Here is a 67,124-nt window from a genome sequence, read left to right on the forward strand (position 1 = left end):
ACCCCGTTTTATTGTTTACAAGAGGAGTAAAAACTGCATTCCTTTCACCCCTAGGTTAATTTTGAGAATTCACACTGCTGTTGATGTAGAAGTGAGCATAGAACAGCAGAATTATATATCCCATAAAAGTTTAAAAGAATAGACCACAGCCTTCCAACTGCAAAGCATCATTTAATCATAATCTTTAAAACCTGTCTAAAACAGAGGGTCCATCCCTACCTATAGAGAGCAACCTATGCTGAAGGTGATGTGATGTTTTATCTCTTTTGGACATCCAGAGCCTCTTTCCCAGTCAGGAAAGCATGGCATTAACCACATGCACGTGCTTATACCCTAACTACGCCAATACACGTCTTTACAGGTAGATACGCGATTAAATGCTTTTAAATATGATCAACTTTTATTGAATCACTGCATTCTCCTTGGGTGGACTGTATTGGTAATGGTATCTTCTCACTTCTCAAGTCCCACTTTTGAACTTTGTTTTACCTGGGAGGCGCCTCCGATGTTTTTGTTTCAATAAAGAAAACGGACATATTCTATTTCACTAGAAAAAGATGTTGTTTTCTTGTACTTTCATTTCAGTAATAATGTTTGTAAATGGTTGAATCCTTTGGATTCCAGAAAACCATTTCCCATAGCTTCATGTTCCACACAGTTAACTTGAGGTAGAACCAATTAATCTGTCAACAGGGCTTAAAAATCATGAAATTACCGTACCAGTCAATGACAAACAGATAAAAAAAAATGCTATTAAGACAGCTTCTCATTTTAGCTCAGTGTGCCCGAGCCGTCAGTTTTCTTAAGCAGATATGAAACTGAATTTCCGAAATAATCTTCTGCCTTCCCCTACATGGTGCCACTAGCAAATGCTGAAAAGATCTTTTCCTTGCCCCTCATCCTCAAAAATACTAAAAAAAAATAGGAAGTTCATAGAAATTTTCAGCATGAAAGTTCAATGAGACTTCACCATCCAAATTATTCTCTGGCTCACATACTAAATATGCATTTTTTTAACCATGCATTCTGTACATATTGGGGATAATTTGTTTACAAAGAAATGGGAAGAAGCTTCATGATTATTTTTATAATAGAAAAACACATATTTTAGAAGATGTAGCATACAGACTTTTCCCCCCATCAATATTACCAATAGGCATTTTAATAAATTGCTTACAATAAATAAGAATAATGTAAGAAATTTTTCTTCAGAATTCCTGACATACATGCATTTGGGGGGGCAAATCCTAAGCAGGCAGTGGCTGAGCAGGCGGCTTCATTTCATACATAATCATCACCATTAACAACAGCAGTAGTGGGCACTTTCAACACGATGTTATGTATTATGGTGCCACCTTCAGGAAATATTTTGCATGGCTCTGTTTTTCTTTGCAGGACTCAGTTTCTTATGTGCTATAATTACTTTCCAAGATGTTTCTCTCAGTGCCTTCCATTTTCAAAATCTTCCTCTATTATTGTTGCAGTACTAGATCACTAAAGTGTCATTTTCTGGAGCAACTAAACAAGGAGCTCCCGTAACCATGCTGAGGAAGCCAAACCAAACCAGAGCACACGGCTCTGCTGTTCACAATGTGTCTCTATCAGCAAAGCCCTGCCGTACCTCGCAACAAGCTTAAATTGCTCCACTGGGGCTGTACAAGTAAAACTGGGCACAGAGGTTTAGCAACTGGTAGGCTCAGTTTAACAAGGTGACTGGCGGATCTGAACCCGCTGGAAATGCGTATTTCAGCTCGATTTGCAGCTCAGGAAATATCTAATTTAATTCAATTGGGTGTCCTTCATGGAATATCAACCACTGTGGCCTGATGGTAGAGGTTTTGTTTCTCTTCATCCTGGCCCCTTCTTCCAAGAAATTATGCCTAACCTGTTAGATTTACTTAACATTTAAGGTCATATGTGGAAAATAGGTTTTGTTTTGTTTTGTTTTTCCCATGAGCATTTCTGCATTTTGGGCTCTATTTGTATATGCAAAATATACAGGGTGGCTAAGCTGTCCAACCATGCAGTTGTAAACACTTCTCTCAGTCTTGGGAAGCTCCTGTCACCTGTGAGAAGCCTGCAGATCCGTCTTAGTTCTATTAATACTTTTTATAATTAACAATTGTATAATTAATGACTTTGGTGTCCATCGTAATTAGAGGAAACAGGGTTTTTCTCTTTTTCTGACCTCCCTCCAGAGATGACTCAGGTGCTTAAGCCAGACCCTACCCCAATCATCTTCTAAGGAAGCTTTAATTCATAATAAAAATGAATAAAAGTGACTGAACTGCTGTAAAGACATTTATTATATACAAAAAGCAGGGGCGGGAGGGGGCAGAGCCCCTTAGTTGCCACACTGTGTTTTGACTGATAGCGCAAATGATTTGCTTAGAGACCTACAATCTGTGCTGTTGTATCAGTTCTTAAGTTACATATAGGGCAGGTCACAGGAAGCAACTAAGCACATCATTGCATTCAGGTGAAATATTACCTAATTTTCACTCTTTTTTTTTTTTTCCAAAATAAGAAGCTATTGGCATTACTTAATTCCCTGTTCATTTTTTAAAAATTGCAAATATATTTCCTCATATATCCTCAGGACCCCTCCCATTCTTTCTACTTCCACAACTTTCCACGAAAACAGCCCTAAAAAGGATGGATTTCCCGCCCTGCCACGCGAGAAGCAACCCCGCCCACTGCCTACGTCACCTGGTCCCTCCCCACGTGGGGCGTGGCCAGAGTCAGCCCCCACCCCGCGCCGTCGCCTAGGCGACGAGTGGCGGCGGGCTGGCTCGCGCGGCGGCCGTTGGCGGTGGCCGTTGGCGGTGGCCGTTGGCGGTGGCCGTTGGCAGGGGGATGCGCCGGGGCGGCCGGGGAGCCGGCGGCGGGGGCGGCCGCCTGGCTGGCACCGCCTGGAGCGCCGCAGTGAGTAGGCGGCCGCGGGGCGGAGCGGGGCCGGGTTTGGAGGGAGGAGGGGAGAGGGCCCCGGTCTAACCCCGAAACGGGGCTGAGCAGCCGGTGAGAAAGGGGAGGGTGGTCAGAGGGACCTCGGCTCTGTCCGGCCTTCTACCCTTACTCTTAGATGAACCGAGTCGGGGTGATTTTTCTTTGCATCTGCTCGAAGGTGGCCTGTGGTCCTAGCGATGGGTGTAAGAGCAGCAGCTGCGTTTAGCTTAAAGGTGTGGTGTGTGGGGGACACTAATCCTGCCCTCTTTGGCTGCAGTGACAAGGCCTTGATGTTCTGAAGTGCTCGATATTGATGAGACAAAGCTAATTTCTATTCATGAGAACCAAGGTGAAACTTCCCGGCCAAGAAATCTCAAGTTTCACATCTTGAACAAGTGAGAGGACAGTTGTGTTCCCTTTTCCCAGGGTAGCACATGCAAAGGGAGGTAACTGCACTTAACAGATAACAAAAAGTCACTGGGTGAAACTGGAATTGTCATGGAAATGAGCCAAAATGGACATAGATTCAAATTTATAGTGATCTCAAGTGGACCTGGGGATTTTGAAAATAGGTGGTGTGTCCAAGCACCCTTGGGAGTAGGAGAGTTGGAAAATCCCTAAGTGTTGCTCACTGAAACCAGCATTGCTATTATTTTGTTGTTGTTGTTTCGGGGTATTACTGGAGAAAGTATTCTAGTTTGTATTTTAATAGACGGATAGATTATTTTTCTTCAACATTCTACTCTAAAACATGCTCCTTGGTAATGCATTATAAATGTGCAGCAGAGAGGCAGATGATTTGCTGTTATTAATTACAACATTTGAAACTGTAATCCTGACATTTCTAAATCAGTTAGGATTATTACTATTGCTTATAAAAACAACACCAGTAATGCTGTAAATGTGAACATTTTCTTAAAATATTTAGTAGTTGCTCAGATTCTCTAAGTTTACACAAACTGTTAGATTATTTTGAGTTGCTGCATTTTGCCCTCTATTTGTCCCCTGCTTTAATCCTTCCTTAATCCTGTGTGAAGGGATTATTGGCAATATGTCACTAAGAGTATAAAACAAGCTGCTGCAATAGGATTTCTCTTTTGAGTTTGGTAGCCAAGACTATGATGGCATATTTACATGCTAGAGTTGCACATATCTTGGGATATACTATCATATTGGGATATACTATCATATAAGATGTAGGATGGCAAAGGCCGCTTCAGAGGGCTGCGTTACCAAGAAAAGCTAGATTGCATCCTTGTTCTCTCAGTGTTGGTACAAAAGAGAAAGCTGAATGCCAATTTTTGAACAGAGAACTGGTATGTATGGTGAATGCAGCTCTTGGGCTTTTGTTCATATTCTAAATCACTATATTCTGTAATTTCAACAGAGCAAAAGAGCCTCTGATCCTGATATCATAGCAGCCTAATAAAAACGGGTGTTTAGCAGTTTCGTTTATTCAAATATCAGTGGATGATGGTGGTCAGAGTCTGCCAGCATCCAGTTCTGTACTTTTTGGTCAGCAAAGCTCTGTCAACTTTCAGTGTTTCTTATGGGCTACCACCTGCTGTATCATTGCTATAAAATTGTCTGGTCATTTCCAGAACAGTATTGATTTTTCAGATATTTCTGGTGTGAAGCAGAAATTTGGCTTGTTGAAGAAGTGCAGATACTCAAATCCTGTTACGTTTAATTTTACTGTGCATTACATGAAAATTTGGTTTTCTATTCATAAAACGTGCATGTATATTATTACTCATGCTATAGGTGCTGTATTTTAAAATGTATTCTAAAATACCTTCAGTTAGTGGGATTTTTTACTGTCACTTGCAGTTGGTAAGCAACAAGATAGGACTACTTAGCATGTATCTTAGCTTGAAAAGAACATCTTTTTAATACAATTACAAGAAGTCTTGTTGGAGAAATGGCATCATTCAAGATTGTAAAGACCAGTGTGCATACTGGCACTTTTGCGAGTAAGATATAAAGCTGAATTCTGAGAAAGCTGATGACAGGAAATGTCAATATCAGAAATTCCAAAATAAGATTTGGCTTGTTTTAGTTGCATATGATTTCTATTTCTTGTTGAATCTTCTTTGTAAGATGTTACAGAATACACTATTAAAAAGTGATCTTATTTTGAGGTGGCTTTTTCATGGACAGATGAAAAGTTCTGTATGTCTTTCATTGCCAAAATAGTTTTTGTCCAGTGCAAAGAATATAAACTGAGATTGTCCACTGAGTAATTTGTGGCAGGATTCTTGACAGGTAAAAGATTCCTCATAGATAACAGGAGCAACAATGAGTGAAGAGGTGCTACTTCTCCAAAGCGACAACATTTCCACAGAACCACAGAACCACAGAATGCTTAGGGTTGGAAGGGACCTCTAGAGATCATCTAGTCCAACCCCCCTGCACACGCAGGGTCACCTAGAGCACGTGGCACAGGGTGGCATCTAGGCAGGTTGTGAAGATCTCCAGAGAAGGAGACTCCACAGCCTCTCTGGGCAGCCTGATTTCAAGCAAAAACAGCCTGGAAATGTCAGTGTATTACCTAGGCAGATGTTTTGGATTTTTTTTTTTTTTTACATAGCAGATTAGCCTACTCAGTGATCTTGTGTTCACAGTAGAAAAGGGACAACTTCATTGTTGAGTTTTACCAGGTCTATGCAAGTGAACTGAGATTTGTTACCATCTGAATTTGAGAGTCTCAGTCTGTTTGGACATCCTTACCAGCCTGTAGCTTACTCGGGCATGATGATAAGAACTACAGAACCATGTTTATAGCTGAGTTTTGCGTCTTTAGTAGTGTTAGGTGAGGGTGGATGTCATCTGATTTAAGCATTAGTCTAAATCTACAGACAGCAGAGGCAATGCTGGGATTAGGTTAGTGGTAGATGACTCATCTGTCTTTAAGTACTTGCATTATGATGAATAAATAATGCTGTCACTGATTATTAACTTTTCCTTGGCCTACATGGTTAAGTGAATGAATATTGTGAGCTTGATAATAGGCAATTATGCAATACTTTAAATTTTGCTGACAGATAATGCATAGTCAGAGTGAGGGTTTGAGTTTTGATTAGGATTCAAACTGAAGTTTAGATAAACAGAAGATGAAAGGTCAGCATTTTTTAACGTGCACTCTCTTCTAGTTGAAAATTCAGATAAAGGCTTCCAGATCAATGCACATGAGCTTTATCTCTATTGGCCTTTTAAAATTTAACAGTAAACTTTACTCATCAGACATGATTCTGCCTAATCCTAACTGTGCCTATGGATTGAGAACTTCAGAGTAAGATCTCCAAATAAGTTTATACATTGGAGAAGAACACAGGGATTTACCCTGGGGAAGAGGCACTCATTCTGCTGCTTCACTCACTAGCTTTTAAGGCTAACTAACCTGCTTGTGCTGCCGATTTGAAACATAAGCCCATTCCTAGATATCCTCAGTGTGTCCTCGGGCACTTCCCTTCTTCTGTCTGTGATACCAAACCTCAGCCCTGCATTTATTGCAAATTAGGAACTTGTTGCTGTCTGCAAACTCAGAATAAGGGGTTCTACGAAAGCCTCACCTCAGCCTTAAAGGCACCTCTCCAGCTCTAGGGAATTATGACAATAATTGTGACTCTTCAGTCCCTGCTTGCTCTAATTCTAGACCAGGCACGTTCCATGGTCTGAAGGATTTAAAGAAAATAGTTTCAATAGTTTTATTGAAGCATTCTAGTCAGAGAATACTTGGATATCTGGGAGGTATTATTGTTAGATACAAATAGTACAGTACAGTATGATATTTTTACCTAAAAATATTGTAAAATTACAGTTTTACCTATTTTTTTTTCTTTTTAAGGAACTATATGAGAATGACCGTGTCTTCTTCTTTCTTGAACATAATATCTGGATTTCAGAATAGCTATAATTTGGAGCAGACCAGTGAATATCCTGCTTAATTATGAGAAGACATTCATCAATGTAAAGCAGTGTGGAAGAAGAAAATTTCCTTAAGAAAATAAGAGTGCAGAATACTATAATAGAACAGAAAGCATTTAGTATTTCCGAAGCTTTTGACTATTCTGGGCTTACAAAATGAACCGTTACACGACAATGAAACAACTGGGCGATGGCACCTATGGCAGTGTGTTGATGGGAAAGAGCAATGAGTCAGGAGAACTGGTGGCTATCAAAAGGTATGTGTTACTCTGTAAACATATTTGGAAAAGTTTTGTGATATTATTGTCTACCATCTGTGTACAAGAACAAAGGACAGCTTGCTTCCCAATCAACTTCATGCGGCAAAAATGTATTTTTTTTCTATTAAGATACTTAACTAAGTGATCTTGTGTCAGGCTTCTAACTAGGGGGATCGATAGTGAGACACGTCAGCTTGCATAAATTATTGGTGCTTCTTGGCTTATCAAATTACACACTGCTTTAGTTCTGTTAGAACGTGCTTCCTTCTAAAATGTTGGAACAATGGCAAAAGCAAAATTGAACGTAGAGTTAATAGATTAGGCAGACTTTGTTTTCTCATAATATTTATATGAATTGTAAAAAGCAGATGACATCCTATTTCTATGCAAATAATCCTATGCAAAATGAGCTGCATTTTGTGGAGAGTTGCAATTTTTTTTTTCCAAGTTTTTCAATCTCGTGATTTCAGGGTTTGCAATGTTTTTGTGTGATTTTAAATTTGGAGTTTTGTGGAGGGCAATTTAGGTGGTATATTTATTTTAAAAGAAAATCTCAGTTTTAAATACAGTCACTCTAGGAAGCAGAATTTTTCAGAAACTCATTAAACAAATCCAAACTCTTCAACAAATCCAAAGGTCTGAGCAACACTTAATGTCTGTGTTTGTATCTGTGCAAGATTGGCAAATAAATGTACTATACTGGTACACATAGTGATTAATTTAGAGATTCTGTTTATGTGTATGTTTGAGTATTCCTTGGAAGAATGAATACATTTTTATTCTCTATTAAATACCTTAATGAAAAAAGGTTTGTAAAAATGACCGATCTAGTCAGACAACTAACTAAAGAGTTCAGCCCTTAAAGTATTCTTCAAATTTCAAAACGTAATTATTCTTGTTTTCATAAAATGTGCAACTAAGGCACAAATAAGTGATTTTTCTTGTTTCAGATATCCACATTTTACGCACTATGTCAGTGTTGTTTCTCTTGCAATCAAGGGCACAATTCAAATGATACAACAAGATCTTGTGTCCCTAATACGTGTCCAATAGAAATGTCTTTTAGTTGGATTTAGTTGGGCTTAGTTGGGCATGGGTCGTCTGGCTAATTATGTCTATAAAAATATATCTGCAGTGTTGGCTAGTGCTGCACTTGAAAAATAACATGTTTGGGTTTTATTTTATTCTAGCATCATTCTGTACTCTTTACTTAAAATACTTTGTTATGGACTTCTTTTTCAGAATGAAAAGAAAGTTCTATTCATGGGATGAATGTATGAATTTGAGAGAAGTCAAGGTAAAACCATGAACATATTGCATTTAAGAAAATATCTAATTAGGTTTGCATGAAGGGAAAAGACATCTACTGTATGTAAGCATAAGCTCAAACTTGAGCAGAAATCTTTGAAGCGGAGTGATAGGTTCCATGACCATCATGGGCTGCTGGCATTTCTAGAGTAGCTCATGAATTGTGGAATATCCCTCATCCTCACGCAGTCATCCTCAAGCAGTGGCCATTCATGTCCTGTAGCAAACCCCCCCATCATTGATAGAGGATAATAAAAATGATAACCGGTCTTCTGATGTGTTTTAACAGCCTATTCTTTCATTACTGGTAGCTTATTTGAGGTACATCCAGTTCTCATATCTTATATTTGGGGCATTTTTAGAAAGCACTGGGTGTTTTGACTAGCCAAGGACCAGGCCTGACACTTGAAAATCTGGACTTGAAGTCATCTTATGTTTCAGGTATCTTATATTCTGTATACACAAAACTGCCGTCAGATGAACTGGGTGTCCATAGTTTAGGTTTAAATTATTGGACAGAGTACGTAATCAGCATCCCCCAAAAGAAAGATATTCTCTGTTCATGAGAATTTTGTAACAAGAAAAATACATCTTAAAATACTGTTTTCATATTCTATTCTGTAAGCAAGGGCTGATACAGCTTCAGATTTTTTTTTTCATTGTAGACACCTATGCTTTTTTGTGTGTTACTCATCAACTCAGCTAGAAACTTTTATAGATTAAAATTTAGCTGTGGTAAGGGGCCAAACTCACTGTAAAATTTTCCGAAACCATTTTTTTGCTGCATTGCAGTCTCTGAAGAAACTGAATCATGCCAATGTAATAAAGCTGAAAGAAGTCATCCGAGAAAATGACCAGCTGTATTTTGTGTTTGAATACATGAAAGAAAATCTCTATCAATTAATGAAGGACAGGTATGCTTTTTTTTCATAGAACAGATAGTGTGCTATGGTGTTTTGTTTTATGTCTTTCATGCTTGCTTGAGGAACATGTGAGAATTTTTGTTTTAGGCTCTTATTGCAGCCCCTCTCTCTGTTGTGAGCAGGAGCTCCAGTTCCTGCATACAGAGGATAGTATTCTTCATTGCTCAATTTAAAATACTCCTGGGAATAATACTTTGTTCAGTTATTAGGCAATAGATTGCATGCTTTCACTGTATATTCAGCCACGAGAGAGATTCTAAATACCATTATTTTTGGCCTTCATTTTAATTTATGAAGGACTAGCTAAAATCTTGTTCATACCATTTTTGCCTGTGGATTTGGTGTAAGCGAAGTGGCCACCTGCATGTACGTACAGGCATTCTGGTGAGAAAGACCTGGGCTGCCTCAAGGACTGCCTGATCTTGCAGTCTTGGATGAACTGTAAATAGCAAGCTTTTCAAGGTGGACTTTGAAATAAGACCTGCCTTATTGTTAATAATTTTTCCCTTCCTAAATTCTTTTGCTGCTAACATTTGTCTTCAGCCTGTGCCTAATCCTCCCGTGGCAGCTGCTAGCAGTGCCAGCACAGTGCTGTGCTGCAGCTGAGAGTCATTGCTCTCAAACCGGGCTCCCCTGAGGATACAGCCTACACGGGTGTGCTAAACTGTGCAGTCCCTTGTTTGCTGTAGATTCATGTGTGCTAGCCAAGGTCAGGCTGCATCTACGTGTTGGGTCATGGACCTTTCTGCAGAGAAGTCTCTATGCAACACTGAAAAAGAGCAAGCTTAAGGTCTGGCAGCAAGGGAGTTGGGAGAGAAGAACTAGCTGGGCCTGTCTTGTTCTCTGTGCAAAGTCTGTTTTCATCTGTTTATGCGGTAGTGTGCAAAATGAAGAAACACAAATATTTGCCTTATAGAAGAAAACATAGCTTTTTATTTTTTTTAATTACATGAAGTTGTTAATTTGTTTCTTCACAGAAACAAGTTGTTCCCTGAGTCAGTCATCAGAAACATTATGTATCAGATATTACAAGGGCTAGCATTTATCCATAAACACGGTAGGTTTAAGAGGAGTTAACTGTGTTGTATTTTTCTAAATACAGAAGAAGGTAATGCACAGTAATAACAACCTATGAATTAAAAAAATCTGATCCAGTCTATTAATAATCTCCAATAAAAATTATTCCCATCTACTTCAAGTACAGTGCATTTTTAAACAGTACCTGAAATTATTATCTTGCTTTTTATATCATTAGATGTTCCCATCTAATTGTTCCCATCTAAACTAAACTGTTTTGAAAGCATTGCAGCTCAACATTTCAAAAAAAGTGTCTAGCACTTTTTCTCCCTTAGATGCCAGATGAATAAACAAACTAAAGAATGCCTGTGTGCTTGCTATACTGTGCATTTCTCTCTATTTTCTAGAATAGGATCTGTTTAAGGAGCATTGATACTTTACAGATGGCAGTTTCTTCTGTCTTAAGTTATTACAACTAATATGGTGCCGTAAGTCTACAAAAACATTAGAACAATTTGCTGACTAAGAAAATTCAGTCTCCTTATCAAATACAGTATGGATACAAACATTTTAAGATGTTAGTCTTTTTAGTAATTACAAGCACCAACAGCTCATTATAAAGAAGGGGTGCTGCGGTCTTGCAACAACAACAAAATTTCATAGCATTTATAAAACTTTTAATTCACATATTCAATAAGTCTGTAAACTGCATTCTGAAATACTAGTATTAAGCTCCTTTACTTTAAAAAAAAAACATTATTTTGCTCCCTCTTAACTCATTTGTTTTGTGCTTGTCTTTCTCTTCGCATTTTTATCTCTAAAAATTTCCATAAAGAAAAAAACATTCGCCAAGAATGAATAAGAAGCAACGATCGCACTGATTTCTGATCAGTTTTCATGTACTGTGCAAGGCCTGTTGATGGGTTCACATGAATGACTGGTTGCTTTCTAGTGTTATCCAATACCCATAAATTGATTGCTTATAGTTGTGAGTCTTTGCGTGCAGAAATCAAATGTTTTGTTGTAGTGAGTGAGCTTTAAATTGATTTATAACAAAGAGTATTTTTTAATTAAACAGCAGAATTGATTTCCTTAGTGATCTAACCTCTAAAGATGGTTTTAAAATTAAAAGCTCAGGTATATAGGTGCTAAATCAAACAGTAAGCATTAAAGAAACTTTGTTTCCACATTACTAGTGTGTTAGCACTCCAGAGTAGAATTTTGAACTCCTTTAAGTGCTCCTATGTGCAAATTGCTCTCATAATGATAAGCAAATTTGTTTAAATTCTTTAAGGAATTTTATAAACTAGATAATTGTGTCAGATACTTCAATTTCCATTATACAAAACTGCTGAAACAGTTGTAGGGTTTTTTTGAAGGTTTCATTCTGAAGTTAGTTACTTGATAACCGCTACAATAGCTAATTTATTTTCCTTAGCCTGTTAAGGACAGTTTCCATTTTTCTACTAAAATGTATTAATAATTATTGGAGAGGAGAATGTGTTTTGTTGTTTTGCAATTCTCTTATTTTGAATAAGAATGGATAAAATACAAAGCTGTAATCTTCCAAACCATCCCAAGGTAAGATTTGAATGGTGGTATTAAGAGCTAGCTGTTTAAGAAGTGATAACAATTATTTGTCATTCTTTTCTGTCTGGTCTTCTATAGGATTTTTTCATAGAGATATGAAGCCTGAAAACCTTCTGTGTATGGGTCCAGAACTTGTGAAAATAGCTGATTTTGGTTTGGCTAGAGAGCTAAGATCTCAGCCACCATATACAGATTATGTTTCTACCAGGTGGTAAGTGTACTATGGTGTTCTACATGATCTTTAGTAGTTACCTTTCACTGCTTCCCATTTTGATTTTACCTATAATTTCTTTCCATTCCCATAGGTACCGTGCTCCTGAAGTGTTACTCAGATCATCAGTTTATAGCTCTCCTATTGATATATGGGCTGTTGGCAGCATAATGGCAGAACTATACACACTAAGGCCTCTTTTCCCAGGGACAAGTGAAGTAGATGAAATCTTCAAAATTTGCCAAGTATTGGGGACTCCAAAGAAGGTATGACTTTTGAAACACTTCACATACTAATTAAAAAATATCAAGCAAAAAAGATAAATTCAACCTTATGCAATTGATCTTGCTTTCAGAACATAAATATAAATTATTCTTTTAGTAAGTTTTCTGCAAACTTAAGATATTCTCTTCCTCCAGTATAGTATGTACCACAACCACAGGTCAAGCGCAGTACAGGCCAACCAGCTGCCTCTGCAAATGAGGTTGTAGACCCCTCTGTAGAGAAGTCTGTATTGAGGTTTTCTCAACTATATTTCTTTTTTGAAACTTCTAATGAGGCGTGTAATACCTCATGCCATACCAAATGTCTTTTGTTGTATCTTAGCGTCTGATCTATGTTGTGCTATTATGTGTAACCTTGTTCTCCGCTGTACTGAAAGCCAGATAAAATTCTGGCTAAGACATATCTTAGGGAAAAGCCCCCAAACTTCCTAGGATTTCATTTGCTACAGCTGATTTGTTTTCCTTACATGAAGGAATTCTGGCACCCAGAATTTGGAGTATGTCTAAGTTACACTACTTAAGACAAGCCACACTTCACTTCCGTGAAAATGCACGGAAAGAGCATGTAACAATGCACAGGATTATATTTACCTTAGTTAAAATTTGTTTAAACAAATAGATGTATGAACAATCAAGAAAATAATTTATTTTACATTTAAAAATATCATACCTAGGGTAAGAGCTGGCAGATGTACAGTTGCATTTCATTTGTGGGAACAAATAGAAATTTGTGAAATAGTTGTCTGTCACTGAGACTCTTGGAAAAAGCAAAGGGAAGGGGGCACCAGTTTCATTGGTGTTGTACAAGTATAAAATAAAATATAATCCTTGTCCTGTAAAGGAGCTGTTAGTAGAGAAACATGAGGAACAGAAATCTTAAAACATAAATAGAATAAGGTTATCTGGGAACACATAGAGCCTAAAGTGGTGAGAGGACATCCAAGAGGAGATACAGAGAAACAGGTGCAAGTTTATGACAGAGCAGAGAGTGAAAGGTCAGGGGTTGAGAATTATACATTATATGTTGTGGAAGTGGGAATTGAATCTGATGGATTGAATGAAAGTTGTTTTGTGTAAAATTGTGCTTTCTGTGACAACTAGGAATCAAAAATATAGCATTATTTTAAGACTTGAATTTTCAAAGCCTACTGTTGAAGATTCTTTCCTTAAGCAGCTCTCAAGCCTAGGAAAAGGAGAAGAATGTTTTAATATATACATATATGTGTGTGTGTGTGTGTTATATATGTATATATGCTGTATACTTGTGAAAGAAAACGGTATTTTTGTTTCTGGGACATTTTCAGTTTATAGTAGAAATGATCTCTAGAAATGAAAGGAGATCAGAGGGAGAATTTCAAAATGTGTAGCAGAGGGGTATTGTGCATCAGCTGGAGTGGTTCTTCCTCTGTAGCCTTAGTGGCTGAGCAGAAGCAAATCAAGACTGTTGACACTCCATCATTCCCTGACTAGCAAGCTCATTGCTTGGTTAAAGAGGGATGGAAGGGTGTTATCAGCTGAATATTTCAGAGAAAATTGTAGTCTTTTCTAATGACCTCAGGGATGAGAGTCCCTGTAGGTGAGCCCTAGGATCCGGATGCAGTAATTAGTTCCTGTGTGCCTCTGTCGTTTGCTGGGCAGACTCGGGAATTTTATCTCCTTACGACAATGCAAAGACAATCTTCAGGGAGATCATTGCATAAGAAGGCTACCTGGGTTTTGTGACAGGGTTTACCACAACAAACACTGCATTTGTTACCAGTGAAGTATTTTTCAGCTTTCTGAAAAAGCACAAGCAATTATGTTGTAAGACCATTTCTGCAGATAAAGTTTCACAAAAAGCATATTTTTCAAACGTACATTTTTATTCAGTCCATTGTACTGTAATAAGTAATTATAGGAATCATGCCCAGAAGGGACCTTCATTACAGTCTTCCTATTAGTTGTCTAAGTCTCTAATACCATATCATATCAATGACTTTGAGTGTTGACTTTTTTTAATGATTCAGTGTGGCAAGCAACTATTTTAAGTAGTGCCTTATAAACATGTTACAGATACATTTTTGTCACACTGTTCAACAATTGGCAATGGTGGTGCACTGAGAGTATGATAATTTAATGAAAAAGCTAATGACAGTCTGAAAAGGAGAGCTTAGTGAAAGGCATTTTCCTCAATTCAAGGTTGATGTTGGTGAAATAATTCCAAATATATCTTTTGGGGAAATTGAAATACATTCTTCATTTTTTCAATTGCACTGCCTTCACTGTATCCCTATATTTCACCAGTTCAAGCATTAGCTATTGCTTCTCAGATCTAAAATGTCCTTTTGTTTTTACCTCTGGCAAACAAAATGTCACCAACTCCAATAACAGAGGAAGAGGCAGTGAAGGAGGTCAGGGTCTCCCCTGTTCATTTACATGAACAAAATCTTCTGTGTGATGGAATAGCAGGTCAACTGAAGTCTTCAGGCCTATTTAAAGTCTACTTGACGTCATCTTGAGACTTGCTTTGTAGTTACAGTTGGGCTCTGTGACTACCATAGATTGTATGAATGGAGCTAGTTTGTAAGATGAGTAAAGGCAATACGATGGGTTAAGACCAAATTTTACTCAGTCAGTCTAACTTACCCCTTTAATAGTAGCGTGGAGACTGATGCTGCCTTTATGGGTGTCATAGTAATTGCAGTGAACAACAGGAGTGACTGTTGTCCAGTAGGAAGGACCTACACAGACCAAGCATGACTGAAGTTCCAGAAAGCTACATAGTCTTAGTGGTTAGTTGTTTTTAACTAATTTTTCTTTCCTTCTAAACAGAGTGACTGGCCAGAAGGATACCACCTTGCTTCTGCCATGAATTTCCGCTTCCCACAATGTGTCCCTATAAACCTGAAAACTCTCATCCCAAATGCAAGCAGTGAAGCAATACAGCTCATGAATGATATGCTGAACTGGAACCCAAAGAAAAGACCTACAGCAAGTCAGGTCTGAGCCTCTGAGTGATTCAGTATAAGACAGCACTGACTTACATTGTTAAAATATTTTAGATAAGGAAATAAATTAATTGTCACAAAACTGCAGGTCAGAAAAAAAAGTCCCTCTTCTTGAAGGCCTGTGTGGGAATGAGATCAGATAGTGAGGAGAAAATATTCTAAACCTTAAGTTATTTCTGTTCTGAAACTCTCTTTGTACGGGACAGATTAAAATGTGAAAATCTTATCAGTTTCCTGAGTTGTTACTGTATGTCGCTTCTTCATAATTCATTTTTCTCCCCTCTCTGTGGGGGGTATTGACAATTAAACTTTTTTTTTTTTTTGCTAATGCTGCAGATGAAAAGCAGTATGCAAGAGCAGTAGATCTCTGCTTTCATAAGAGGTTATGTTGCATACTGCATAAATAGCCCAAGTGGGTTGCCCAAGTGAGTTGTCAGGGAAGCAGTTGCAGGAGTTGTGTAATTCATGGCCAAAAGGGAGAGTTTAATGCACACTCATGGAAATGTGTACAAAGGCTGCAACTCTCAAGGCAAGAAATCTCTTTGAAAACTCTCACAAAGAGTAGGATTCTACCTGGCAAGAGTAGCATGGAGTATTTTTATGATACAGGAAGATTTGGTGCATTTGTGCAGTACATCCATACTAGCATCTTCCAGCAGATATGAAAAGGTCAGAGGAACAAAATGAAATACTCATTGGGAAGAAAATGAACACTACAGTTTCCTAATAAACAAGATGAAGTCACAGTAAAGAGTGAATATGATACAAAGCACGTTAAACAAAAGGAAAAAAAAAAGTGGAAAGTTGGTAATTAGAAAATTCAGGAGCAATTTTAATTGTTAACAAATTATAATTGCAAAAGCCATACATTAATATTGAATGGCAAACATTGCAACTCTGTTTTTTTTTTTTTTTTTTTTTTTTTAAATGGGCTGTTTCATTGACTAACAAGGAAGAATCAGAAATCACCAGAATATAGTTAGGATTGGAAGTGTGCAATAAAGCACTAAGAATTTAATATTTTGGTGGAAATTATATATTTGGGTGGAACTATGTTACTGTATGAAAGTAGGAATCCTCTTTAGTAAATTATTTGTTTTTTTGTAAATATTTAAAGATTAGCTATTTCCATAATATATAAACATTAGTTCTTAAGAACGCGTCCCTAAAATTGGGCCCTACAAAACCTAGAAGTAAAGGAGGAAGAAAGGCTATGACTGCTGTGACTTGTACAAGTGGATTCATCTTTGTGTGATTATATGAGAAAACCTTTAAATATAGAACTGATAGCTTTCTGTATCTACTGTTTACATATGTTCTCGTTGTGTATACATCTTATATCTGTGCTCTAGAGCTTCCTTGAATACTTCAAAAACATGCTTAGATCCTTGTTGTGGTTACAGAAATTACTGATGTGAAATATAATTCCATCTCTCTTCCAGGCTTTGAAGTACCCTTACTTTCAAGTTGGCCAGGTCCTAGGACCTCCTTCACAATACTTGGAGAAGCAGACTCCTCTTAAAGCGGTTCAGCCAACAGAGCCAAAGCCCACTCTACCCAAACTGGAGGCTGTAGCCAAGCCAGAACCTCTGTCCTCGCCTGAGGTACCTGACAAAACACAGGCACAGCCCCTGTCAAAGGTTGACCACTCACCTCTCCAGCAAATCCAGTTGCCTCAGAATACAGTGAACCAGCAAATAGCAAAACACCAGCAGTCTCAGGCACAGCCGTTTTTTCCAGCCCTCATTAAAAACTCACCACCAGTAAGTTGCTTTTTGGTAATGGCTAATTTAGGTAGTTCTCTTACAAGCTACTACTATGAACAGTCAGTACATCCCCTGAAAATTGTCCCACTCCTTATGAGGGGAATTACGAATATATAATTAGGGAGTAGTTAAAGACATAACAAACAATTTTATAGCACATCAGAAGAACATATTGTTTGTAACAACAATGTATGCTTTTTATAATAGCCTTTACTGACATATGCAGTAACATTGTTATAACAGCTATCACTTATTAACCTTAACAAAACAATTCACAAAATGTTGTTAGTTTACATTAAATAAATAGAAAGCTAGAAATTCCTTTGCCTTATGCAAGAAGATTCCTGAGAAAGCTTAGAGGATTTTTTATGATTTCATTCATTCATTCCTACCTGCAAAGTGAGGTGCACCTGTAAATCGCATGGAACTTATCCCTTCCTTTAAATTCCTAAACTTGTCTCAATTTAAAAGAAGAGTTTTAGCAAGATGCATATTAAACCTTGGGTTGAAATTTTAAGAGTACCTAAATTGTTTCAAAATAAAGGTGCCCTTCATTTGACTTTCCACTTATGCTTACTGAATTACAATGTAGAGTATGCTAAACATAACATATATTCAAAAAATATGGAAAGAAAAATACAGTCAGGTGAAAGAACATCTTTACAATCTAATTGTTCATTTGGCAGGGAATGTTAAGGAAAGCCCTAACTGACTTCTGAAAGATACAGCTATTTTGGGGCCATGGCAACTGCTGCTCCAAGCCATGAGCATGATTGCCCTAAAGAGTCTGTTCTCCACAAACTGTCACGAGTGTGGCAGTCTCTTGCAGTGAAGAGCCCAGGGTCTGCAGGATACCAGCAGTAGAGCCTCGGGACTGAACTGGGCCAGCAAGTAGAACATTAGCTTCACTACATCTGGTAGAGCTGGGCAACTTTAGTTTGAGAAGTTGAGGTACAATCCAAATACCTCTCAATGTTGTTATTTGTTTTCTGAGAGTCAAACCAAATTAGGCACAAAATACAAGCGGAAAAAATCTCAATATTCTTGATGCATATTCAGGAAATGAGTTAGGTGTAAAGAAGTACAAAGTGTGAGAGTTGAATTGAAGCTTTTTTTTCCCTTATTTAAAATAGAAACAAGCAGCTAGTGGTCCTCAGAATGGTGCAGCAGGTCTTAAAAGCTGCAGGAGACGATGGGGTCAGACTTTGGTAAAGGCTGTGGACAGCTGGGATGACTTGGATGACGCTGAATTTGGAATGTCATATTCAAAGAAGCCTAGCATTGCACTATTGAAAGAAAAGAAAAACAAAGAATGCCTTTTTGGGTAAGTCTTGTAGTTATAAATTCACGGTTTTTGTGGTTCACAGTGTCCAATGGATTTATGCATTGATACAAATTGGCTAAAATTTAAGTTGCTGAAGCTCTGTAAGGATGTAAAGAGCTATACGAGCAAATCAGATTTGGTCATGGTCATCGCAAAACAACACTAAGACTCAAGCTGAATCAAATCTATTTTCAGGCACTTAAAGTGTCTTGTTTTGTTCTGTTCAAACCGAAATTAAGTTAGCTTCAATTTTTATGTCACCCAAATTACAGAAAGTTTTGCAATACTTCTCTACATTTGCCTTTATTTGGTAGACTGTTTCTTAAAATACCTGTTTTTTTTCCCAAGAGAATCTCACTTATTTTGAACTTGTTCATAGGATAAGGAAATGAGGAAGGGTGCCATATACTGCTCCTCATGTACCACTTGGATTACACAGTTTTATCTGCCTTAGTTTTTCTTTTCATTGGTTTTGAAAAGTCTTCTAAATGTAAGCATTCCTCCTGTAAGAGATTCATGAAAGGACAAGTGCTCAGAATGCCTCTCCCCCTTCTTTTTTGAGCAGTGATCTCATCTTGGCTTTTTTAATTCTTTTGCCTAATCTAATTTTCTCACTGAGCTCTTCTAACAATAAGACTTCTTACTATGGTGGTGTGGCTTGCTATTTTACATATATACTTGCATTATTACTTTTTAAAAGTCTTTAGTTGCTTTTTATCAAAATTTTGATTTAAAGTCAAATTCTTCATTAATATACAGAGTTCCACTTTCATTCCTTTCAGTAACTACCTCAGTGAGATACGGCCCTGCTTTTTCATTGACGTTTCATTAATTAAAATATATCTCAAGTTTCCTCTATTTCCTATTAACTGAGTAAGCATATAGGGTTCTGAAATGGGGTGAGGGGGAAATCTTTATACAAACTTTCAAAACTATTGTACGTTTTCACATGTAAAACAATTGATTATTTCTATACTTTCTAAAGTAGCAATGCAAACATTATTATTGGCTGTTATTTTGTGTTGTGTTTTACATTTTAATTTATTATAAGCAACAGTTTCTGTATCAATTTAGATGTTCAAAGAGCACCATGAATAGCCATTAAATAGTGTTGGATACAATCCTTTTTTTTAAGTCCCAGTCAAACTCATGATGTAGGAGGTCTGACTGTTATTCTCAGTGGGAATAAATTCGATTGCTAAAGGCAGGATGAGGGAAGAGCACTGTACTCTTCAGTCCCATGCCAGCTTCCATTATTCACAGCTGAAATTTTTGGTTACGTTGTCTGAACATTTTGATTTTTCAGTGGGCCAGATCCGAAGGTTTCAGGCTGTATCCAGTCAGGAGGTGAAAATAAGGTTCCAATGAGAAATGATTCTGGAATATCAAATACATCAGCAAAACAGTACTACCTGAGACAATCAAGATACCTGCCTGGTAAGGGGGAACACAAGCCCTAAACAATCTACACACAGTACAATTAAACTTTACGTTTCACACTGGATAATTTCACTTTTCATAACCTGGCTAATCTTCAAGTGTTGGGTTAAGTGTTTTGCAAGACCGTGTCTTGCCACAGCTGGTGTGGAAGCTCCTGGCTACGTAGAGATAAAAGAGAGCTCAGCGCTGCTTGTACAGCATAGTAGTTCTCAGGCACCCATATGATCACTAGCATATAAAACACTCTCAGCCACATGAATCTAAGATCCCTTGGAGGCCTCAGACTATATTCTGATGGAACATTAGAAGGCTATCTGAGTACTGAAGAAAATACCCGCAGTGCAGGGTTCTCAGTTTTGTAATGCCTGCAGGCTTGGGGGTTTGGGACTTAAAGTTCTGAAAAGGAAAGTTGCTCTGGTGGGAAGTGTTTAAAAACATTATCCACCCAGACTGGAAGGAATTCATAAACATGCTTCTCTTCACAAGAGAGTCATTTTCCAGGAATATATCGGTAACATAGTCTAAATCTGAGTGATTTTGAGAGTTGAATAACATGAATTGATGCTAGAAAAAAGAATGGGAAGAGGGAGAAAGAAATGGAGCATATCCTCACTTGGTTTTTTGAATGCTTTCATAAAATGATTTTCTTGATGTCCTTCTTACCATCTTTTCTTTATGTCGTGGTTTGTGCAGCTACAGTAAGTGCATTGTGACTTTTGCTATAGAGCACATATGAGAACACATATGGCTCACAAGGAGTTCCTGACTGCCAGAAAAGTGTTTTATTACACATTTCCCAGAATTTGTCACTAATTCCGCAGGAATTCATTAAGCCAGCCATAACTTTTGAATAAAGTTCTGGAATGTCAAATAGGACACCCAGAGGCTCAAGAGTCTTAAGTCTGCAAAAAACTGTTTCTCTATCTAAAAATAACACAAATGGGTAGCTAATCGCAATTTCTTATCTTAAAAAAAAAAGAAAAAAGAAAAAATATTCTAATGCTTCACTCTTTTAAGTAGTTTTTTCAATGAGAAAGGCTTAGTTATAATTAATATCAGCATTTAAGCCAATAATACCTTCAAGGAGCATATTTGTTATTTAGCAGTGTTAGTCTGTTCCCACTAGATCTGGGAGCTGCTTTCATGCCATGTAATCCCATTAGCTCTTTTAATGTTCCCAACATGATGAAGTGACAAGAACCTCCTTGTCCTTTTCTAAACTTAACCTTTGAAGCAAATTGATTTTCAGCACTGAGAAGCTCAGTTTTTGATAGGTGTTCTTAATCTGTGTTACCTATCTGAAAGTCTAAATGTCAATAATGAGGTTATGGTTTTATATAAAACAAGTGACTGTACTAAATAGACTTTAAAAGATGTTGTCTTGAAAGTCTGAAAAAAAGTTTTAAATAAATGTTGCTGTTATTATAGTTCTATTGTGAAATCTAACCTAATGAATGGACATTGTTCTTAGACTTACATTAATGATGTTTACATTACAAAGAATTCAGTGTTGGTTTACTTTCTTCGAAATGTCGATTCATTGTTTGAATTGTTATGTTTGTGGACTGATTGTTACAGCATTTGACATAATTTTTTTTAAGGTGTAAACCCTAAGAGTGTCTCTTTAGTAGCAGCCGGTAAAGAAGGATCACACGGAAGCTGGAGCAATCAGTTGTTTTCTAAACCACTAGGGCATGTTGGAGGAGGACTGTCTTTCAACAAAAATAATACAGGTAAAAGGGTAATTAAAAACAGTCACTTTGTTTCACATCATACTGTATGCAGTTCATTTAGTTAAGACCTTCTGGTTTTACTTCTGTCAGGCTTATCTTCTGTGCCTCCTTCTTATTCTCTCTATTTTCATTACTTACTCTTAAAATAACATTTTCAAATGTAAGCCACTTATTCTGCTTTCAGAGCATAAAGGAAGTACAAACTAGCTCTTATTATAAAGTTCAGTCTTTTTTTGTTCATAATCCTCTTAAATCTGTTATTATATCCAATTAATCTAAGCAACCAGTTTGACCTCTTTACTGCTTAATCGGTGGGATGTGGGACACGGTAGAATATTAGTCCAACATACGAACATAAGATATGGAGTGAAGAGACATACTAAAATTATTGCCTATCATCCTAAATTTTTCTTCTAACAATCTACACACCCTGTCTCAAGGTTTCAGAATTGCCTTATTCTGAAATGCCTCAGAATTAATTTGCTCATAGAATACCCTGGAAACTGAATGAGGCATAAAGAGGTGAAGGACTCAGTTTCCAAAAGTACGCGCCAAGAGAACAGGCTTTCCAAACTGGAGTGCAAAGAAAATCATTGTACTGAATTCTGCTGGTCAAAGATCCTTGTTTTGTCCATCATGGCTCACTCGGGCTATCTGCTAAAAAGTCTAAAGAGGAGGGGGGAAAAAAAAAAAAGGCCAAAAAAGGCCAAAAAAAAGAGAGCCAATTTTGGTTGTTTGAAAAGTACTTACCATTATTTCCATCAGTAGCTTAAGTTGGATGTGCTGATCTTTCAAACGATGGGGAGGCAATAACCTTTAAGACAGATGCATGTGAAAGCAGGATAGCTGGGACACAAATCAGGGAAATGCAGCCCATGTAAGTTCTGTGTATTCAGTTTTCATATTAATTGGATTGAAAGTTGACACTGCTGTTTACAGTTTACTTAACTAAATTTGGATAGAGCCAGAGAGCCTCCATTTCTTTCCCTACCCACAACATTGTCCCAAGAGGAAATAAGTTAACAACAAATACTTCCAGATGCTTTCTCATGAAGAATTACAAGGTTATGATCAGTCAACTTGGCAGATATGCCTGAATGCTTAAACTTGTGTGATTTGTGTGTTTGTGTGACTACAGTGTGACTGCCTTGTTGGAAAAATACATTCTTGCTTTGTTTTTCCTCATTCTTTTGTATCACCTAGCCATATTCTTCACCCCATTTTTCTAAAGCACTGTCTTTCTATCTTTTTCTTCCTTTCACCTTCCTTCTATGCAGAAGAGAACTTAATTATACCAATTGAAAAACTATCATGCAAAGAAAGGTTGAATGAAAAATTAGAGGATCCAAAAGGTAATTCATAGCAATTACAGCTTGGTTCTTTGTACCTTTCATGTTTGTGTTTTACAGTTTCCTTTTAAAATTGCACTTACAATGCAGATGCTAAATTGTTACATTCTTCATTTTCAGATGTTCCACTGTTTTGTCAAAACTCCCTCCTTATTGTGATTGATCTAGACCAAGACTCTTTGGGCTGAAGGAATTAAGACAGAGGGGTTACTTAACAAAGAGTTAAGCTTTAGCAACTATCTTTCACTGGCACATAGAAGCAGGGAAACAGATAAGTCAATCTTAGTTTTCTCAGGGTTAAGCACCATGGAAAACTGTTTCCACTTTAATTTTTACTCCTTGGAGTTGTCATCTGGATGAACACAAGTAAAACAAGTATGTGTATTTTAAGGATTCCTTTATTTTTCTTTTTACTCTGACAAAACTAGAATGCACTTCTCTATCTGTGTGGAAACTGAAAAGATCAGTTGTTGATTTGGGGCTTTGAAAGGAAATGGGATCTTCACCATTAACTTCACTGAACATGGAATTAAATGGTTAGTGAAGAGCTGCTCTCACAGCAAAGGAAAGGGAGTCACTTCCCCCCACATGCAGACCAACTTGAGGACTATATTTTTCCTAAATTACACCATAGCAATCCTTTGAAATGTGAGAGAAGAAACTGAGCACATGTCCTTATTAAATTCATTCAAAGAATATCTGAATGTACCAGTAAGTAACTGAACCCCTGGCACTTGTTCTAACGGCAGAGAATATTTGATCGTATTTTATCGTATGTAATTGTGCTATAGCTGGGTAAGGGTGAAGGACCGACTTAAAGGACAAGCATGTGCACCTCTGCTGGAGGACGAGTGGTTCCCAGTAGCATTTGTGACATGCACTATTGACTGAATTGATTCTGCATCTCTCACACCAATGTCACAGTTCTGTGGTTGCGTTGATTGCAGTGCGTTCAGAGTAACGGTGGAAAATCCAGTTTCCTGGCGGCCTTGTTTGTTTGTAAACACTGTCCACTGCAAGCACCATGAAGCTGCTGGAGTGTTTCACCTCTCCCAGAGTTTCTGGCACCTCAGGCACGTGCTGCCTTGGAAATCTACCTCAGTGCAGCCCGTCATCATTTTTTCTTAACTTGCTGCTTACCTGCAATGACTCAATGACTCCGTCCTTCAGGAAGAGTCAGGTAGGCGCCGTGCAAGGCAGGCGCTCCTGCCTCAGCTAAGTTGGTGCTTGCCGACACCACGGCCATCAGCACCTGCCTGCTCACCTGCGGCCAGACCACCCACCAGCCTGATGGGGCTTCTAGTGAGAACCCCTCCTTTTGCACAGCCCCGTCAGAGGTAAGGAATGAATTACGGCAGTAGATTTAAAATTTTTATTTGGAGTAATTCTTCTGTTTTGTATTGATAGGCTTTTTGTTTTCCTCCCGTGTGTCCATCCAGCTAAAGATCACTCCTTTGGTTTCTTCCGGACTGATCCTCCTGCCTGCCCTCTTCCATTTCCTGCAGAAGGGCTTATAAAGGAGCCTGTCAGGTGTTTTTTCTGAGATCTCAGGACTACAAGGAATACTGCTGAGCTGTCAAAGGACACCCACAGAGCACTCCCAGTGAAATAATTAGGTATCAGAACTGGAGGGGAGAGAAAAATATGTAAGTGTGTACATGCATGGGCAGATGAATGAACCACTAAAACTATGTTGTTTTTGTCCTTCAGGCACACTTCTGAAAAGGAAGAAAAGCAAAAGATTAAGAAGTTACATTTCTTTGGAATACTTCATTAAAGCTGTATTTTTTATTGGGACTTTTGTGTCATTCTTTATTGCACTGGGAACTGGTCTCAGCTCAGATACAGGGAAGCCACGTACAGACTCAGCTGTTCTCAGGACTGACACAAGTGGCAGTTTGGGCAAAACTGAGCTCAGCTGAGTACGTTTTATTAATGTTTCTGAAAAGAGAGGCACTATGACCCCACACAGTTGCAATTGCCTGAGAAGTCATTTGAAATTTGTAGATAGCCAGTTTTACAGCTTATAGTTCTGAAATAATCATGAGGGGGAAATGGGATGTTTGGGTGAAGAGGAGCATTTGCGGTTTGTTCTGAAGCCACAGATTTGTGAAACGGAAGAACTTGTCAAATCAGATTATTATATGTTTTATCAGAGCTACCATTGAAACCATCCTGAGTGTTACTGTGATAAAAATACTCATTTGCTGTATGTCAAATTAAAAGAGATGTATATGGACTTCTTCACAAATTTACTATAACTCAATGTGGAACCACACCAGAGAAAACAGTTTTCCTCTGGACTTTGCACCAGCATACAGAGTCTCACACCGTCCCAGCAATTGGCTGACAGAGAGGACAAGAAATTTGCTCAGAGCACGGACAATTTAAATATTGTATAAGAACCCTCAGCCATTTGACAATAATTTCAGTACTAATTTTGTGTGTAAATGCAGTCTGTTTCTTGACTTGCAGATGTGGAGATTGTCAACTTGCCCAAGGTAGCACTGCTGTAAATAAAAATTTGGACCCAAACTAGGCACAATAAAATTCTACACACACCTCAAGAGAGAAGGTCTGCCTTTCATAGCACGTCTTTAATTGTGGAACTAGCAAAGTCAACCTCAAGTGGTGCACCACTTATCACAGGAGGAGTTTGGATCTATTTTTAGGTAGCTATAGACCCAACTGTGGCTTGCAAGACCACCACGAATTTTTGAATATTGAAGTGTTTGAATCAGCTTCTAGTAAAGAAAATACTTGTAAGTAAAACATAGGATTCTGCTTTCCCTATAAGTCAGCATAAACCTTTCTACAAGGTCCTAGTTTAATGAAAGTACATGTGAAATGTTTTTTTCCGCTTTGCTATTTTTATGCCTTCTAAATTGCAGCCTCAGATGTACTGGAACCTAGGACTTACAGGCTTTGTTAGGTGCTTTAAAGGGTTCAGCTAACATACAAAGCACAGAACAAATATATGCTTCTTCTCAACAGATAACAGCTAGAGTATTTTAAAAACAGTCATCCACAGTAGTCTTATGGCACTGTAAATATGTTTTGAAGTGACTATGAAAAGCAGGCGAAATTTTCTGAGTGCAGCTGAAAATATTAACTCTCTAACATCCAACAGGAAATCCTGGCTTTGTAGGTGCTGCTGCTTACAACCCACCAGGAGGATATATCCCCTCGTTTCATAAAAAAGAAGTTGGATCGGCTGGACAGCGGATACAGCTAGCGCCTTTTGGGGCACCTGCCTCAGGTAAGAAAACATTCCTTTACCTGGCAGGCACATCTGAAGCAGAGAAGCTCATTTCCCACACTTCCTGAGAGATTTATTAGTCTTTAATAAGGTTTTCTTCCAGCTTTGTAAGAAGTTATGTCTGAGACTTTCATATAATATACGTGAATTGGACGCAGATATCTAGAGACGATCCTGATACCCAGAGAAGCTATTGCTACGAGTGTTAGGTAAAACAGAAAATAAAGGTGCAATTCTTTTATTATTCCAGGAAGTTTGAACTAAATTGGTTTTGATTAGCCAAGGGCTAGACGGAGTTGTAAAACTAAGTAACTCCACAGTTTGGTAGTAAATGATCATATAGAGATTTGACACAAATACAAATGCGTGATTTATGTAGCTGGTAAGAATTGGTACTGTCATCATTTAGTAAATAGGCAACTAGATTAACCCAGGTTAGAAAACTGTGTTCCATTTTAGTGGATCTGTAGGAACTTTCTTGACAGTAGCAGTTGTGCAATGGAGCTATCCTGTTTTGTGAGGCCAGGTTAAATGTAAGTGAAGCTTCCGGCAGAAATCTGAATCCATCAGCAGTATAATCTCATCCAATACAGTGAAATGATGCTGATCCATGCTTACAACGGCCCCAGTGTTAAAAAAGACAAAGACCTTCCTCAGGTGATTTAGTAAATTCACAAATAATCTATAAGCAGTAAATTAAAATGAATTGCTCTCTTGTTTAACGGTCCCATCGGGTCTACATCTTCTATTGTGGCCATGGAAAATGGTTTTTCATTCTGTTTTTACCTCACTGTGTTGGCTCTGCAAGTCTGTGGATACTGAGCTGCCATAAAATTTCCAACCTTTAATTGTCACAAGAGACGGGGCTTTATGAAGTGAAAGTTTCAAAGTTGCTATATTCTCTTTTTTTTTTTTCCTATAATGTCAGTAACTAATTATGAATAGCTGAGCAGTGATGACATGGATGTGCATTACATTAAAGAAAAATCTTATTTCCTTTATGTTGAAAGTGATATGAAATCCATCTGAATATAACTGTTATCTCCCCTAAGATATGTATAGGCTGAGCACTTTCTTTATTGATTGGGTTCTGATTTAGAGAAGATTTACAAAAGTGCTCAGGTTACTGGAGAAACTGGTTTGTGAGTAAACCCTTCAAGAACATTTGTCTAATTATTTCAGAGGTCATAATAAGGCCCTAAATTGTGAATTAAGTGGCCTATGGCAGACCAGTCTGGCGTGGTCCTGCTGAAGAACATTGCTTATTTTGCTGACTTTCTCTTTTCAGTTATCTGCTTTTCAGTTATCTTAAGGAACTTCAAGTGACTTGTGAGGAGAGGGAAGGGAGGAAGGAGACAGAATACATAAAGAGATATGCATAACTGCATTAAAAAAATACTTATAACTTTATGCATATACTGGGCCTGGAATGGTCAGAAACCTGTCAGGGAGGAGTGGAGCTGCACTTTCTTGCTTTAATTATTCACTACAGAAATGGCAGCTCTCGTTTTGAGTTGTCACAGTGTCTGGATAAAGAAGTTCACAGGAGGACAGCATTGGCAACTATCTCTAGACTGCTGTGAACAGTGAGAATGAAATGAAATTACTTATGGTGTTCCAAAGGGAAATAAAATCATTGTTAATCTGTAATTAGAAGTGGAAAATGTGTAGTGAAAGTCAGGCAGACTGGCAGATGGAAGTCTATTAGGAGACTATTTCATGTCCCAGAGAAGAGTGAGTCCTATTGCTTAAACCCCTCATGCTGAGACTAAAACCAGCAGATTTGGATGGCTAGAGAGATGGAGATGAAGTAAATGGCAGATTTTATCTGCTATCTGTTCTTTTTGAATATTAACATTTTTTGGTGACCCTTTGATTTTGATTATCCAAACTGTAAATTTCCATTAATGTTATGCTTTTTATTTTCAGAAATAGGTTATGCTCTCCTTTGTTTTCACCCTCTTCATTTGTTCTACTAAGTATTTTAATGTCAAAATTTAAATAATGTAATGAAGTGTAAATTTTCTGAGAAAAATGCTGAGTGCTGAGAAAAGTGAGCTTCCTTGCTCAGAGAGGGCAGACAGGAATCATTTGCTGCTGAAATACGGGGGATGCCATCCTAAAATACTAGGGAATACTAGTTTCCAATGTGATGGAAACCTCAGCAGGTTCAGTTCCTTGAGATTCCCCCTTTTAAAATGTCTTGATCCTCAATTTTACCAAACGGATTCTGCTGTTGAAAAATACCAGAAAAGAGCAGGTGGCTGTCACAAGAAACAGAATAAATATGCAAGGTATTTTATCCACAACACTGATTTTTTTGAAGAAGTATCAGTATTCCATAACAACAGAATACTAAACTATGAAAGCAGGAAAGGAAGGGGCAAGACATGCTTTAGGAACGCTAAAAAATAAGATGTTGCAGAAGTCTGGGTAGTAGGGATCCCAAGGGATTGACTTCAAAGGCTTGGGAAAGTGGAAGAAGTGGTGAGGAACATGAAAAGCAGCAGCTGTCAACTACAGCAGTGCAGATACTTGAGTTATAGCAAGCTTGCGGAAGCAGTGAGTACTCCAATTACAAGAAGAGGGAAAAGCTGTGTAGAAAGGCCAGAAATGCAATAGTGCACAATTAATGCTTATGAGACCATCTGGAAACCAATATAATGAAATAAAATGAAATATAGTGAATATAGGGAAATAAATACTTTTTAGCTGTAATCAATTCTGGATTCTCGTTCCTTTCAGATTATTCTTGGAAAACCAAAGCTGCTCGTGCACAGTTACCAGGAACTACTTACAATTCAGCAACCAGAACCATGAATATCTTGACTCGCCCACCAACAATCCAGCCAGTACATGGAAGAACAGACTGGGTGGCCAAGTATGGAGGGCACAGATAGAGAGTGTCGTCCTGCAGAGATGTTACGTGAGCTGCGTTCGGTCCTCCTGCACCGGGCACCCCAAAGGCCTATTTGCTCTAGCTTTTCCTAAGCCGATGCAATAGTAGGTAATAATAAAAGAACTTGTGTCCTATTGCCCATGGAAGAAAAACATATTTCACATCTTATTTAAAATATTGGCTGTAAGGTAGGATATGATAAAGTATTGTATAACACATCTTGCCAAAACTACTATTTAATGAAAATATTTCACTATATTTTTTTATAGATTCACACAGTATAAGTGTACTCTTAACAACAGCTGTTTTGATTATTTCTCCCCCGCAAGTCCTCCACTGGCACCTGCTGCTTTCTTGCACGCAAGCAGCAAGCAGGGATGCAGGGCTGAGTGCAAAAGCCCAGGCTGGACTTGGAGCAGAACACGACTCTTGTCAAACCAGCATTCCAGAGCTCCCTGGCACTGACCCTGCTCAGTGTCTATAACGTGCAAATGGTTGTAGTGATTGTGAGAACCTACTCCTTCCAGTGGGACATAGTAATTCACAAACAAATGCTACACTTCAGTCTAGTAGTCATTTTAAGAGTGCATCTGAATGCCGTTATTGGGCTAGCATCAAACTAAACCTCAGGCTTCTTACAGAATTCCAATAAACCACGTGAGCAGAGAATTGGGGCTGTTCTTCAAAGGGGTCACTCTCAATCCTAAAGGCCAGCTGCAGTCCCCGAAAAAACACCCACTCTACTAGTGCAATACCGCAATATTTGTGTGCTCATTCAACACAATTCCTGGCTTCTGCACTAAGTCTTAAAAGTAAAACCCTGCAAAGGACCTTGCATTCTACAATAAATCATTTTAAGATGCTGATGTAGGATATTTCTGTTAATAGTTTTATTTAGAATAGATGCTTTATGTTTATTAGTTACACTGCCATTCTAAAGAACAAAATTAGGGCACTCTTTAAAAATGTCAAGCAGTTAACAATTACTTTAAGGGATGCAAAAAGAAATGTGTATGCCTTGACTGCATATAAAACCCCAAGTTCTCACTGTTGACCTAATCTGCCATAATATACAGGTTATGTAATTTGTTGGAAGTTGATTTAGTCAGAAACAGTTGAATCAAGAAGTCTAGTATTTGGTTATGAAAATCACACCTGAGGAAAATCCCTTTAGTACTAGATGTGCTAATAATGCACAATGTGCTAATAAATGTCCTTATGCCCTAAAATGTATCTTATTTATTTTTAGAATGTCAACATCTGGTTTTGGCAATGAAGGACAACCTCAGACTTTCTAAAACAATCCTTCATCAATGCACTTACGATGTCTTTGTGATAAAAATAAAAGACAAAAAGACATCACTCTTCTGAGGTATAGGATGCCAGTGATGTATTTAAGATTACAATCCAGTGAAGGAATTAACTAATAACCTCTGTCCATCCATTGCTTCCTAAATCACTTAGAGCAGAAAAATAAATAGATAATAGATATTTGTTGCATTAAATATAGCTGGAAGAAATATGCCGTCCTTATCATGTGCTGAAGGATGTTGAAATTGCTTTGACCATCCACAACAGGCCTCATTCATCCATAATCAAAACATGATCAATATTAAGAATTTTTTCTTGCTAATACCTTCAGAACTAATAATAAGAGGTTAAAGGGCTTTGTACAGTTGTTTTGACTCTGCCAAACTACTCCTGCTGCGCCCAGACAGGCACTATTTTCCCCAATATATTCAGAACCTCCTTGCTCCCATCTCCCACTACAAGTCACCAACAAGAAAGGCTGAGGAAAATGAAGCTAAGGGTCTGTGCAGCTAAATGAGCCCAGAAAAGGGGATACGTTCCCATCCACTTTCTGCAGGGCAGGTTCACATTCTGGATAGATCCAGGCAACAGAGGACTTAAGGTAACTGCCTCACTGCAAAGACTCAGCAATTGAGCTCACTAGCGTTTAAATAAACTTTCACAAAGAATTTTTCAAATCTGAAATAGATCAATCATCTTGGAAAATAAACATGAGATTCTAACGCAACACCAGCCTGAATATATAGTCTGTATGCATTTGTTCTCCCCCCACACTGCTGAAATTTTTATATTTACAAGTCACTGTCTATTATGGTCAGAGAATGGACACTGATATCATCTATACAATATGTGTTCACAAAAACACTCAAGTTCTCTGCAGAAAAAGCACCAAACTATTAACCTACATGAAAAAATCATAACTGTGTAGAAGGCAAAAATTTGTAATAATCATCTGTTGCTTTATTTAGAGTTACATCTTCTCATGAAATGCAAGAGCTATGCTTACAATTCGGTGTTACCTAAGGAAGCATATTTTGATTTCTCTTACAAACAACAGTCTGTAGAAGTCGAATGAATGACATTTAACCGGGCACTTTTGCTCATGATTGTAAGTAGCAGCTTCACATTCCTTGCATTACCTTGACACCCTGCTCCACGGTTGTGTTGCAGAGCTGAAACAAAGTCTTTGTTTGATGAAAGAAAAAAATGTTAGGTAAATGGTGGGAGAATGGGTAATAGAATGTTAACAGTAAATATTAATGACAAATTGGAAACTTCTTTATCCTCATTTTAGAAGTGCAACAGGTTTCAGAATGACAAATCCAAGTGCATATTTAAAGCTTCAATCCTGTAACTGTTTGCATCCAAGCGCTAAGAGGTCTTTGCCTACATTCAGCTGCAGGACCAGAAACTAAACTAACATTATTTGCATATTTTCTTGGTTCACAATGCAGAAGAGATTGAGACAAATACCATTTTGGACAACATAAGGGCTCTCAGCTTCTGTCCTTTAAAAATGTAGGGATCATTAAGATATGAAAAATACAGTGCACAGGCAGCAGTGTCTTTTCCACTTTTGTGCAGTGCATTCAGGCAGTTGCATTTTCAGGCTTCTCAGTCATGTATCTTCAAGTGACTTGCTGCAGACCTATGGCTGAAGAGGTTTTTCCATGATCTGCAATCCCAGCCGTCCAACCATGAATAAACTGTAGAACAGAATATTTGTTAAAAATCCCACAAAAAAAACAAGAAGGAAGAACTGGCAGGATTTCATTTAGCTGAACTCCAACACGTTATTTTTCACAGAACTCATGTAACATTCTCAAATAAATCCACATCTAAATTAAACAAAAAGCTTATTGAAAAATACAGACTAAAACAAAGGCATGTGACTACCTGGCACCAGCAATTAACCCGGGCATTGCTTTTCTGGAGTTGTAAAATCTCATTCCCATAACTGTAGCCAAAGTTCCAGATGCCACTGGGAGAAGAAAAGAAGCAAGTTCAGCCAGAGCTACCTCAGGGAAGCAGGTCTGAAGCATCAGCACAGCCATGCAACAGTATTGGAAACGTTAAACACCCGCAGACAAGAATGCTTCCCTCATCCTCACAAGGGAACGTATGCAACAAAAACTGCTCTTTATTTGTTTTGTTAAAAGGAAGAGCTGCTGCAACCTTTACAGTAACCTCGGTAATCGTGCGCCAATACTCATTAGAAATAAGAAATCCTAGTCAGAGTTAAGACCACGGTCTAACCACCCACAACCTCCAATTCTCTGAGCAGGTAACCAAGATGCTCCCTCAGTTTCTCCTTATTTGCAGAACAGGAATAATATCTCTTTTAATGCAAACAATCTCAAAACTGCCAGAAAGGTAGGATGATGTCAAAAAAATCATGAGGTTGGTGCAAAATATGATTACATTCTCAGTTTTTCTGGGACTTTGAACAAAAAATGAAACTAAATTAAAGCTTTCATTTTTGACATTTGATTTGATCCTATATGCATTAATTCTGAACATGTTAACATTGAAAATTAAGAGCCAACATTTAATCGACTCAGTAAACATTAAGAGCCAAGAGTAAATTTGGCCTACAGTATATTTGATTTTTTTAATGGTTTAATACTGTAAGTGCCTCATCCTCTAGGAGCAAAAAGAACAGATCATTCCCTCCTTAGGACAACTTCTTCCACAGCCTATGACATGCTAAAACACACACTGCTTTACTGAGGCGCCTGTGGAAACCCGTGTTCCTTAACAGCCCATCCTGCGACGTCACGGGGTGCTCGCTCCTGCACACACGCTTGTTCCATGGCCATAGGCTGGAAACGCTCCTTCACAGCCAAACGTCTTTCACACGCGTTCCATATTACCAGCGCTCATATAAATAAAGCAGCACTAGTTTGCAGAAGCACACCAGAAAAAAATGTTGCTATTTATATGTCTAGCAGCAATGTTTAGTACCTAAGTGCCAAGGAAACTTACCCAGAGAAAGCCACACGTTCCTCGGGTCTTTGGACTGCTGGTAAGCACCTAGTCCTGCCAGGCCACCAAAGAGGAGGCCGGCAGCTAGAGACGGGACGCTACCTTGAGTGAGGGAGAGAGAAAGCGCCTGCTGAAAGACCACAAACCAAGCAAAGGCCCCTGCAAGTGGCACACTATTGAAAAAAAAAGAGTCTAAAGCAAATAAAAGTCACTGCTTATTTTTTATTAACATGATACTTCAAAGCATTTAATCAAACACCATTTACAAGTAACAAGGATTTCTGCAGTGTGTCAAGATTGTCTATTTGAGTTTCCTGTAAATGCAAACTGAACTCTGCCCTTCCTGGTTAGCTGACACTGGAAATACCAAGTGAAGCCTCTAAAGGGCAGGCTCAAAGCTCCCGAGGTCAGTCACGCAACTAACTAAACAGCCTCCCAGAGGGCTTAGACATCCATAGGAAAAAGAAAATGGCTAAACAAGGACAAGGCGGAACTGATTACTGCACTGCTGCATGACGAGGGAGCCTGGATACTAACTCCAAAGTGAGCCGGGCCTGGAACTCACCGAGTGCTTTTATTAGCAGGGATAAATACGGCACTCAAAACCACCGGCACCAGTGTAACTCCTCCATTTAAAGGCGTTTTTGCAAAGAATTAAAAACTGCTTTCCCTTAAGAACACTTTCACCCCGGTGCTACCGGGCACGTCCCCCTTTCCTCCTTGCCCAGATCTGGTGAAGGGATAAACCCCGTTCTCCCGGCGCGGCGCAGGCCGGGCGCTCCCACCGCCCCCTACCTGCTTTGGCGTAGCCGATGACGCCCCCGGAGGCCACGAGCGCCGCGTAGCCGAAGCCGAGCCAGTCGTACTCCATCTGCGGGCAGCAAAGAGCGAGCGCGGGCCGCCTGCCCGCCCGGCCCGCCCGCGGGCCGCCCGCCGCCGCGGGGCCCCGGCCGCCTCCCGCGGGCCTCCCCCACGCGCGGCCGTTGGCGGGCGGCCGTTGGAGGGGCTCCCCCCCCACACACACGCACCCCACGCGGCCGTTGGCGGGCGGCCGTTGGCGGGCGGGGAGGGGAGGGGAGGGGAAGGGGCGCCGCACTGACCTTGGCGCGGGCGCTGCGCGGCTCCCGGAGTGTCGCTGCGCGGGCGGCTCCGTCCCCAGCAGCGCCGCGCGCGGAGGGGCGGCCCCGCGGCGCCCCGGCCCCGCCGCCGCGCGGACGTGCCGCGCTTCTGCTTCTGTTATAGCACCCCCACTTTGTATTTATTTATTTTTTAATCACTTTAATATTGGCTGTGGAGCTAGGGAATCTGTATCTTGCCCGTGGCTCCTTTTGCTTGTTGTTCTGTTCCAGTCTTCGAGATCACGGTGGCTTGGAGAGTATCAGAGCGCTCCTTCAAGTCACATACATGGCAAGGGAGAAACAGAACGGTTCTAAAGGTACTTGCTGTGGCTGACCTACCCCGTGAAACGACTTCAGGAAATCTCCCGTTGTTATTCTCGTGCAACCCCCAAAGTAGGGCTTAGGAATCCTATATAAGGGTATCGATATACACCCCACCAGGGTGTCCTCTGGGCTAGCTGGAAGCTGGATAAAGTACTTCTCTGTGCCTGGTCTCAACGGCTTGAATGAAGAGATTTTGCATCGTTATTTAATTTCCTAAAGAAAAACATATTGCCTGCATTCTGCTTTTATTTCATATAGACATGTTCTCACAGTTATCCAGGACAGCAGAGTCTGTGAGAGTGCAGCAAAGAAAAACTGAAGTTAAGACGCTATCTGTGTATGCAGACAAATGGGAAGGGCTGGAACAGGCCAGGGACGTGGCTGGTCCCAGAGTTTAGCGGATCCATAGCAAGGGATGGATGAGCAGCCCTGCACGGTCCCCCCTGGAGCTGCCAGTGTGGGACCAAAACCCTGTGGTGTCCCTGTGTCCAGAGCAGGGCTCTTTTAGGATGAGCTGAAATGCTGGGATTACTGGGAGCTGACTACCTCCTGGGACTTCCCACTTGCCGGTGCAAATTCAGTGCGAGCCCCTGGGGACCATGGTCACTTTTCAGTCACTTCCCAGCTTCTTAAAAGTGTGAAACATCTGTTTTGTCAAATCCCAAGCACACACACACACACAAAAATCAGTCCCTGATAACCTTGGACAGATTCTTGTGTAATTGCATAAGACGGTAAGCCCTGTGACAAACAGGGCTCCACAGGACTCTACATAGGATTTTTGATTTTTATTTGAAAATTGAGTCTTTCTACATGCTCTGATTGCAACTATATTTTTACTCTATGTCTAGACCAGTTTTCTGCTGTGTTTTAGCTATGTCTTGGACTACAGTTTCATGGATTAATAGCATAAGGTCGTAACACTCTCAACAGCCTTCACTGAAGCAACATGCTCTTAGGTGGAAATTGCTGCTGCTCGGGGCACACAAGTTTTTCAAGCCTGAACTTTGAGAGAATAGTAGTTAGAAAATAAAACACTATTTTTGGGACTTTGCTAAGGGTCTCACCTGGTAGGAAGTGCCAGGGAGTTGCTCACAAGGAGAAAATCGTTAATAGAAGGAAGGGTCTCAGATCAATCCATCTGACTGAAGGAGCAAAACTGAGGCATACAATCAGAACCTTTATGATTAAGGGTAGAAGGAGTGAATATCAAAAGAAGGAATGTAGATTCCCCGAGGATCTTGATGGCCTGAGCTGGCAGAACACTCGTGTGTTTGCCTACTGGCTTTGCAATTGCATGTCCTTAAAAAGCTGGCGTGTCAATCCAAGTAGGTATTTTTCACTTTTACCTACAGATGTGCCAGAGTTTTTAACAGATGATAAGCAAGAATTTGCCTTTGCTACTGTCATCTCACTGCTAATCTGTTGTGAAATAGAAGGACTGGAAGGACTTACTGAGACTGAGACTGTGCAGCCTCTGAGATGCCATAAAGAAGATCTTCGGGACTCTACAGATACAAAGCCCCAAAATGTACATCCCAGACCCAAATCCCAAATTGTATGTACCAAAGAAGAGGCAGAGAGTCCGTCTGTCTGTCAGGTCGGGAGCGGAGACTCCCAAGAAGGTGAGAGCTGGGGGCTTTGGCCGCTGGCACCAGCAGGATAGCTCCTGCACCTGCAGATCTGCACCTACAGAAGACACTCAGCTGTCAGGAAGGATACCTGGAGAAGCAGGGGGGGCTGATCCGCGATACTGTGGAGTGACTGTGGAGTTTGTCTGGCCCTGGGACTGTTATCCCCACTTCTTTTTCCACATAGGCACCAATGGAAACCTAGAGCATGTCAAGAGTGACTCCGTGGCTCACGGAGAGCTTGGGGGCTCACGTGGTGTCTCCTCAATCCTGCCAGCGAGGAGGAAAGGCTTGAGGAGGAATGGTCAGATCCTGCATGTTGCACTGGTCACACAGTTGGTGTCAGCAACTAGGTTGTAGATTTATGACCACAGGATCCTCTCTGAGGAGCAGGACTGCTAGGAAGAACCAGGACCCTCTTCCAACCAGATCTTTGCCAACCAGCTGACCAACCTGGAGAGAAGAGCTTTAAACTAGGGTCAATGGAGGACACAGAGAATGACCAACATTCAAGTGAGGATGGCAAGCAATGGCTGCGAGGTGATGCAAGCAATAGAGGCCTCAAAAAGGACAAAAACAAGGGTGAAGGGGGTTTTGGAAAAAGTACTTCTTTTGGGGGGATGCTTTCATACCCATTCTGGGAAATAAGTATTTCTGGGTGCTTCTCAAAAGTGTCTGCACACCAAGGAAAGCAGGACAGGGAACAAACAGGAGGAATCAAGGGTCTGTGTGCAGTTACTGGGCTATGAGCACATGAGGATGATGGAGACGTGCTGGGATAGCTCACATGCCTAGGGTGCCCTGTCGGATGGATACAGGCTCTTAGGGAAAGCCAGAGCAGGACAGCAAGGAGCGGGATTTGCGTTTTATGCAGGAGGGCACCGGAAATGTGTGGAGCTCTGCCAGGACAGGTGAGGGGCCAGCTGAGGGCCCGACACCCACAAACCTGGCGGACCTGAGGGGAGGCCACCATGAGTGCTGCAGAGATGTCATTGAGAGGCTGCTCTGATTAGCTTTTAAAGGTTGTGATGATTGGGGACGGGTACCGAGGACTGAAAGGAAGCAAGTGTCACTCCTGTATTCAAGAAAAGGGAGGAGGAGGATGCAGGGAACTACAGGCAGGTCGGCCTCACCTGGATCCCTGAGAAGGTGATGGGGCAGATAATCCTGGAAAACATTTCCAAATATATTCAAAACCCTGAGGTGATGGATGGTAGCAGTCAGGGGAAATCACGCTCAGCCAACCTGGCAGCCTTCTGTGATGAGATGACTGGCTCAGAGGGCGAGGAGAGAGCAGTGGATTTTGATGAGAATAAGCCGTGTTGAGCACGGCTTTCAACACGGTCTCTTGTACCATCCTCACAGACCAGCTGCGGGACACCAGCTAGATGGGTGGACAGTGACTGGACACTGGCTCAGCGTGGAGGCTGGTGCTGAGCAGCGGGGAGTCCCCTGGAGGGCAGTCGCTCCCGGTGAGTCTCCAGAGGCGATGTGGGGTGGCCAGTGACACCCTCACCAGTGGCCCGTGTGGTGGCACGGTGGCCCCTCAGCAGGCTGGCAGCGATGCCCAGCTGTGGGGACGGGACTCTGCTCTGCCCTCTGTGCGCTGCGGCCAGCCAAGAGTTTGCCCAATTCCCAGTAACAGGCTCAAACCAGCATTTGGGCATGAGGCACAACTGGGTATGGTGCTTTCTTGGATAGATTATGGCAATTGTTCTCCTGGTAATTTTTGCCCTGTTGCTCTATCATGGCACAAGCTGTCTGCATTTTTCTGTTGCTGTGTACACTCTTGGTGTTTGAGGCACACATGGACAAGGGTTTGTTCTAAGCTAAGATAACAGCAAGCAAGGCAGGGTGTAATGGTAACATATTTGTTCCCAGCACTGACAGAAATGTCACTCTCCTCCAGTGTCCTCTTGTCCCCTCCTTCCTACGTGTGTTCAGTTGGCTGACACAAGATGAATACATGATGTTTCTTTCACTCGTGTTAAGTAAATCAAACACCTGAGGCACTCAGGAATAATGAAAAATGTTGCAGTACTTAAGTCATAATTCAGTGCTTCCATGTAAAAGTTATGAACTGATGTTAGGAATTTAAGTTACAGAGTTTCCTTAAGATATACAAGACTGGCACAGAATTTTGCAGCAGAATTTCTGGAGCTGCTTGTACAGCATCACATGGGCTGTAAAAATGCCCTCAATGGCAGGAATGCAGAAACGGTCAGGAAAGGGGGTGCTGTTTTCATTCACGGGCTTGTGGTTCGGTCCCAAACCCCAGCCTGCAATCCAGGAGTGAGGGCAGCCTGCGCAGAGGAACTGGTCACGACTCCAAGCAGCTAGGATGGGAGACCTGGCAGCTGCACTTCAAGGCCCGAGGGAAGTAGTTTGGGTCTGTCTGCAAAAGAATCAGGTGATCACAGAGGAGTCATTCGCATTGGAAAGGATCGCAGAGGTTCAGCCCACACAGCCCTCCTGCCCAAAGCGGGGCTGACACTGCTTTCGGACTGGGTTGCTCAGCTGTTTGTCCAGGTAGGTCCAGTGCTCGTTTCACTGTCCTCATGGTGAAAAGGCTGCAGTTTTACAAAGTTTTCAGCATCTCAAGAAACAGGAAGGGATCCAGCAGGTTTTCTAAGCAAGTCAAACTGATTTCAATGAAAAGACTGACTTGTAAATCCCTCCAGAGACCATGTTCTGTGCATGCCCAGGATCTGTAAGCTCCAAAGTGTGTGACTAATCAGAACTGAAAACTTTGCTCCGCTGTTTATAATGTTTTGGGGAAGTTTATAGATTTTTTTTTCTTTGATTGTTTTCCCCTCATAAATCGAGAAAACAAGGAGACGCAGGCATAGGAGAATCCCTTCCATCCACCGAGTTGTTGCTGAACTAGCCACTGCTCTTGCTATTCTGCATGGAAATCCAGTGCACCTTAGCTTCACTCTTACCAGCTACCTTCTGCAATTTGTCATCACCCCTATCTCTTATTGCCATTCTAAACTATAGCTAATGCTGCTAGGTCGCATTGGCTTAGATCTATTTCTTGAGCTTGGCGAAAAAAGGTTATTCTTTCTCTCTTTCTTCCCATGTTATTTAGCAGAAAGTGATTAACTGTGATGTTCCTTCTTAACAGAAAAAAAAAGGAGAGAATGATCTCTGTGTTGCCCCCAAAAATCACTCACACAGTGAAGATGAAATAATTTATTTTCAGTAAAATATAACATGGAGTAGCATTCAACAACAACAAAAAAGCACTAAGTCACAGCTAAACAGAAATGTAGGTCTCTCAGTAGGCTGCCCACTTTTCATGTATTTGTAAGATGTTACTTAAACCACTCGCTTGATTCATTCAGGCTCAGAGTAAAACACTCCTTATTTCTGTGTCTCCAGACTGACAAGTTTATTGCTCTGCGGTTGGGAGATATTTTGCCATTTATTTCTATCCTGTATTTTCTAGGGTCTGAACAATGAAATGTTATCGTGTCCATACACTGCTGCTTTAAATATTCACATGGAACTGCGAGAACACCTCCTATGTATTCAGAATATTTCAGTTTGGCTTGACAGAACAATGGGGGTGTGAACTGCTTTCAGTACTGCCTTAGACTGGACACCCTAAAACTATCTATTTAAAAGACTGACTCTTTCTAGCATAGTTCCCTTCAGCTTTCACCATGGCAGCAAGCTATTAAAACTGTCCCATTTTTTCCCCTCCACAAAACAAAACAAACAAAAAAACAAAACAAGCAAACAAAAAAACAGGATTTCCACTAACATTTTGCTCTGGAGATAAATTCTCAATCCTTCTGTGCCAGGACCTACTTTATCAGGTGTTGACAGCTGCAGATGCAGAATAAACGGACTGACTGTCCGTTCAACCCCTCCCCTGGAGGTTACGCTTTGGGACAGCTGTGTATGATGCACTGCCGTTTCCGAACTGCTGCAGCTTGCAGTCCGATTTACTAGAAGGAGCTGAAATTAGACAGCTTAATAAAGCTGTTGCTAAGCTGCTGGTTTTCAGGAGTGATTTGTTGAGTCATCTTTGCTTGTCTGGGGAGAGCAGCAGATACTGCCCCTGGATTCAGGTGTCTCAGTTTATACAGCCTCAGTGCTGCTGACCGGGTCACTCAACAGTGCTGCTAAAATGCCTCATAAATACAACCTGCCACGACTACAGGACGGAGCACTCGGGGTTGTGCTTCCCTGCTTTGTTTTTCAGAACACAATGACGGATCTCTTTAACTTTCACATTGTCTTTGCCACACCAAGTATTCCTGGAGACCTCATCTTCTCTATGGCCTGCCCAATGTGCCGACACATCGCATGCGCGGCAGGGTTATGTAGGGTTTTTTTGTATGCTGTAGGGAGTTACCTAGATTTGGAAAGGAAAAGCCGCTCAGATACTTGATGCCCTCCCTCTAGTGGCTGCTACTGGAAAAAATAGGGCTGTGATGAAGTGAACCCCAAGGTTAAAATATGTGTATTTATCATTATATTAAGATCCAGCTTGGGAGTAATGTCAATGCCATACCAGAATTACCGAGTTATCGTCAAAGCTCAGGTACTTTCCTTCAGTCCCGGAAATACTTATCTTACTACTCCCTTCCCTGCTCCCTATCTCTCCCTCTGTGGCCTCGGCTTTGGTGATCTAAGGACACAAGTGGACTAAGTCTGCATGAAGAGACTTTTTTTTCCCCCATTTTTTCCAGCTCTTCTAGTTGGTCAAATGAATCAAATACACAACCTTTGTTTTTCAGACATGGAAGACCTGAAATTCCTGTTTTTGATTTTTCTAAGCACACTTATTAGTCTTGTAAAAGATGCTATTTTGATTTATGAAATTTATCCTGAAACATATTTAAAGAGCCAGGATCTGGAAATGCAGTGTCTTTCTTCCATTTCCAGTACTCTCTTGTGGATTCCCTGCATCAAATATCAGTATATTTGAGAAAAGAGTGTATGTATAGCTACACACTCTGTTCCTGCTTTTGAGATCTCACTGTAGGTTGTAATTCTTTTTCTCTTTGCTCATCAGCGTGCTCTTCTTGTCTCACTAGGTACAAGAAATGCCAGCGACGCATGATTCTATGTATGTTTATATAGAAAGAGATAGCAAAGACTCTGTAGCAAGACAAAGGTTGGGGCTGGAAAGCAATCTTGCTAAAAATGGCAAAAAATGCAAACGGAGCAGCTCCTGAAGAAGCTTTACCCTCGTCTCTCTTTTTGCATCTTTCACATATTGGTCTCCTGGTGTTAAATGGAAGGCTAGACTTTTCAGGTAGTTTAGGACAAACTGACCTAAGCTACAAGTACAGAACATCCTAAGGAAACCTATCTGCTGAGCTTATGCTTCCAGCACAACAGAAGTTAGATTTCTGCTGCTGTTCTCCTGACCACTTTTATTTATGTTGTAGCCTACAGCTGGACTTTTTCTTAACTAAAAATGCCAGTTTGGGTCCACCTGAATCTCACTCTGGGACAAGGTTCTCTTCCGATGTCTCAGTTCCAGACACTCCACAGTAAGTGGGTATGTTCTGAGCTCAAACTTATTCGCAAACAAACAGGAAGAATTAAAAAGCCACTTGAGGTCACCTGTTCCATACACACAAATGTCTCTAACATAATGACCTGCCAAAGAGAGAAGAAAAAAGAAAAAAAAAGAAAAAAACTATGTCAAAATGCACTTTTTTCCCATAGGCACCCTCTAGAATCCAAATTATTCTTTTTAAAAAGTCTGATCTCCAAAGCAACTATAAATAATCTCCTACACCAATAAAAATGCAAAAAATAAAAAGCACATTGGATGAACAATGGGAATACCTCTGGGGTGAAATCAAGAAAGCTACTGAGGAATAAATAATGGGCAAAATTTTTGAATAAGGAGACAGATCAGAAAGGACATGCTATTCATTGAGACTCTTTGTAAGACGATGAAAATTCCTTCTGTCAGGGAAAAGAAACTGATACTTATACTAGATTTTCCATTGAATACTTCTGGTTGATCCTGGAGCAGTTTCACAAACTTCTGTGCTGAGGTGAAACTGCTATTACTTGGACCTGACTAAAATCCTCAAAACTTTTCTCCTCAACTCAACTATATCAAATGGACTTGACAGCTCTTGCTCTGGGACCTGTGCAGCCACCCCTGTATTAAAAGAAGGCGACTGCTCTTGGCAAAGAAGGCCCGAGGGCAAACAGGAGCAGCACTTCCTTGAGCTGTGAGTTCCTCGGTTTTCTGTCCCTTCTGGTTCTACCTGGAGCCAAGGTTGAGAGCTGTGGGTTGTTTATAGGGCTGTTGGCTCTACAGGTTCTGGATCCCAGGGCTATGAACACCTGGGCTATTCCCATCCACCTACAAGAAAATCACCCACGGCCTACGACTGTCAACTAGCTCTTGTGAAACTTAAGTTGCCAAATATCCTCCCTTCCCAAGGCTGATATGTTCTGTAGAAGTTTCTGATGAGGAAAGAACTCTTCCACCTTCCTCACTGTTTATTTTATTTGGCTATTATCAATCACTGTGTAAAGACTATGCAGGAGGTGACTCCTTTTTCATGTCTTACTCCCTGTGAAGTTCTACAGATGCTCTTATATTATGATTAGAGGCTGTAAGACTAAAGGAAAAACAGTTAACTGTTTTCGACTGCATGAACAGGAAGAAGATGTGCGGGAAAAATGTACACATTACCATGACATCCTCCGTGCCTCTCTTCCATATCAACCCACTTGACAGCTCTCAGGTCACCTTCCCACATTGCGTTGGGCATGGAGCCAGGGACACCTGCACCCGGAGAGCAGAAAATAAAATCATTAGTCCTTTTAAGTTGTGTGTTATCTGCTCTCTGGTACCTTTCTCTACAGAACAGGGATGAAACACTTAGTAATATGCAAATCAATAGATGCCAAGCATGTTTCTGGATGCCAACTTGTAAAATTTCCTAGGTGAAAGCAGCTTTCGTGATATAAACAAGATGACACTCCAAGAGACCTAAATAATCTCACATCTGAAATCAAACCCTTCCTTTACAACAGCCTCAGTATGACAGTGCATACTGCCCCCCAAGTGCTCTTTGTGCACCACGCCACTGACACAGAAAACCTTCATGTGAGGTAACAGTAAATACTTTATTAAGAAATGAAAGAAAATAAGAGAGATCAACAGAACAAATTCAAGCATGCCATAGCTGGATGGATCTGCTGAAACTGAATTATAGCCTATAGTGTGATATAGTAATATATGTAAGTCTAGACAGATCACAAGCCTTGTCCAGATCACAAGCCAATAGGAGGGCCTCTCCCCATCCGAAACAATGAATCCTGCTATAACCAGGAGAACAACTTTTTCAAGTCCTAAAAGCATGAAGGAAAATGCTCAACATTCAGCAACTGGCATTTGCTGAAAAGTAAACAGGTGTTGCTTGTGCAATCCTGGCTCTCCTGAGTCAGGGGAATTTCAGTGTCTTCAAATAAAGGCAGTACCTGGAACAAACAATTGCCATGGCACTAAGTCTTTGCAATTTAAAAACAAGAGCTGTTCATGTAATCATAACCAGGAAAATCCCTGTAACTGATCTGTACTGAAATACTGTATTCAGTTACGAAGTACTTCTTAAAACTGCCTTCAGAATATGGCAAAAAAGGCGAGTTGCATAAAATAATGAAAGCTTTCTATAAACTTACTGCTTTCAACAGACTGCATCTTTCTTATTAGCTCAAGAACTTGAGACCAAAGAATAGACTTTGTAACCACCACCTGATGTGCAAACCACTTTGCTAAGAAAAGCTGAAAAGCACTGACCTCTCGCTCAAGCACGAACACTTGTATATAATTTATTTCCATGTTTGAAAAGACTAAGTGCATTTTGTTCTTCCAGGTCTAGCAAATGATTCCTGTGCTGTCACAGCTGAGTAATCAAACAGCAGAAAACGCAACGGTTGGGGAGCTCACATGCATGGCAGCAGGGACAAAACTCCAGAAATTATTTCTGCTTTCTCCCAGTAAAGCTAAAAACGAAGGGGGAAAAAAAAAAGACCAAGTTGCTGGAATGCAAAGAACCCGCTTCGTGTTAGGGCTGAGGAGTGACTCAAGGCGCTAACGGGCAGAGGGTGGTGATGATCAGGAATCCTGCTACCTCTGCCACGTGCTCCGCACGTCCTAGAGCCTCCCGCTCTGGAAACAGCTCTGGAGGGGATGCTGAAGCGGGAAAGCCTTGTCAGCCTCTGCTGTGTACACGGGAAGATGAAGGTAATAAAACAAAGACTGAAATAAATAGTGTGATCATCCTAAGTTTGATGTTTTCACCAAGTTAAAGGTGAAAGCGATGGAAGATTTTGTTACTATTTTTTTTCTGTCCCTTCTTAGATGGTAACAAACACAGTATCTCTATAGTTACTGTAACCTAACAACTCCCTCACTGGGAGCTTAGAAGCGCACAGTGAAGAAGAAAACAGAATCATTAAGACAGTAAATAAAAACAAGGGTTTGGGTTTTCTTCTTGTTTGCTTGTTCTCTGAGAAATCTGATATAAGAAGAATTAACTAACAGACTTTTTCTGTTGTTGTTTTTAAGTGGAGCATCTCCCTTATAGGTAAGAAGGGTTAGTGACAAATAATCAATCACAACTCTTCTATCAGAAGCAAAAGGACTTTAACATTCAACAACAGAACCACCATAAACACAATATGTGGCAGCAATAATCAGAGCTCCACTAGCTTCTTATTTCTCCCCCTTTCTATAATGGGCCATTATCAAATAAAATAATGGTTCAAAAAGAGTGAAGGGAGGAATCAAAAAATGTTACTCTTTCAGAAAAAAAAAATAAAGATATCATTTTATAGAAGACAAAAAGAGACAATGATGGCAAGGAATAAACAATTTAGATGGTCTGGGACATGCATTATAATTTCAAATTAAAAACCTGTTCACAAAAGATGGAAGTAAAGGTGGTGTGAGGAAAAACCTGGAAACTGCTGACACAGTAGCAAAGCAGAAAGATGACTGACAAAACAGGAATGACCTCAGGATACCCGCTTAAACAATGGAAGGTTCTCCCTTACAGGAATACAAAACTACTGACTTCACATTATTCACCATCCTCAAATTAAGGAAACTAGGCAATTTTCTAGGTTCATCAAAGAGCAGGGAAAACATAGCTCAGCACCAAAAAAAAGGGATGATTTCACCACACTCTTCTTTAAGCATTTGGTTGTTCTATTAGAACTTTATTGATTGGTTTCACGTTTGGAACCTGTTCTTGAGACCAGTTTTTATAAATATGGTTGGTCTGAAATGTTATGTTGATGGTGATAATCTAAATTAATTACTCTACTTTTGATAGGCTCCCATCTAACACTCCATTGAGGTTAAAAAGTTTCATCACCGAAAACGCGGGGGGAAGATCTGCCTCACAGGCAGGGATACTAAACACTGCAGCAGCAGCAGGTTATTTCTTGGCTCCTCTTGTTTTGGACGGCTAGGGAAACATGGCCAGTATCTCCGCGTTTAATTGCTGCTTGCTGGAGAGGGAGGGGGGATAGTGGAAGTGAAATGCTTCTGACTGCAGGTAATTACAAAACAAAGCCACACACCTGGGATCAGCCTTATTTGCGACAATTCATTTTTCTGATTTTCCAAGTGCCCACAGCAAAGGAAGTGAATTTCAAATACACACCAGGGGAAGAAATGAAATTAGAGGCACTGCCCATAGTGCCTCTTCCTGTCTTCCAGTTGGTTGTGGCTGCCTTCATACCGGATCGGTGCAGTGCTGGTGGCTGCAAACTGCTCAGAAACGGGGCCTCCTCCTCGCCAGGGAGAGGTGTCTCCTGTGGATGCATTCCCAACCCCCAAGCACACTTCCCTCAGAAAAGAGGTTTGGGGGCAGGTAAAACACAGGCAATCCAGGATCTGGACCTCATCCCCAGGACGAAGGCAACACAATGTCCTTCTCAGCATTTTCTAAGCACTTCCTTATTTTGCTTTCCCCTGCAATTCCCATGGCAGTGGAGTTGCCTGTGCCAAGTCAGCCCGTCCCCTTGGCTTCCCGCGTTGCTACCATGCGTTACCAATGGCTTACATGAACCAAGACACTCTGTTTGCATTTCTGTAACATAAACACAAACTGGCAGTCAGACTGGCACAAAAGGTTGGCTGATGTGCTTTGAACTTTCAAGTCCTACACCTGTAATTCCAGGATTGAACCAATGTACCAGTCCAAGGCAAACTCACACTGCCTGGTCTTTGCTGATCTGCTGAGCTGCCTTCACTGTCTCATTTGCATCTGTTTCAGTTTCTTTACCCTTTTATGCCACTAAACTGACCTAAACTTTCCTCCCATTCCTCATAAGCTGGTGCACAGGAAATCATACTTCATAAACCTGCCCTCAGTGGTGTACAAGTCACCTTTGGGGTGGACATGGATTATTAGTCTGTAAAAACTCTTCCAAGCAGTGAACCTGGACTTTTGCTGAGCTTAGAGGCCAGATATTTATGTTTGGGAAACATGCTGGGCTGGACAAACGCAGGGCCTGCTCCCTACAAGTGACGGTCTGCGGCCCAACAGTACCGCGTGGTGCAAGACGGGTTTGGAAAGGCACAAATCCCTCCGGCAGCTTTTGGAGTGGTAACACAACAAGCAAACACGCGTGGCACTAAGGGAGGCTCTCGGGCTAAAATCTCTCCTCGCGATGGGGATCCTCCACTCGCTTTGTTCAGGGACGCCAGGGCTAACACAGAGGGCTCAAGGGGAGAAACGCCTCACGACATGTCAGAAATGGCTCTTTGTCTCTTCATTTATAACATAATCCCCCCAAATTAAAAACCATACAGAAACCAGCATTTAGAAGTGACCATGGACAGTCAACCAGGAATAGAAGTGACCATGTGACAGCCGTGGCTGTTGCCAGTCGCTCACCTGACGCTTGGCTCTGCAGCATCACCACAAACACACCCTGCTACAGATGATGATGATCCCAATCCCTGCATCCTACAGGACAGGCTACTGCCTCTATGTGGGAAGATGTGATTTCCCCGGCCTCATCACCTTGCAAAACTCAAAGCACAGGAGAGCTCTGAGATGCTATTTCCACCACAGCACAGCTTGGCCAAGTGAATTAATCTCCAGGAGGGGAAATTCCAAGCAAAGGCTTGGTACCTTTTCCTAGATTTCCAACTGCTGTTGGCCAATAAGCACTTCGTTTCTGCGTGTAAAACCCCACAAGTGGTGACGTTCCCCTGATGAGATACCACCAAGAGCTACTGGTGGAAACACCTCCAAGAGGGGGTGAGCTGGGATGACCACAACAATTGGCCCACGCCATATCACGGCCAACTGATGTCACCCAACAAGACCTCTCCCTTGCTGTCCCCGAGGTGACAGACGCTTGGGACGAGAACCCCAAGCCCTTCACAGCCCCTGCAGCCTACCTGGGATTCGGTTGAGGGTCACCCAGAAGTGCTCGTCGGGGCTGTAGGTGTCCTCAGACCAGGCCAGCAGGTCGCGGGCGCGACGGTCCCGCAGCACGAACTCCACGAAGGGCCGGGTGACGGCCACGTACGCGGAGCCGAAGTAGATGGTGAGGTTGTGCGGCGGCGGTGCCTTGAGCACCTGCGGGGTGACCATGCCCGAGGTGTTGTGCTGGGCCATCTCCCTGTGCACATACCTGGTGCGCGCGGTGATGTGCGCCGGCGGCAGCACCCCGGGCGTGATGTTCCTGCCTCGGAAGCCCTTGAGCTGCTGGACGATCTCGCGGTTGGTCTTCAAGGGGAAGTCCTGCCCGCAGGTGTTGAGCAGGTACTTCCAGGGCACGGCGGAGGCCAGCAGGTCGCGCATGCAGTGGAGGTCGGCGCGCAGGCGCGAGATGCCGCCGTAGACCACGCGCTCCGTCCTGGAGGCCAGGAAGGCGTTGGGGAAGCAGCGCAGCAGGCGCCACACGGCCTCCTGGAAGGCGGCCGGTGCCTTCTGGTCCACGTGGACGCAGTAGACGTTCTGGGGCATGTAGACCGCCCGGAAGAGCCGCTCGAAGGTCTCGAACTCCTTGTGCAGCGTCATGATGTAGGCGAGGGGGAAGGCGGCCTCCTCCGCCGACAGGGCGCGGGTGATGTAGCGGCTGCGGGCCACGTACTCGCTGCACGAGGGCGCCGCGGCCGCCGGCGAGAGCCCCTGGCCCCAGGCGAAGGGCGCCTGGCCGTGCAGCAGCTCGCGGCAGGCGCGCTCCAGCTCGGCTCCCGCCGCGGTGCCGCCGCCCGCCGGCGCCCCCCGCCGCCGCGCCAGCAACACGGCGGCGCCCACCAGCGCCGCGGCCAGCAGCAGGGCGACCCGTAGGCGCCGCATGGCTGCCGAGCCCCGCCGCCCGCCATCTGCCCGCCGCGGCGCTGGGGGAGGCGTCGCGGCCGCCCCGCGGGGCGGGGACGGCAGGAGAAGGGCCCGCGGACGGCGAGGGCCGGCGCTCCCCGGCGCGCCCTGAGATGGCGGGTGGCCCCCTCGGGGCGCCCCCCGCGGCTCGAGATGGCGGGCGGGGCCGCCATGTCACGCGCGCGGCGCCCCAACGGTTCCCGCGGCGAGGGCTGGTCCGAGGCTGGCGCAGAACAGTTAGAAAACTGGAACCGCGGGGCAAAAATAAAAAATAAATCAATGAAACAGCAGAAAGTTAGGAAACGAGAGAGGTTTTCCCAGAAACATCTCCCCTAGCCCCTGCATGTTCCTTTGGGATGACTGTGCTTGGGGCTGCGGCTGTGGTGGGAGGCTGCCAGGCTGAACGCTTTGCCCGCTCTGAGTTGTATCTGAGTGCAGGTTTGCGGCTTTCTTGTTTTAATCCTATCTCTTGCAGAGTTCAAGATAGCTTCAAAAACATCTGAATGTTACAGAACAGTAATGCAGAATAGATCCTACGTCTTCCCCACCCTCCCACGTGCACTTCAAAAAGAAAAACATGAATGACAGAGAAATGTTAAAACTTGGCAACAGAAATTTCTAGGAACAGGTATTTGCCACCTCTGGAAAACACCTTCTCAGTACAACATGAAATCATATAATCATTGTGGTTGGAAAAGGCCTTCAAGATCGTCAAATCCAACTGTACGCCCATCAACGCCATACCTACTAAACCACGTCCCTAAGTGCCTCATCTACGCATTTCTTGAACACTGCCAGGGACGGTGACTCCACCAATTCCCTGGGCAGCATGTTCCAATGCTTCACTACTCCTTCGGTGTAGTTTTTTTTTTTTTTTCCTAATATCTAACTAGAGCCTCCCATGGTGCATGTCTCTTATTGGCAGAATACTCCTGTGTGCCCGCTTGCAGCTGCTCTGGGAGGAGGATGGGGACAGAGGAAGGTCAGGGGAATGTGGCCATCCTACATCCTCTGGCAGCTTCAGGAGCTCTGCTCCCATTTAGGAAGTTGAGGAACCACCCTCATGGTGCAGTGCCATTGCCAGGCTGCCTCCCCAAACCTGACATTGTCAGTTCATTTACTCCTTTTCTAATCCTTCCCAGGTTTTCTGACAGCATTTGGATGTTTGGTGTACCTGTGCCATTTTACTGACCCGCACTAAGGAGAAATCAAATAGTTAAACACTCGCTGTCAGGAGGGTGGAAAGCGAATAATGAGCAAAAGTGGGCAGGGTGAAAAAGGGTCATAACCTCCTAACCCTGCCCATCACCAAGGCAGGAATTTCTTGGACTGTACTCTTGAGACGATGCAAGAAGCATTTATCTGAAAACAGGATTTTTCTTTTCTTTTGTTTATCCTGAGAGACAAGTTCTTCCACCTGGCCATGGCAGGGAGGTAATGATAAAGCTGTAGGGGAGTCTTTAGAGAAGAGACTTTCTTTCAAAAGTGGAAAGGGTGGAAACAATGGAGGATAAACACTTCCCTTTAAAAACACATGTATTTTTTTTACCATAAATGTTCATTTCAGTGGGAGATCTGAGTACACTGAAGTGTCGGTGAGGTTAATTGAATGAACTAAAGACTAGCAAATCTGGAAGCAGACTACCAAACCTGTAGAGAAGAAAATAAAGAGCAGAGGAGGAGGGAAAGGAAGCTTATTTAGAGCTACTTCTTTCAAGACGGTGGTTTGAGGTGAGGCAGGACATGCTTTCTCCTTGAGCGGTCGCGTTGCTGACAGTCTGAGGGCTGAACTGCACCCCCCTCTTTTAAATCACCAGAGGAATATTAAGGAAAGCGGTCAGCTCCAGTAACTCACTCCATTTAGCAATGTGTTTGAAAGGGCTTTTCTGAGGTTTTTATTGACCCCCAAGCAAACCTTAGTGTGTTGGCAGGGGGGGTTTGCGGTGCTGCACTGGAGGAGACGGGCTGCACGGGTCTGCTCAGCAAATACCTGTTTGCTGGAGTGGCAGTGAGCTGCACCTGGAGAGACACGTGAGCACCAGGGCCAATGGAGCCATTTCGCAGGAACGGGCGGTATGTATGCCTGTTACATAGAGTGCAATATATGCAAAGATAAATGAGAAGAGAATCAAGCACAAGAGTGCAAATTCACTTATTAGTTGTGGCTTCTCAAAAAAAAAAAAAAAAGTGGTACTTAAATTGTAGTGACTGCGTTTTACATAAACGTAAAACCACATTTTAAGTAATATCATTTGTAAGTGAAGTGTAATCTCTGGGTGGTATATAGAAGACAAAAGTAATTTTTCAGAAACTTCTGCTATGTGACAGGTGTATTTGTTTGCCAGTACTACATTGAAACACCTTTCCTTTGGTAGGTTTTGCAAAAGAGAAAGGTTTTGACTATTACATTGCAACAGCTTTGCTGTCACAACACTTGATAGCAGCCACAGGAAAGTCCCTGTTTTGCACACCTTATTCCTATTAAAAGTTCTTACTCAATCAGGATGTCTCATTAAAATAATGGGAAATATGAACCAGTATTGCTTTTACAAGTGATACAGTATACAAAGGTACAAAATACTTTCTTCTGGATCATACCCTACTCAACTAGCGTTGCCTTTGGAATCATTTTAAGAAACTTCTGCCTTTCTGTCTATCTGTCTTTTGGAGAGTGGGCACTAATCTAAGGCAGGGGAAGATTTTGGTAGGAAAACTCAACCACAATGCACAGTTGTGCATGTTAGTATTATAAATGCATTGCAGAAAATATTATTCTAAGAATCTGTCTATAAGTGATAGTGGAGTGGAAAGGTACTGAGGTGGTTGTGAGTGGAAATAATTAAGTGGTTCAGCAAGAAGCTCAGTTCTAAAAGGCTAAATTGTCTGGAAAAAATGTTATTTTGTATAAGCAAATGACCATGGGAAAATAATAAGAATAAGAATAAAGGAATTGCAGAGTGTGATTAATTAATGTGCTAACAATGCTTCTAAGATTTTCCTAGCGTTGCTCCTCCTATAGCTCAGACCCACGACCAAAGGATGTGAATGAAGTGTTCCTCGAGAACCACAAGCTGTAATTTTAATATGAAGCTACTGCTTCAGATAAAGTGCAGTGAATTTTTGACAAAAGGAACTTCCATCTCTCTTGAAAGAGAACTGACTTAGCTCACAGCATTAGCAGCCACATGTCTGGCATTGTATGAGACGTACTGTATGCCAACTCTCTTCCTCTTGTCTTTTTGTCTACCGGTCAGCTCTCAGCCAAATGCTTGCCATCACAATGGCACAGATATAGTTTAGAAGTTTGGGGGTAGTTTAAGACTCCTCTTGCAAACAAAATTATCCATCAGTTTGGCTCCTCCCTGATAGATATATTAGCAACCTTCATCCAGCTCAGAGAGGTGAGATGAGTCTGTTCTTTGCACTCACAACATACAACATACATAAGAAGCTGGGGGAATATTTGGAGCAGAGGGCAGAATGCAAACCCCTCTTCCAAGGCTTTCCAATTTCCGTGCTGAATTAGCAGCAACAGGAGAAAGAACCTCACTCGAAGACACCGAGTTGAGGTTGGTGGTGTCCCCAGATACCTGTGACCTCAGGCAAGCTGCTTGGAGGCTCCAAGCCTCTTTCCAATCTATCCACATGAAGGAATGAATGGTCAGGACTTGTGCTGTAGTGCTTGCACAAAACACTTGGGTCGTCTTTGGGAGTCAACTACCGGGTTTCAAGGTGATGCTGAAGTTTGTCTGCCTTTGTGCCAGGCCGCGGGCCAGCGCGCTGCGTGCTCGGTGCTCCTGTAGGTCCGACACGCGAGCGTGTCCCCATGTGTGTAAGACCTTCCTTGCGTGGGTAGAAGGGGAGACCCATTGCAAGCACGGAGATGTGAATGCCATGCGGCAAGGTGCACACAGGCCCCTACTCTGCAAACAGGGTGGTACCACTTCTGCAAATTGTCCCAAGCGGTTTTAAAACTCTGTCAGTTCCGGCTCTCTATTTTCCAGATTGATTTGCTTTTAAGAGCTGTTTCTCAGTTGTAAAAAATATATTAATTCAACTAAATGCATTTGTTCAACTCTTCCTAACTTTCACTTCATTATTTGCCATTAAAAAAAAAAAAAAAAGTCAGGTTTTGGAAAATATTAACTGCCTTATAATACATGAGGGGAAAACTTTTTAGATACCATTTTGGCATTAGCTTCATGGTTGCTGGCTGTGCTTAGGTTAAAAACATAAGGCCTAATGCAACGCTATTTTTCATGACCATGCAATCATTTTTGCCTGTGACTTGTGCATGTAAAATTCCTCTCTTTCTTGCGTGCATTTTATGCTCCCTTCACACAAGCACAAAGACTCCACAAGAGACAGGATTGAGGCATCTGGCTATTGGGTGTTCAGTTATGCCTTTTTGGAAACGGGTAGGTGGTGATGGCAGCTTCTCTTGAACAAGATTCATTTTTCTCTCAAAGTTATTTTGTCTTTCATTAAAGAAAAGAAAGACGCCTTTATTTTTTTGTGGCTCATAGTGTTTGATCCGGTATCTCCTAATACCTTCTCTGCCAAGCCAGAACATGTATAAATATTAGATCCCTTCCTCAAAAGGCAAGAAGGGAAAGCTCCAGTGGTGTCTGGAGAGCAGAGGGAACCTCAGTATCCTTGGGGGGATTTTGCTGGCTACATGGTCCCTTTTCAGGATCAAGTTGCCCTCAGCTGCCTGCACAAAGAGCTGCAAATGGGAGAAAGTTGAGTTTGCTTTCAACTCTCCTTTTGGCATGAAAGGGAGGAGTGTTTTACATGTTCAGCTGGTCAAAGCTGTAAGGATGCCAAGATGCCTAAGTACCATCAAAGCATCTTCCTACTAACTAGCCTTAATAAGATCCTGGAGCCCAAGCAGAAACCTGCGTATTAGTGAACTCTTCCCCACTCCTTTTCACAGTTTTCTCTGCACACGCAGTGGTACCAGACTGGGAGTGAATCGTGCGTGCGCGTTCAGCCCGAGCACAACGACGCCTGGATCCCAGATGCCAGCCCAGGTTTTTGAGAGAGGAGATGCCCTTCCCGGGCTGGCAGCAAAGGCAACGGGCTTCCCCAGTAGGCGTTTTGCTCACTGCAGCAACAGGTTCTTGAAATCGATGTGTGCTGCATGACATATTCCCATGTACAACTGAAGAGAGAAGGAAATAAGCAGCGTTGTTGAGTGCAGAGGCCACACGAAGCCCCGCGCCCTGCGCTGCCTTTCACGAGGGGGAGTTGCACGTGGTGCCTTGAGCCAGGCGCGCGGGTGCTGTGGCCTAAGGGGAAGGTCTGGCTTCTGCTTCTCCGCTCCCTCCCTTTCCCTCTCCCCTTTTCCCATGTCTGCCTGTGGCCCTCTGTTTTCTCGGTACTGGATTAAGTGCTGGTCAGACTCTGCACTGAGCCAGTTCAGCTCACTGTCTCAGAATAGAAGTATATATGTATATATATTTCTTCTGTGGGGCTAGCGAGTTGAGCGGATGAAGCTCTTGGCGCGGGACTGGCGCATGGAGGGGAGAGGGAAGGGATGAGAGGAGTCATGAGGAAAATTACTATCTTGATGGCAATGAACTTTCAGATCTCAGCTGTCCTCTGCAGTCTCACCCTTAGTAAGCAAGAAGCAGTGGTGCAGAAGGGACCGTGCAGCCTCCCTCCATGAGCCTATTCTGGAGAGGTGGCCTAATCCTAAGGACAGAGCATTAGATTATGAAATAGGTGACACTCCTGTAATTCTGAGTTTGCCTGTAGTCCATCTGATGGGGTTGGGTATATAACTTTACTTCTCTCTGGGTGCTTCCTCTTCTGTGAACTGGAAATAGCAACCCTGATCTCTCCTGCAGAGTGTGCTGGCATCTGTGAAGGAAAAGTTGCTTCTCACACCATTTCTAGCCCTGCCTGAGCAATGTGCACGCTCCTAGCGGGCCTGCATGTGTGTGTGTACGTAGGTATATGTCAACGTGCACCCTGAAGTTGCCCCGTGAGACTGCCTGCACCCCAGCAGAGCCTGTGCTGAGACCGTATTTCATGAGAGCAGGAGCAGCATTCTGGCTTGGAACAGGATTCAGTATAGCCACCTTAAGGATTCAGTGGCATTAACTGCACGCGGCTGTTACGGGTCCCAGAATCCCTTTTTCCTTGCTCTAGATGAGCACAGACGGAGCTGTGGCTGTTGTGCCAGAGGGGGACTTAGGAGCCTTGGTTCCACTGACGCATGCAGAGATGCTGTGCGCGCCTCATGCGACCCATGCAAAGTGGTTTAGGGCTGGGCACTTCAGGCCTAAATGCTTTGTAAATACTTTCCCTTCGTGTCTCTGTTTCTCCTGCTTATCTGGAAAAGGAGCTTTGAGATTCTTCTGTTACATAGGAATCATGTGGAAGATAAGCATGTGCTAAGATAAATACCAAAGATAAGACTGTTATCTGGAAATCAATTGAATGGGAATTGAAAGTCAAGAGCCTTTAGGAGGCTAAGAAAATCCTGGTCTTCATTTCCTAGCTCTGAGCAACAAGTCTGTTATTTTCAGATTTGGGACCAAAAAACCTTTTCTTATTATTTATCTGAACTGAGGAGGTCATGGCTGTTTTCAGTTACAAATATGTCTTTGGATTAGCTCTTTTGCAATATGCTGTACCTCCAGACTGGTTCTTAAACGATCTCCCTTCTTGTCTGAAGGCCTCCAAGTCCTCTAGCAGCTAAACCACTGGCCAATGCTATTACATCCTTCAACACGCCTGAAAAGCAAAAAGGAAGCGTCTTGGTCAAACTTCCCCGAGAAGTCTTTATGAGAACCAGAAAAGGAGTCCTAAGCGTTTAAACCTCACGCACTGAAGGGGACTTGTGGCTGCAAGAGTCACTCAGGACTCTCGGACACATTCAGGTTGGGGACTCTGGCACCCTGTGCTGCGTTTGGTAACTTGTGTTCAAAGTTACGGACAACAGCAGCCCCTAGAGTACGTCCTTCGGAGCTGCTTGGCCACTTCGTCACAGGGAGGGAAGGGAAAACATGGAACCTATTTAATTAGTGCAGAAATATTCTGTCTTTTCCAAATTTCAGGTGCAAAGAGAACAAGCACACGGAAGTGTTACGCAAAACTGGAAAGTGAAGCGCATGGTCTGTGTAAGCCGAAGAGAGCTGTAAAACAAGGGCTGCCCGTCAGAAGGTCCCTGACTCTGGAGAACGTATCCAGACCCAGGTTTATCGCTTCTGAGGCAATGGCCTGTGATAAGATCACAGCAACCAGCTTCCTGAAAAAGTCAGCTAGTTAACAGCAGGTGATGATGATGATCATGATGATCGCACAGCAAATATCTAATTCAGTAAGCACTTGCTGTTATCTTATGCATGCCAGTTGTAAAATGTAGTTACCGCAGAGCAAGAACTATTGTCAAATAGTTATATGATTATTTCGAAGCAGGCTGGCCTTGTACAATACATCTACCTCTTAGTTTTAAAGAGTTGCTTTGACTCTTTGTAAGTGCTCCTAGTTTTTGTTCTCCACAAATTACAACAGAGGGAGGGTGGAAACTGTAAAGACAAGAAAGGAAATTTATCCTTGTTTCCGTTGCTCCTGTCTTTAGCTTGGGCTGCAATGACACTCCAGAGACTCAGGAACAGCAAGGTGCTACCTGGGGCTTTTAAAAGCAGTGCGAAATGCAGAGAGGTCCTGTGCATCTTCCAAGCTTTCTCCCAGTCATATAAACAAGGTAAAACTGATTAGAAGCACATAAGGTAGCAGATGAAAATACTAGCCCCAATTCTGTTTCTCTGAATGAATCCTTGAGCCTTTACGATGGAATTTCGGCAGTACCTATGAATTCATGTTGTCTGTAGATGTTATAGAGAGTTGGTGCATGTGTTTGTGTCTGTGTCTGTGACACCTGGAAGCAAATGCAAATCCTTGCACACAGCTGTGATCTCTCCTCCTCTCTTTGTGGAGCCTGAGAGGAAGGAAGAGGATCGGAGCAGATACAAAATACCTGCCAGCTGCCGTTGCATGTCCCAGCCTTACTGGGTTTAACACAGACATGCACTCTTTTCTTTCATACCAATAGCCTAAACTTCTACCTACAGAACAACAGATGAAGCAAACAGTTTCTTGAGTTCCCATTGCTGGGCCTTAGTGATGTGTATATATATATATATATTGCTAATACAAGCAATCTATTGCTTTCCATCATTTTTTAGCACAAAGTGGCAATATATCCAGCCTTTATGTAGTACAGAAACCTCACCCTCTCCCAGGGCTCCTATTTTCAGAAAGTTTCACTTAGCTGTTAGAAACACCTCCACTATAATACTTACATAGCTTAAATTAGTTATCTTGCTGTTTGCATCTTCCCTTCTCTTTATTTTCAAAATTTTAATGGACTTGGATCAACTGAAAATTCCAAGCTTTCAATGAGAGTAAGGTCCTTTGGACTTCTGGTCATATGCAAAGAGGTTATGCATAAACTGCATGGCACTGAAGGATGGCTCCCTGAATGGTCAGAAATTATAAAAATTATAAATTATAAGAATTATGATCTGATTCACTCTCATTTTTGTCTAGGCTGCATAAAAATCAGCATGAGATATGTGTGGGTGGGTAAGCGGGTGCACATATTGTGTATGTGTGTGTAACGCTTATGCGTCTAAAGAAAACGATAATGAAGGTGGACTCACCTGGGATCCTGTTGAGGGTCACCCAGAAGTGCTCGTCGGGGCTGTAGGTGTCCTCAGACCAGGCCAGCAGGTCGCGGGCGCGACGGTCCCGCAGCACGAACTCCACGAAGGGCCGGGTGACGGCCACGTACGCGGAGCCGAAGTAGATGGTGAGGTTGTGCGGTGGAGGCGCTTTGTGCACAAATGTCGGCAGCATGAAGGAAAAGAAGGAGTAGAGCTGTTCCCTGTGCACATACCTGGTGCGCGCGGCGATGTGCGCCGGCGGCAGCACCCCGGGCGTGATGTTCCTGCCTCGGAAGCCCTTGAGCTGCTGGACGATCTCGCGGTTGGTCTTCAAGGGGAAGTCCTGCCCGCAGGTGTTGAGCAGGTACTTCCAGGGCACGGCGGAGGCCAGCAGGTCGCGCATGCAGTGGAGGTCGGCGCGCAGGCGCGAGATGCCGCCGTAGACCACGCGCTCCGTCCTGGAGGCCAGGAAGGCGTTGGGGAAGCAGCGCAGCAGGCGCCACACGGCCTCCTGGAAGGCGGCCGGCGCCTTCTGGTCCACGTGGACGCAGTAGACGTTCTGGGGCATGTAGACCGCCCGGAAGAGCCGCTCGAAGGTCTCGAACTCCTTGTGCAGCGTCATGATGTAGGCGAGGGGGAAGGCGGCCTCCTCCGCCGACAGGGTGCGGGTGATGTAGTGATTCTGCACGAGGTACTCAGTGCAATTGTGTTTTCTGAATGATATTTTCAGAGTGTTTTCCTTCAGAAAGAATGGCCTGTCCTCATCAAGTGCTTTACAGGCTTCTGCTAAAGCTGAACTCCCTGAGAGGCTCAGTGTGCTGGGAGGCTGTTGTGTGTGCAAGTGAACAGTGTAGAAAACAAATGGAAGTGAAAGGCTGAAAATCAGAACAGCAAAGAAGCAACGCCTGTGGGTATGCATTGCTACCGGAAAAAAAAAATCCCAATGGAAGTATTGCAAAGATGTCATATCAGACACCACAGAACGGCTCTCTGCTTGCTGTGTTTGCTTGTTGCTGGAGAGTGCGTGTGTCAGTTCGGTGCGTAATATACCACTGTCATCCTTTTAATAGTTTCTTAGCCATCATTAATGTGAAAACAGGGTAAGTGGCGAATGTCTTGCAGATGAAAGCTATTGCACAGCACCCTAGGATTAAACAGAGAATACATATTACTGAGCTGGCAAAGACCATCATGTCACAGTGAACCCGTGTTCAGTTTGTGGTTATGTTTTAAACTGCTCCCCCTCTCCCTTCCCTTCCTGTGTGTGAACTGTGTGACAGGAAAACCTCATATTTACGCCTTGTGTATTTCTTTCTTCTTATTCACATGATGTCTCAGGGAGGTATTTTCTGAACCATTCAAGTTTGTCAGCCCTTGCTGTTTCATAATTAGGAAAGGTTTGTTCAGCACACGGTGCTGCCATATTAGGCCAAGAACACTCACCTATAAAAATAGAAGAGTCTTTTTTGTGTGTCAAGTGATGTCACAGCCAACAGGATTTTGCAGTAATATTTTCCTCATTTTTAAGTACGAGATCTGTTGTTGCTGTACAGCCAAATAGTTTCTGCCAAATCATGACTTGGGAGCTCCTGACTTACATCCATCACAAGAAATCACATTAGCAAAACCTACTATTTAAACCATTTAATCTAACCTTAGGCTTCCTAATGAGACATCCTTGTTTCTAAGACCTGTGCCTGCATTTGGTAGAGGAACCTGTTTGGTTGGTGACACGGCTTTGCCCGAAGCAAAGTAGTGATTCTCCTCCAGGAGTGGGGCTGCCTGGACCACTGTCTGGGAGAGCTGAGGGTCTCCTTGTCCGGATCCACTGTCAGGAGGCAGCAGCGCGGAGGGAGCTCAGCTCTGTTCAACATCCTGTTGTTTTGCTCCAACATGCAGTAACACTGAGGCAGCCTCAGCAGATTCGAGGTTATGCCAATATGTGTTTTGCTGGGTGATCCAGCATGCTGTGACGCAAAGGAGAGAATACGTGGAGCTCCATCCTGGGTGATGAGGACAAGCTATGTCAGTGGCAGGTCTGGTGCTTTTCTCCAATCCTTATCCCAGTCACTAGGAGACTTGGTGCTTTGGGTCCAAAAAATAAAATAAAATAAAAAAGGGAGCAAAAGATAAGAGAAGATCTTGTTTTCCATGCTGTTCAACTGAGGCCACCGTAAGAGGGCTCTGTGCTGGCTGATCAACTGTAAAATACTCAGCTGGCAGAGCAAAAACTACGACTGAATGAGCTTTGCAGTGTGGCTTCTTGTTATTGTCCCCCGGACCTTTAACGTGGCAAATCTCATTTCAGCATTAGAGGAGCTTTTAGTATGGCCCATGCAGTAGAAACACACTCCCCTGTAAGATAAGCAATGGAAATTCCATCTTAGGAATATGGTTAGTACTCAGCAAACAGCTCCTGGCCTTAATCAATATGGGTAACTGGTTTCAATTAATTTGTTAGCTAATTAAATTAAAAAAAAAAAAAAAAAAAAAAGGATTTGCAGAGCTAGGTTGTTAGTGCCTGTTTGGCTTTGGCCGGTAGTGACAAATGTTATCAAACATATTTCAGGTCTGCTTGGAGTGACTTGGCATTTTCTGTTCCACAGTTAGGACAAACCCATCCCTATCGTAACATTGTTTTTCACAACTCTCATACTGAGGCTGTCAGTTTGAACTGGCACTGTTGTTACAACCACAGCAGAGGCTGCTGCACATCAGCACTTTCTCCTCAATGTAGTTTTTCTGGTTAGGAGGTGTAGGTAGCCACACTTACTTGTTGTGCGTGACAAAAATGCCTTGCTCTTGTGCTGCTCTTGTGCTGTGCAATGTGCAGCCTCCAGGAAATCTGTTCTCTTGGGGCAGCCCTGCCTGGCGCTGCTGTGCTCCAACGTGTTCTTACTCACTTGCCCCACCTGACCTACAACACCATATATATATGCAATGCATAACCCAGGGTGAAAGAACGCTGAGTCTCAATTACAAGAGCAGTTTATTTCTATATATTCTCTTCTGCCCTCCCTTATTTTTTCCAGTTCACAGTGGTCCCTGCCACTCCTGCAGCGCTCAGCCTGCGATAATTTGGCTCTTCAAAGAGAAGGAAATACAAACCTACCTGAAAAAGAAGCTCCCTGGCACACACAGCGATACCGACCCGTCAGAGCGCGCCCACAGCCACAGCGAATGGGAGGAGGAACGAAATGACACATCAAGGAAAATGCGAGCTCAGCTCACGTGGTGCAGTAAAATCAAGCAGTCCATCTAACTGCAATCTGCACAAACGGAAGAGGCCAGACAGGGCACTATTGCATGTGGTTTTGCCTTGCTCTACTCTCAGTTTTTGGACACGGAGACTCTTACATTATAGGGGCTTCGTTTTTCATCTGAATTTGCAGCAGATTAAAATAAAGAAATAAATAATAAGCAGGAATAGTTAAACTACTCCAGCAGAGCATATTTTGCAAAGTGAACTCACAAATACTGCAAAGCAGAGTATTCTTTTGCTCACTTTTCCGAATAATCCCTGCGTTTCCGACAGGGACATGTACTTACCTTTGGGAAAACAACTCCTTTGTCCACTGCTCACGAGCAACCACACTGCATTCCCTTTCTTGCCCATTTATCCTCCTGTGTGGAGAAACCAGGCTACAAGTGAACATGCTCTAGCAGAGGCGGGCTAACTCTGATGGAGAGGTTGGTTTCCTTTGGTTAAGTCCGACTGGATTTTACAAATTTCTCCCCCAGCGCAGTCTGCCAGGTCCCTGCATGGCCACGGGCTGCCAACCGGCCACACGCGCGGGTCAAGGTGCCCTTGCAGCCGCAGGGGTAGAGGAGACCATCTACAGGCTGCGGCTGACCCGCTCTGCAAAGCAGGGCCAGAGAAGGTAACCTGCTGACATGGATATCCGAGCATGCAAAAGAAAGTGGCCAAGTGGAGCAGGCCTGGTGTTTCCAATGGGTCCAGTGAGCATTTAACATCACCTTGCTCCTTACTCTAGTAAGCTCATCTCTGGGAATGCAGTGAGCAGAGAGTCCTGAGGGGGTCTAGAAAACGTGGCGTATGAGGAGACACTGAGAGAATTTTGCTTATTTCTTTCCCCCCTCCAAAAGAAAAGGACATCTGTAGAGAGTTTTAAAATGTACATATTAAAAATAAATAAAAAGAAATAAAAACTCAGAAACAAATCCTGATGCAGATAGGAAGGGAGAGAAACTGACTTCTCTGTGTTCTCTGTGGGCAGGACAATAAGTAGATTAGTAGCCTTAGATAGCGTCAGAAGAGGTGAAGATTGGCCACTAGGACAGCTTTGAAGTGATAAACAGTTAATAGATTGTCTGAGGAGGCGGGAATTTCCCGTCCCAACAGTTTGGAAGAGCAGGTTAGGCATAGCTTTGTCAGCAGTTTTGCAGGTCATACTGGTCCAAACCTGGAGCAGCAAGTGACCTAGTAGATTTCCTGGGTCTCTTCCAGCTCTATTTGCTGTGATTAATTGTATTACAGTAACTACCTTGGCTCTAGATGGGCTAGGGAACCTATTACTCTTAGGAACTGTATTTAAAATAAATAAATAAATGGACATTTCCATCATTTGGAAATATGCTTCCCATCTCTGCTGATTTCCATTGCATGATTTTTGGTAAGCTCAGGATAGTCCTAGAACGCTCTGTAAGGAAAAAAAAAAAAAAAGGATTTGCAGGATACTTTTTACTCTAAACATACAGAAAAATAATTTTATAAATGATAGCGGTTCACCTATTTACATGTGCTCCACCTCTCCTATATTTTCACATCACTGATGCTTGTGAATTTGATGTCTGTTCCTTCTCTTTGCGTAGTTTTCTTTTAGTGAATTATTAGGAATCTCCTTCAGAGAATTGTGGTAAGTCTTTGTTGTCTTTAGAGAGTCTTTCTGGGTGGGACAGAGCTTTTACTAGCTTTAGGAAGAACCAAACCAGGACTTGTCTTTCAAAAGTTCTCCCACATCCTGCCCCTAATTCATCTTTTTGTTTTAGAAGCTGCAAATTTTCTCATACCAAGAGTATGAGCTTTGAGCTTTTGTTTGCTTGTTGATTTGTTTCTTGGATTTCTCTGTAGTTCAGATGCTCCCAGTTTGTCTCTTCCCAAGAGCTCTGTATAAAAAGTCGGCTGGGACTTTTTTCTCTATACATAAGAACATAAAGTTCTCAAGGATACTTGCTGCTTACCTTACTGACTGTTGTAAATTGGAAACTCGGAGAGCTATCGGTCCAAGTGCCTTTCATGCTCATTCAGAAAGACATCCAGTTGGGTCCCTGTGAGTCTGGTTGTGTCTCCTTCCCACACCATCAGTTTGTGAGGATGGCGAGGCGCTTCCTGGTTTGTAGGACTCTGCCGTCTCCCAAAATATTTTTGGGTGCGCAGTTCTCCCATCGTTCTGCCTACAGCTTGTTTTGTGCTCCAGATCTGCTAAGGAAACAGCCTGTTAGACATCTGCTGCTGTTAGACCTCATCAGGTTCTTGCTTAGTAACAACCACTTGGTAATGTAATCTGTGAGTAGTGATAAATGCACACGTCTGGAGGAAGCCTGTTCTACACAGCTTCATTTTTCTTTCCAGTGGAGGAAATTCTTTCTTTTGTGACCCAAAGTACAAAGTACTTTTTTTTTTCTCCCCTTAGGCTTAAGATTTCCTTTGGCTTAAGGTTATCATCTTCCATCTTAACACAGAATATATGAAATTGTCTCATCCTCCCTTCAGAGGTTTTACCATATACTATTTTCTCCTCATAGTATGTTTCTCACCTGTCTGACAAAAGCAAATTGTGTTGGTGATCCATCTGCCTCACAGTGTATAAACCTCAAAGAAGCATTAAGGATTGCTACTGTTGTATTGTGAAAAGTCTTTTTTTAACCTATCCTGTCCACCTCTACCAATTTACCAATATTACCCTTTTCAGAACCAGTCCTGCTTACAGCTCTATCAAGATTTCGCATCTGGTTCCATGGGTTTCTGCTGATTCTCTGCTTCACCTTGTGCTTTACACGTTTACATGTGTGTACATCCATCCAGAAAGCACTCAGCCAAAGCCCCCAACCTCCAGGTGCTTCAGATTTCCCAAGACTCTCTGTGTTTGCTTTTGCTCTGGGTGGAGGCTAGTGCCTGTGGTTTTGGGTTGTCGTTTTCCTCTTACCCAATAACATTTTATGGCTCTTTTATGGGAAAGACAATCGTCAGTCAGCATGAGGCTGAACCCAGGCACTGATGGAATTACTGAAGCTGGGATAATCAAGTCTCCTCATGTTGGGTCACTGGGAGGTTATAAAGAGGCTAGAAAACTCCCATGAATGTCCTGTCTTGCACAACATTGCGTCCTCAATGGCCATGGCCAGCTACCTCTTACCAGGCCCTTCACTAAAATGGCAATTTCAAGCTGGCCAGAGGTGTCTTGGCTTCCCCTGTTTCCTAGGAGGCATCCAGGTTGCTCGTGGCTTCAGTGATGTCTCCTGCCATTTCAGACCAAGATTTTCTTACTGTGTTTCACAGTTACTGTGAAAGCCGGGGAGCTCGTTCCTGTGACATGAGTTTTCTCTCCATGACAGGTTATTTCACGGCGCTTTCTTTGACCTTCCTTTTGTAAAGTGCTTGAATCCTGTCTTAAAATATAACTCTATTTTGTGGTCTCTGAAGTTAGAAGTGTTTAAAGTGTTTGCATTTCTTTTGTTTTAGCTTAGCTCAACAGCAGAGCCAGTTTCTCTGCTTGGGACCTACTTACAACTTCTTGCTTGTTGCTCCTTGGCCGAAACTCCTAGCCTATATTTAGGCAGGTTCTTGTCATACTCCTTTTTATTTCCAAAGAATGAGTGTTCTCCCCAGCAGGTTATAGGACAGGCAGAAGTCAGCCTCCTAAATCTCAGGTAGCTCCACCTGTCCATGAGCTCTGTCCACGGGGAGTCTGGCCATGTTCATGAGAAAGAGAAACGTTTTTGAATGTACAGAAACTATTCTCATCTCAAGAAGATTCTCATCTGCAGATGGTCAGAGGCTGGGAGACTGTCAAGAAAAGTACTATACAGGCTTGTCCTGGTCTATTGCCCAGGCCTCAGGCCCTGGCCACTGCTGGGGATTCAATGCTGGCTAGATATTATTGGTTCAGAACAGCCCCCAGAGGATCCGGCTCCCTCCTAGAGGCACAAAAAGAGTGACTTTTCTCACTCTGAGTCTTTTTGCAGATGTGAAGACAGCTGCAAACACAGTCCTGTTCCAGACCATTGGTTACCGGCAGGTACCAAGGTTTCTGCACGAGTCAGGTCTTGCTCAAAACATAACATGCAGCCTGTGGCTTGGCCAGTGACCTCTGCTGTTTCAGCGGTGACTCAGTGGTCCGGGACTTTGAATTGCTCCTCACAGTTAGCCCGAACAGTCTCCAACAAGCCCATCCATCCATGAGATCTGAGATTTCTTACTTGCCAAACTTGCCAGCTCTAACGCGAGGCCTGAGTATTCCCCAAACGATGCAGCAGCTCTTGAGTTACTTGGCTTCTCAGCTAGCCCAGTAGTGGCTGAATTCATGCACCTTATATTCACACTGTCCCATCTCAAAAATTTCAGACAGGCCATCTCGTAGAGGAAGTTAGACTTTTCCAGAGTCATTAGCTGTGGGATCTCCAGAGTTATAGCCACATTAATAATGAATTCCCCAAGAAACTGCCCTACCCCATTAAATATACTGGCATATTTTTTAATAAGGTCACCTGCCTTGTGTCAGCTGAGATGGAGTAATTCCCACTTTCATTACCAGTTTGATCAATTTAATATCCAGCCTGCTCTGGGACTGAACTCTAGTGATGTCTCTGTGTCTACAGGATGAAATCTGTGGCATTTTACGTTCCTGTTCTGTTGGGTCTATAATCGCACAGTATCTCTTGGATGTCCCCCTGCTTTACCTTCTTTTGCACGGGTGGGTGCTTGGTCTCTCTGTTTTCAACTCGCCCTGCTCATCGCGCTCTTGTGTTGGAGGAAAGACACACTGCCAGCCGGGGAACTGTGGCTGAAGCGACTGCAAGTATTTGCCTTCCGCCAGGAACTGAGTGCTCCCACAGAGACGCGATCTGGAGTGACCAAATCTGTGATTTTGAATGATCAGTTCTGCTCCGGATAACTCTGGAGAGGAGCCCTTCTGTCCTCTGCCTTTGCTGAGAGAGCAGAGCAGTTAGGCAGTGCCCATGCAAGCCCTGTGAATAGTCCCCTTAGCCATGGCCATGGCTTCGCTTTGTGTTTGGCTGCCTGATTTTCAGTGTCATACACCCCATTCTGCTTCCAGCCCTATTGGCATCGGAGGCCACATGCCAAAGCTTTGTGGCAGAGCTGTTGCAAGCCACCACAGTGCCACCAAACTGTCCTTGTCACTCAGCAGCCGGCACTTTCTGTCCTGCTGTGGTCATTTCTGATTTCACTAGCTACTTAATGCTGGAGGTTTCGGGGGCATCCGGCCTCAAAAGCATATCTACAGGGAGGAAGTGCCAGATGAATGCATAGAAGAGACCATTTTGTTGTAAGTGAGGTCTCCAACCCACAAAGCATGCTTTGGACCGCTAAAGAACCATGAATTTATGCCAGGGAAAACCTCATCTCCAAGCGCAGGCAGGACTGCAGGTCCGCGGGCAGCTGATCAGTTAGCAAACCCTCTCCCGATCCCATTATAAGTCCATGGTCCCCTCCACCACATCCTGATCAGCTGCCAGCTCTTGCTAAGCAGAGATAACGGACCCAGCTGTTACCGGCTATCGACAAATAATCGATTAAATCCAACGGTCATGCTGCTGTGCAGGTTCAGACTAACCGGTGGAGCGGCTTTACCACCGGGTGTCTTAACTGAGCTGCTTCGGGCCACCCCTTCGAGCTGCCTTTTCACGAACGGGGCCTCTCCGAGGCCGCTTGCCCGCTGGGCCACTGGATGGCAGTGTTGACTAGCACATCGCCGAGCTCTCATTCCCCGTCGCAAAACGTGAGGACAAGGAGGAATGATCTGAAATGCTCGTACACGGACTGCCCTTCGGTGGAACAGGGATTAGTGGGTTCAGCAAAGGTGCAGCCGCTGTAACGTTTTTTCCATGGAAAATGAACCCCGTGTTGATACTGTACTATATATGATGGTTATTTTAAATCTCACTGAAAGCGCAGGAAAGCTGAATTGAACCTCTACGCTTACACATATGGTGATTTTTGGGAGCCCCCCTCAGATATGGAGAACTGAATCGCCAAAAAGTAATATTTGATGCTGCCATTCCAAATTTCAGAAGCGCATACTTACAGGAATGACTAGTAGAGTCATGCATTGGTGTGGCTTGCTTGAAATTGCCCAATTTTAGACTTAAAAATGTACCTATACTTTGTAAAAATGACTTTGTAAGCATGGCATTGCTGGGCTCAGTGACTATTCAGCGGACTCATTTGAATGTGCATAGACAGGGCTTGCTTGAACTACTGCATCAAAGAGAAATGCTGAAATGAGTCATTTGTGAATCATGGCTTAT

General features: G+C 42.5%; 4 protein-coding genes and 1 long non-coding RNA gene across 6 annotated transcripts; 2 read left to right on the forward strand and 3 right to left on the reverse strand.

Annotated features, from left to right (window-relative positions):
* Window positions 1-2,809: 2,809 nt before the first annotated feature.
* MAK (male germ cell associated kinase) lies at window positions 2,810-29,451 on the forward strand. Of its 2 annotated transcripts, XM_088521731.1 has the most exons (15): window positions 2,810-2,925; window positions 6,794-7,130; window positions 8,376-8,430; window positions 9,234-9,355; window positions 10,342-10,421; window positions 12,050-12,182; window positions 12,277-12,448; window positions 15,278-15,445; window positions 16,896-17,216; window positions 18,353-18,543; window positions 19,850-19,980; window positions 21,585-21,716; window positions 22,994-23,068; window positions 26,214-26,324; window positions 29,070-29,451. In XM_088521731.1, the coding sequence occupies exons 2-15, from the start codon at window positions 7,030-7,032 to the stop codon at window positions 29,222-29,224; spliced, it is 1,947 nt and encodes a 648-aa protein (XP_088377857.1). In that variant the 5' UTR covers window positions 2,810-2,925; window positions 6,794-7,029; the 3' UTR covers window positions 29,225-29,451. The 2 variants fall into 2 exon arrangements, with proteins under 2 accessions (XP_088377857.1, XP_088377858.1); XM_088521732.1 differs by lacking the exon at window positions 22,994-23,068.
* LOC148595255 (uncharacterized) lies at window positions 24,465-24,862 on the forward strand. Its single transcript, XR_015913201.1, has 2 exons — window positions 24,465-24,681; window positions 24,776-24,862. It is a non-coding gene; the product is annotated as an uncharacterized LOC148595255 (long non-coding RNA).
* Window positions 29,452-32,082: 2,631 nt separating the features above from the next.
* On the reverse strand, window positions 32,083-34,414 carry LOC104567613 (transmembrane protein 14C). Its single transcript, XM_088521710.1, has 4 exons — window positions 34,315-34,414; window positions 33,520-33,621; window positions 32,431-32,515; window positions 32,083-32,240 (listed from the first exon to the last, which is right to left on the reverse strand). Exons 1-4 carry the CDS (start codon window positions 34,388-34,390, stop codon window positions 32,183-32,185), a joined length of 321 nt encoding a protein of 106 aa, XP_088377836.1. The 5' UTR covers window positions 34,391-34,414; the 3' UTR covers window positions 32,083-32,182.
* A 7,349-nt stretch (window positions 34,415-41,763) lies between these two features.
* LOC104567614 (glucosaminyl (N-acetyl) transferase 2 (I blood group)) lies at window positions 41,764-48,696 on the reverse strand. Its single transcript, XM_088521703.1, has 3 exons — window positions 48,009-48,696; window positions 43,275-43,367; window positions 41,764-42,214 (listed from the first exon to the last, which is right to left on the reverse strand). The coding sequence occupies exons 1-3, from the start codon at window positions 48,631-48,633 to the stop codon at window positions 42,024-42,026; spliced, it is 909 nt and encodes a 302-aa protein (XP_088377829.1). The 5' UTR covers window positions 48,634-48,696; the 3' UTR covers window positions 41,764-42,023.
* A 6,898-nt stretch (window positions 48,697-55,594) lies between these two features.
* On the reverse strand, window positions 55,595-58,533 carry LOC104566593 (N-acetyllactosaminide beta-1,6-N-acetylglucosaminyl-transferase-like). Its single transcript, XM_088521706.1, has 2 exons — window positions 57,612-58,533; window positions 55,595-55,680 (listed from the first exon to the last, which is right to left on the reverse strand). Exons 1-2 carry the CDS (start codon window positions 58,531-58,533, stop codon window positions 55,595-55,597), a joined length of 1,008 nt encoding a protein of 335 aa, XP_088377832.1.
* Between the last annotated feature and the right edge of the window lie 8,591 nt (window positions 58,534-67,124).

This window comes from Tinamus guttatus, unplaced genomic scaffold (assembly GCF_059628265.1).
Source record: "Tinamus guttatus ecotype Peru unplaced genomic scaffold, ASM5962826v1 Tinamus_guttatus_pri_ptg000131l, whole genome shotgun sequence".
NCBI classification, from domain to species: domain Eukaryota; kingdom Metazoa; phylum Chordata; class Aves; order Tinamiformes; family Tinamidae; genus Tinamus; species Tinamus guttatus.

Excerpts from the sequence above, each read along its gene's own strand:
- MAK (XM_088521731.1), top strand. The coding sequence starts at position 7,030 with ATGAACCGTTACACGACAATGAAACAACTGGGCGATGGCACCTATGGC. Across the intron at positions 7,131-8,375 it reads GAACTGGTGGCTATCAAAAG|AATGAAAAGAAAGTTCTATT; the intron begins GTATGTGTTACT and ends CTTCTTTTTCAG. Across the intron at positions 15,446-16,895 it reads AAAGACCTACAGCAAGTCAG|GCTTTGAAGTACCCTTACTT; the intron begins GTCTGAGCCTCT and ends TCTCTCTTCCAG.
- LOC104567613 (XM_088521710.1), bottom strand. The coding sequence starts at position 34,390 with ATGGAGTACGACTGGCTCGGCTTCGGCTACGCGGCGCTCGTGGCCTCC. Across the intron at positions 33,622-34,314 it reads CATCGGCTACGCCAAAGCAG|GTAGCGTCCCGTCTCTAGCT; the intron begins GTAGGGGGCGGT and ends CCCTCACTCAAG. Across the intron at positions 32,516-33,519 it reads GAACGTGTGGCTTTCTCTGG|TGGCATCTGGAACTTTGGCT; the intron begins GTAAGTTTCCTT and ends TTCTTCTCCCAG.
- LOC104567614 (XM_088521703.1), bottom strand. The coding sequence starts at position 48,633 with ATGACGCTGCACAAGGAGTTCGAGACCTTCGAGCGGCTCTTCCGGGCG. Across the intron at positions 43,368-48,008 it reads GACCCTCAACCGAATCCCAG|GTGTCCCTGGCTCCATGCCC; the intron begins GTAGGCTGCAGG and ends CTCCGGGTGCAG. Across the intron at positions 42,215-43,274 it reads GAGGCACGGAGGATGTCATG|GTCATTATGTTAGAGACATT; the intron begins GTAATGTGTACA and ends TCTCTTTGGCAG.
- LOC104566593 (XM_088521706.1), bottom strand. The coding sequence starts at position 58,533 with ATGCATACCCACAGGCGTTGCTTCTTTGCTGTTCTGATTTTCAGCCTT. Across the intron at positions 55,681-57,611 it reads GACCCTCAACAGGATCCCAG|GCGTGTTGAAGGATGTAATA; the intron begins GTGAGTCCACCT and ends TTTGCTTTTCAG.